This window comes from Lolium perenne, chromosome 4, assembly GCF_019359855.2.
Source record: "Lolium perenne isolate Kyuss_39 chromosome 4, Kyuss_2.0, whole genome shotgun sequence".
NCBI lineage: Eukaryota > Viridiplantae > Streptophyta > Magnoliopsida > Poales > Poaceae > Lolium > Lolium perenne.
The window spans coordinates 131,165,022-131,237,110 of record NC_067247.2 but is presented as its reverse complement, the minus strand read 5'-3'; the positions used below and the strand labels follow the sequence as shown (position 1 = coordinate 131,237,110).

At 46.0% G+C, this 72,089-nt stretch overlaps 3 protein-coding genes and 1 long non-coding RNA gene across 4 annotated transcripts; 3 read left to right on the top strand and 1 right to left on the bottom strand.

Moving 5' to 3' along the window:
• Nucleotides 1-25,694: 25,694 nt before the first annotated feature.
• LOC127293913 (uncharacterized) lies at nt 25,695-31,135 on the top strand. Its single transcript, XM_051323621.1, has 6 exons — nt 25,695-26,405; nt 27,753-28,208; nt 28,770-29,330; nt 29,435-29,501; nt 29,574-29,672; nt 29,746-31,135. Exons 1-6 carry the CDS (start codon nt 25,878-25,880, stop codon nt 30,888-30,890), a joined length of 2,856 nt encoding a protein of 951 aa, XP_051179581.1. The 5' UTR covers nt 25,695-25,877; the 3' UTR covers nt 30,891-31,135.
• Nucleotides 31,136-45,268: 14,133 nt separating this feature from the next.
• Nucleotides 45,269-46,744, bottom strand: LOC127293912 (flavonoid O-methyltransferase-like protein Os11g0303600). Its single transcript, XM_051323620.2, has 2 exons — nt 45,862-46,744; nt 45,269-45,772 (listed from the first exon to the last, which is right to left on the bottom strand). The coding sequence occupies exons 1-2, from the start codon at nt 46,648-46,650 to the stop codon at nt 45,476-45,478; spliced, it is 1,086 nt and encodes a 361-aa protein (XP_051179580.1). The 5' UTR covers nt 46,651-46,744; the 3' UTR covers nt 45,269-45,475.
• Nucleotides 46,745-56,173: 9,429 nt separating this feature from the next.
• Nucleotides 56,174-57,037, top strand: LOC127348625 (uncharacterized). Its single transcript, XR_007879854.2, has 3 exons — nt 56,174-56,657; nt 56,736-56,850; nt 56,936-57,037. It is a non-coding gene; the product is annotated as an uncharacterized lncRNA (long non-coding RNA).
• Nucleotides 57,038-58,299: 1,262 nt separating this feature from the next.
• Nucleotides 58,300-59,498, top strand: LOC127347194 (uncharacterized). Its single transcript, XM_051373409.2, has 5 exons — nt 58,300-58,556; nt 58,650-58,857; nt 58,951-59,145; nt 59,226-59,399; nt 59,493-59,498. Exons 1-5 carry the CDS (start codon nt 58,378-58,380, stop codon nt 59,496-59,498), a joined length of 762 nt encoding a protein of 253 aa, XP_051229369.2. The 5' UTR covers nt 58,300-58,377.
• Nucleotides 59,499-72,089: the final 12,591 nt, after the last annotated feature.

Genomic DNA, 72,089 nt, shown 5'->3' with positions numbered 1-72,089 from the left:
TCAACACGGTCGGTGCGGCTATCCTCCCAGGCTATACAAGGAGATCGATCAGATCTGGAAAATAGTGCTCTTAGATCTCTCTCGCGAAGTTCCTTTTGCTGCGCTACTCTCTAGTCTTTCCCATCCCGGCGATTGCGTGCACAGCCGTACGGGAGAGCAGGCCTCCGAAACCCCGTCCGTTGAGTTCCTGCACCGGGAGACGGGCGATAAGGTTTTTGGGGAGCGTCTCGGCGCGACTGCTCACTGCTGTTCGTCTTCTTCTTCGACGGTTCGGCTGCCTCATCAACAGATCCGACTACACCATGGGCGACATCAACAACTCCCATGGTGGTGGTGGTGCTGGTACTGGTGCGACCTTCCCGGTCGCGATGTACGTGTTTTTCCTCTCCTACCTTGCACTGCTACTTATTCCATGTTCAGATCTCATGCATGTGCTTAGTCTGATGTGTTTGGTTAAGTATGCTTGTGCATCTGTAATGTTTCTTTCGGTAATTAAACTCACACGGAAATTGCCTAATAATCCAACAGTTTCTGGGCAGCCTCGGGCTGGGCTGGTCCGAGGTGTCTGGTCTCTGGGCAGCAGGTGATGTCTACGCACGCTTCTATTCCTGTAGACAGTGTTGGGCCTCCAAGAGCAGAGGTTTGTAGAACATCAGCAAGTTTCCCTTAAGTGAATCACCCAAGGTTTATCGAACTCAGGGTGGTAGAGGTCAAAGATATCCCTCTCAAGTAACCCTGCAATTACGATACAAGAAGTCTCTTGTGTCCCCAACACACCTAATACACTTGTCAGATGTATAGGTGCACTAGTTCGGCGAAGAGATAGTAAAATGCAAGTGATATGGATGAATATGAGTGGTAATAACAATCTGAAATAAATATGGCAGTGATACGTCTTCAACGTATCTATAATTTCTGATGTTCCATGCTGGTTTTATAACAATACCTACATGTTTTGCTCACACTTTATAATGATTTCATGCATTTTCCGGAACTAACCCATTAACAAGATGCCGAAGTGCCAGTTCCTGTTTTCTGCTGTTTTTGGTTCCAGAAAGGCTGTTCGGGCAATATTCTCGGAATTCGACGAAACGAAGACCAAATATCTTATTTTTCCTGGAAGGCTCCAGAATCCCGAAGGAGAGTCGGAGGCGGGTAAGGGGGCCACCACACCACACCTGGGCGTGGGCCCAGGCCTGGCCGCGCCGCCAGGTGGGGAGGGCACCCTGGTGCCCCTCCTGCGCCGCCTCTTCGCCTATATAAACCCTTTCGACCTAAAAACGCGATACCAATTGACGAAACTCCAGAAAGACTCCAGGGGCGCCGCCGCCATCGCGAAACTCCAATTCAGGGGACAGAATCTCTGTTACGGCACGCCGCCGGGACGGGGAAGTGCCCCCGGAAGCCATCTCCATCAACGCCATCGCCTCCATCATGCTCCGTGAGTAGTTCCCCCATGGACTACGGGTTCTAGCAGTAGCTAGTTGGTACTCTCTATCCCATGTACTTCAATACAATGATCTCATGAGCTGCCTTACATGATTGAAATTCATCTGATGTAATCGGTGTTGTGTTTGTTGGGATCCGATGGATGATACATTATGATTAGTCTATCTATAAAGTTTGTGAAGTTATTGTTGCTGCAATCTTGTTGTGTTTAATGCTTTCACTAGTACACGAGTGGCATGATCTTAGATTTAAGCTCTATATGTATTGCTTAGATTGTATCTACAAGTTGTTTGCACATATTGCTGTCCGGAACCCGAGGCCCCAAAGTGACAGAAATTGGGACAACCGGAGGGGAAGGCTGTGATATGAGGATCACATGTTTTCACCAAGTGTTAATGCTTTGCTCTGGTGCTCTATTAAAAGGAGTACCTTAATTGCCAGTAGATTCCCTTGAGGCCCAGCTGCCACCGGCTGGTAGGACAAAAGATGTTATGCAAGTTTCTCATTGCGAGCACGTATGACTATATATGGAAAACATGCCTACATAATTAATAATCTTGATGTTCTGTCTTAATGCTATTTCAATCCTATCAATTGCCCAACTGTAATTTGTTCACCCAACACTTGTTATTGGAGAGTTACCACTAGTATAGATAGCTGGAAACCCCGGTCCATCTCTCATCATCATATACTCGTTCCTATATGACATTGGAAGTAGTATCAACTATTTTCTGGTGCCATTGCCTCTGTGTTACTATTACCGCTGCTGTGTTACTGTTACTATTGCTCTCATATTACTGCTGCTTTCACATCACCCCTGTTACTAGTGCTTTTCCAGGTGCAGCTGAATTGACAACTCAGTTGTTAAGGCTTATAAGTATTCTTTACCTCCCCTTGTGTCGAATCAATAAATTTGGGTTTTACTTCCCTCGAAGACTATTGCGATCCCCTATACTTGTGGGTCATCAAGACTATTTTCTGGCGCCGTTGCCGGGGAGGCATAGCTCTACTCATAAGTTCACCTGGGGAGTACACTCTACCTCTCTATCTGTTTTTATTTTATTTTATTTTGTTTTGCTTAGTTTACTTTTGCCTAGTTTATTTGTCCTTAGTTTATTTCTGTCTAGTATTATTTTGCTTAGTTTACTTTTGTCTAGTTTCTTTTTGTCTTGTTTTATTTTTCTCATATACCCAAAAATCCATAAAAATTTGAAAAACCGAAAAATTAAATACTGTTTTTATGGAAGAACGCATAACCATGTTGGAGCTTATTGAAATATATAATAATTATAGAGAATCAAGAGCGGGTAAAGTCATGATTGCTGTGATAGAAAAATTGAATACAATTGCTAAAATCTTGCTTAAACGCCACGATATAAATTGTTGCTCTAAAGAGGATACTAAACATCTGAAATTCCAATGTGGCTTTAGTGAAGAAGTTTTAATTATGAACTATAATTTGAATAACTATATTCATCTTGGGTTCGAAGAGGTAGAACAATTTGTTTTATTTATGGGGGCTTCTGAGATCGAATCCTTCATGGTTAAAAATTATGAAACTTGTGTTGTTTGTAAGGACCTTAAAGATTATGTCTCTTCTATCCTTAATTTTTGCATAGAAAGTTATAGAGATAATCCTTATATCATTGATTATAAAGAGAGACTCATTAATGCACAAGAATGCACTCACAATTTGCAGGAACCTGTGGAAGAAGAAATTGATGAACCTAAAAGCTCATTGGATGAAAAAGAGGAGGAAATTGATGAACCTGAAAGCTCATTGGATGTAAAAGAAGAGGAGAGTGATGAACAAAAGGAGGAAGAATGGATTAGCTACCCATGCCAACCTTCTAATGAGAGTAACTCTTTATCTCTTACACTATTTGATTGTCCTCCATGCTTACCAAAGGAGGTTGAATGTTATGTTCCTGTGGATTCTCTTGAAATAGTACCTATGAGTAAAACTTGTGAGAATAATTATGCTACTGTTATCTATGATAATCCATGCTATTTTGATAAATCTTATGATAATGCTTTGTTTGTGCCTGATATCGAAATGCATGGTACTAAAGAATTTTGTTTAGCAAATGTTTATGATAAAGCTCTAGATGATGGTCCTATGTTACTTGATAATATTAATTGTACTACTAATGAAAATGGGATTGGAGAGGTCTTGACTTTATCTAGGAGTCCCATATCTCTTGAGATTGATCAATCATCTTGTTATATTATTGATAAAAGTGGGTTTGAAAGTTTTCGTGCCCTCTCCAATCATTTTTTTTCGTGCCCTCTCCGTAGAGGGGACGGCGCCGAAGATGGAGGCGTCGCGCTTCGAGCCTACCTCGACGATGGGATTGGCATTCTCCTTGTCCATCTCTCCGGCGGAGGAAGAGGAAGAGGGAGAGGGTTTTTTGCTTTGGAGAAGATGATGGGACGTGAGAGAGTTGGCGATGCGTGAGCGAGTGAGAGTGACAGAGAGAGTGCGAGGAGGCGTCTATAAAGGCGAGGGGTGGTTAATGCGACCCGCGTCCTACGCGTGCACAGGTGCACATCTGCACGTCTTGGACTTCTGCAACGCGACACGCGTCCACGATTGCACGTCTAGACTTCTCCACCGCGACCCGCGTCTACGCGTCAACAATTGCACGTGTCCTCGAGTCTAACCCTGGAAATTTAGATATACTCAGGTATACCCTCGAGTCTTATACTAGCATTTTTTGTGTGCTCAATTTTCCCCTCGAGTGCTAATACTGGCTAGTGCAATATACTCAGTTTTACCCTCAAGTGGCTGGTCAACAGAGAGTCAACAAATGGGATTAACTAGTTAAATGAGTCATTTAATGTGCAAAAAAATCCGAAAAAGAGTGGCACTTACTCATGGAGTCTTTACCACAAATTGCCACTTCTCAAATCATAGATAAATCGTAGATAAATCAAGTTTTACCACAAATTGCCACTTCTCAAATCACCTAGTAGCTATGAAGGTGCATGATTTTCCACAATAAGCCCTTCCCAAAACAGCTTCCCCCAAATCATACTTTGTCTAAATGAGGCCACAATTCTCACACTGATGTATATTGGTATTGCAAATAGTTTGAGGTAGGCCAAGATGGGTTTCATTGTACAAAACACGCATTTTCCATTTTTTAAATCTCATATTTGAATCCCTTAGTCTATTTACTACTCAGGTGCCCTTGGTTTCTTGATAGTACTCAGTTTTGCCCTCTCTCTTCACAAATTCTCGCAGACGTGCAACATCGCCCTGATTGGTCTATCCCATGTCACGCGGATCGTGCCCGCCGACCGTTGATCGTATGATATAGGGAACGGGCAGGATAACCCTCTCTCTCTCATTGGCGGTTAATTAGCTTCCACCCTCTAAGTATCTTTGAAGGGCGGTTTTACGTATTATTTTTCATGCGCTAAAAATTATAAACTCTTTTAGGCGTTATTTTTCACGCAAAAAATGATAAACCATCACCGATTTGTTGTTGCCATTACTTTTCACGCAAAAAAATGATAAACCATCACCGATTTGTTGTAGCCATTACTTTTCACGCAAAAAATCATAAACCATCAACAATTTGTTGTATCCATTACTTTTCACGCAAAAAAAAATGATAAACCATCACCGATTTGTTGTTGCCATTACTTTTCATGCAAAAAAAAATGATAAACCATCACCGATTTGTTGTTGCCATTACTTTTCACGTAAAAAATCATAAACCATCAACAATTTGTTGTAGCCATTACTTTTCACGCAAAAAAAAAATGATAAACCATCACCGATTTGTTGTTGCCATTACTTTTCACGCAAAAAAATGATAAACCATCACCGATTTGTTGTTGCCATTACTTTTCACGCAAAAATGATAAACCATCACCGATTTGTTGTTGCCATTACTTTTCACGCAAAAAATGATAAACCATCAACAATTTGTTGTAGCCATTACTTTTCACGCAAAAAATCATAAACCATCTATCTTTGTATAGAATGATAAACCTATCACGTACGATTTTTGAGGTCATTTAGAGAAGGCAGAAAAAACCTAATTTGTTACAAAAGTTTGGCATACATGATGGCATACCTATAACAACAAGGAATATCTAAAAGGGAAAGTTTCAGAAAATTTGAAATTTAGGGTGAAAATGATGCCATACATGATGCTGTTTTTCGAGGTTTTGACCTGAAAATCAATTGGGTATTATAAAGGGAAATAAAAAGTTCGAAAAATGTAAAAACGAAACAATCTATCTATCTATGTATAGAAGATCAGCTGTATGAAATTTGAGGTTATTTAGAGAAGATAGAAATAATCACCTTGTTAGAAAAGCTGGTTTCAGCGAGACGAAACGGCATGCGCTTAAGCAAAGTGATTTTTTCGAACATCTCCAAATTACCCCAAATTTTCCATACATGATGCCATACGTGTAACAACAAGGAACCCTATCTAAAAAGTGTCAAAAAAGTTTGCCCAACCGTATAGCTCTATCAAAAAGAACCTCACCATGGCGCTAGTATAATTTTGGGATAGTTACAAACTTTCGTTACCTAACCTTCAACATGAAACTTGTTTCAAATTCATTTTGGCCTACAAGAAACAAATCCCAACTTGATTCGAGCACCACAGCCTCCAAACGATGCCGATGCCGATATCAGCATGGTCAGAATGGCTATGCTCGCCGCCACTGCTAGGTCAACGTCGGGATGCACCCTCAATCCCGTCCCCTCATTCGATCACTGACACACCAGAGATACCGCCGAGGCCAATGCCGAACGTACATGCTGATGCCAATGCCGAACATGCATGCACGCCGCTGTGGGCACGGCCACGCCGACCCGCTATGCTGGACGCCACAGACCGCCGCGAGGTCTTTCCCTTCGCCACCACACTCTCCTAGCACCCACCTATACACGCCAGAAAGGAGAGACACTAGTTTTCTCTACATTGCTCGCGTTCGTGTCCGACACGGTCAGTCAAAGTTTTGAGGTGGTCATCGATGTCGTCGACCATTTCTTCTCTTCTTTGCATGGTTAAACGCGTCTAGTTCATATCTATCTAATGCGTCTGGTCTCGCCTCATGCAGTTCTTTGTGGAGGTCGATCTCATCTCGGCACCCCGCATGCCACCTCCTCCGTGCCATCGCTGTAGAGCTCCGTTTAAAAATCTAATCCTACCCGTGTATTGCCCCTTGTATCAGCGTCATGGCCCCACTTGTCATTTGATATAGCGAAGCCCCACTCGTTCGCGTTTTGGTCAGGGATACAGCGATGCTTACGGTCAAACAAAGATGGATGGTCTGACGTGTCTTTGCAGGCTCTACGTGGCCCCACTAGTCAGAAGATAACGGTCAACCGTCGGGCAACCGGCCGTTACATCACGTGTGATGGTTTCAGACAAACGCTTGGGTAAAACTGAGGAAAAACTAAGGAGCTGGGGAAAACTGAGCACAACTAAGGACCCGAGGGCACGAAAATAGAAATCCCAAGTTTTAATCCCACTATTTTTGAGCTTGATAAAAATTATGTGTTTATGGATCATGAAAAGCATGCTGTATGTGATAGTTATATTGTTGAGTTTGATCATGATGCTACTGAAAATTATTATGAGAGAGGAAAATATGGTTGTAGAAATTTGCATGATACTAAAACACCTCTCTATATGCTGAAACTTTTGAAGTTACTCTTGTTTTATCTTCCTACGCTTGTCACTTTGTTCTTCATGAATTTATTTGTGTACAAGATTCCTATGCATAGGAAGCGGGTTAGACTTAAATGTGTTTTGAATTTGCTTCTTGATGCTCCTTTTGCTTCATTTTCTATCTTCCATATGAGCATCATTAAAATTGTTGAGCCCATCTTAATGGCTATAAAGAAATCACTTCTTGGGAGATAACCCATGTGTTTATTTTACTACTGTTTTGTTGTGTTTTGGAAGTTGTTACTACTGTAGCAACCTCTCCTTATCTTTATTTTATTGCAATATTGTGCCAAGTAAAGTCTCTAATAGAAGGTTGATACTAGATTTGGATTTCTGCGCAGAAATAGATTTCTATCTGTCACAAATTTGGGCAGGGCTCTCTGTAGGTAACTCAGAAAAATCTGCCAATTTACATGCGTGTTCCTCAGATATTTACGCAACTTTCATTAGTTTTGAGTTTTCTGATTTGAGCAACGGAAGTACCTTTGAAAAATCCGTCTTTACTGGTTGTTCCGTTTTGGCAGATTTTGTCTCTGTTTTTTGCATTGTCTCTTGTGGACTTTAAGCAAGGCTTTCTAGACGTGAAGAGCTGTATCTAATGTTTTATTGAGTTCTTGCAATGTGTCACTACAGGACTAAAGTGGATTAAAGTTTTTTGAGTACTAACCCCTCTAATGAAGTTTATGAGAAGTTTGGTGTGAAGGAAGTTTTCAAGGGTCAAGAGAGGAGGATGATATATGATCAAGAAGAGTGAAAAGTCAAAGCTTGGAGATGCCCCCGTGGTTCATCCCTGCATATTTCAAGAATACTCAAGCGTCTAAGCTTGGGGATGCCCAAGGCATCCCCTTCTTCATCAACAACTTATCAGGTTTCTTCTATTGAAACTATATTTTTATTCGGTCACATCTTATGTGCTTTACTTGGAGCGTCTGTGTGCTTTTATTTTTGTTTTTGTTTGAATAAGATAGGATCCAAGCAATCCTTGTGTGGGAGAGAGACACGCTCCGCTTTTTTATATGAACACCTGTGTTCTTCGTTTTACTTTTAATGTTCAATGACAAAAGTTGGAAGTTGTTGCATTTATTGCTATTTGGTTGGAAACAGAAAATGCCTCATATTGTATTGGATAATTTGATACTTGGCAATTGTTTTGAGCTCTCAAGTAGATCATGTTTAAGCTCATGCATCATGTAGTTTAAACCTATTAGTGGAGAACTACCGTAGAGCTTGTTGAAATTGGTTTGCATGATTGGTCTCTCTAAGGTCTAGATATTTTCTGGTAAAAGTGTTTGAGCAACAAGGGAGACAGTGTAGAGTCTTATAATGCTTGCAATATGTTCTTATGTAAGTTTTGTTGTACCGGTTCATACTTGTGTTTGCTTCGAACAACCTTGCTAGCCTAAGCCTTGTATTGAGAGGGAATACTTCTCGTGCATCCAAAATCCTTGAGCCAAAAACTATGCCATTTGTGTCCACCATACCTACCTACTACATGGTATTTTTCTGCCATTCCAAGTAAATACTTCATGTGCTACCTTTAAACAATTCAAAAGTTATCATCTCTTATTTGTGTCAAGTTTTATAGCTCATGAGGAAGTATGTGGTGTTTTATCTTTCAATCTTTTTGGGCAGATTTTCAGCAATGGACTAGTGGCTTCATCCGCTTATCCAATAATTTTGCAAAAAGAGCTGGCAACGGGGTTCCCAGCCCCAATTAATTAAATTTCATTAATAATTATCTTCACATGTTTTGCTCTGGTTCATCAGTAAGCAACTTAATTTTGCAAATAGACACTCCTCCATGGTATGTGAAATGTTGGAAGGCACCCGAGGATTCGGCTAGCCATGGCTTGAGAAAGCAAAGGTTGGGAGGAGTGTCATCTCTAAATAAAACTAAAATAAATAGACACTCCTTCATGGTATGTGAATGTTGGAAGGCACCCGAGGATTCGGTTAGCCATGGCTTGTGAAAGCAAAAGGTTGGAAGGAGTGTCATCCATAAATAAATAAAAAACTACACTAAAGTACATGTGTAAACAAAAGAGAAGAGGGATGATCTACCTTGCTGGTAGAGATAACGTCCTTCATGGGAGCCGCTCTTTGAAAGTCTGTTTGATGAGGGGGTTAGAGTGCCCACTACCATTCGTTGACAACAACAAACACCTCTCAAAACTTTACTTCTATGCTCTCTATATGATTTCAAAACTTGCAAAGCTCTAGCACATGATTTAAACCCTGCTTCCCTCTGCGAAGGGCCAATCTTTTACTTTTATGTTGAGTCAGTTTACCTACTTCCTTCCATCTTAGAAGCAAACACTTGTGTCAACTGTGCATTGATTCTTACATACTTGCTTATTTGCATTAATCATATTACTTTGTGTTGACCATTATCCATGAGATATGCATGTTGAAAGTTGAAAGCAACTGCTGAAACTTGTATCTTCCTTTGTGTTGCTTCGATGCCTTTACTCTGAATTTATTGCTTTATGAGTTAACTCTTATGCAAGACTTTTTGATGCTTGTCTTGAAAGTACTATTCATGAAAAGTTTTGCTATATGTTATCTATTTGTTAAGCAAACTATAGATCGTTGCCTTGGGTCACTTCATTCATCTCATATGCTTTACAATAGTATGATCAAGGTTATGTAAGTAGCATGTCACTACAAAATTATTCTTTTTATCATTTACCTACTCGAGGGCGAGCAGGAACTAAGCTTGGGGATGCTTGATACGTCTCCAACGTATCTATAATTTCTGATGTTCCATGCTTATTTTATGACAATACCTACATGTTTTGCTCACACTTTATAATGATTTCATGCATTTTCCGGAACTAACCTATTAACAAGATGCCGAAGTGCCAGTTCCTGTTTTCTGCTGTTTTTGGTTCCAGAAAGGTTGTTCGGGCAATATTCTCGGAATTCGACGAAACGAAGACCAAATATCTTATTTTTCCCGGAAGGCTCCAGAACACCGAAGGAGAGTCGGAGGCGGGCCAGGGGGCCACCACACCACACCTAGGCGCGGGCCCAGGCCTGGCCGTGCCGCCAGGTGGGGAGGGCGCCCTGGTGCCCCTCCTGCGCCGCCTCTTTGCCTATATAAACCCTTTCGACCTAAAAACGCGATACCAATAGACAAAACTCCAGAAAGACTCCAGGCGCGCCGCTGCCATCGCGAAACTCCAATTCGGGGGACAGAGTTTCTGTTCCGGCACGCCGCCGGGACGGGGAAGTGCCCCCGGAAGCCATCTCCATCAACGCCATCGCCTCCATCATGCTCCGTGAGTAGTTCCACCATGGACTACGGGTTCTAGCAGTAGCTAGTTGGTACTCTCTATCCCATGTACTTCAATACAATGATCTCATGAGCTGCCTTACATGATTGAGATCCATCTGATGTAATCGGGGTTGTGTTTGTTGGGATCCGATGGATGATACATTATGATTAGTCTATCTATAAAGTTTGTGAAGTTATTGTTGCTGCAATCTTGTTGTGTTTAATGCTTGTCACTAGTGCACGAGTGACATGATCTTAGATTTAAGCTCTATATGTATTGCTTAGATTGTATCTACAAGTTGTTTGCACATATTGCTGTCCGGAACCCGAGGCCCCAAAGTGACAGAAATTGGGACAACCGGAGGGGAAGGCTGTGATATGAGGATCACATGTTTTCACCAAGTGTTAATGCTTTGCTCCGGTGCTCTATTAAAAGGAGTACCTTAATTGCCAGTAGATTCCCTTGAGGCCCGACTGCCACCGGCTGGTAGGACAAAAGATGTTATGCAAGTTTCTCATTGCGAGCACGTATGACTATATATGGAAAACATGCCTACATAATTAATAATCTTGATGTTCTGTCTTAATGATATTTCAATCCTATCAATTGCCCAACTGTAATTTGTTCACCCAACACTTGTTATTGGAGAGTTACCACTAGTATAGATAGCTGGGAACCCCGGTCCATCTCTCATCATCATATACTCGTTCCTATATGACATTGGAAGTAGTATTAACTATTTTCTGGTGCCATTGCCTCTGTGTTACTATTACCGCTGCTGTGTTACTGTTACTATTGCTCTCATATTACTGCTGCTTTCACATCACCCCTGTTACTAGTGCTTTTCCAGGTGCAGCTGAATTGACAACTCAGTTGTTAAGGCTTATAAGTATTCTTTACCTCCCCTTGTGTCGAATCAATAAATCTGGGTTTTACTTCCTGATGTCTACGCACGCTTCTATTCCTGTAGACAGCGTTGGGCCTCCAAGAGCAGAGGTTTGTAGAACAGCAGCAAGTTTTCCCTTAAGTGAATCACCCAAGGTTTATCGAACTCAGGGAGGAAGAGGTCAAAGATATCCCTCTCAAGCAACCCTGCAATCACGATACAAGAAGTCTCTTGTGTCCCCAACACACCTAATACACTTGTCAGATGTATAGGTGCACTAGTTCGGCGAAGAGATAGTGAAATACAAGTAGTATGAATGTATATGAGCGGTAATAGCAATCAGAATAAAATATGGCAGCAAGTAAACATGCAACAGAACGGTAAATAAACGGAGATTCGATGCTTAGAAACAAGGCCTAGGGATCATACTTTCACTAGTGGACACTCTCAACATTGCAATCATAAAGGAATATAAATAAGCACTTCACTATGCTATTCTGAATTACTCTCTGGCAAGATAACGAACTCTAATTCATCATGTAGGCAAACCTTAAAGATGTATTCCCAAGTACTAATAAACACCCCACGCTGTCACTGTGAGCATTCATAGGAGGTACTAACACACCACAATTTCATAGAGACATCCAACTCAAATCATAACTCAGTGAATAAGTATTCTGTGAAATATAGCATAAGAGACCCACACGGTGCACACACTGTCACCTTTACACACGTGGGATAAGGAGTCTCCGGAGATCACATAAGTATAATCCACTTGAATAGCATAACGACATCTAGATTACAAAGCTCATCATATGGATCTCAATCATGTAAGGCAGCTCATGAGATCATTGTATTGAAGTACATGGGAGAGAGAGATTAACCACATAGCTACCGGTACAGCCCTTAGCCTCGATGGAGAACTACTCCCTCCTCATCATGGGAGCAGCGATGGCGATGAAGATGGCGGTGATGTCGATGGAGATGCCTTCCGGGGCACTTCCCCGTCCCGGCAGCGTGCCGGAACAGAGACTTCTGTCCCCAGATCTTGGCTTCGCGATGGCGGCGGCTCTGGAAGGTTTCTCGTACCGTGGCTTATTCGTCTCGATGTTTTAGGTCAGGGAGGCTTAAATAGGCGAAGATTCGGATTCGGAGGGGCCACGGGGGCTCCACACACCAGGGGCGCCCCCCTTGGCCGCGCCGCCACCACGTGTGGGGCCTCCAGGGCTCCCCTCTGGTCCCTCTCTGGTGCTCTGGAAGCTTCCTTGAAATATAAGATCGTGGGCGTTGATTTCGTCCAATTCCGAGAATATTTCTTTACTAGGATTTCTGAAACCAAAAACAGCAGAAAACAGGAACTGGCACTTCGGCATCTTGTCAATAGGTTAGTTCCGGAAAATGCATCAAAACGATATAAAGTGTGAACAAAACATGTAGGTATTGTTATAAAACAAGCATGGAACATAAGAAATTATCGATACGTTGGAGACGTATCAGCATCCCCAAACTTAGTTCCTACTCGCCCTCGAGTAGGTAAAGGATAACAAAGATAATTTCTGAAGTGACATACTACCAACATAATCTTGATCCAATAATGATGTAAAGCATATGAACTGAGATCAAATCACTCAAAGCAAATGTCTATATTGATATAAGAGATGATAATGCAAGAGTTAAACAAGCTAGAAGTTTTCATGACCTATTGCTTCAAAGACATGAAATCGTACAAAGTTCATTAAAGATGTGTTAAGTATCCAGCATAGAAGTTCTATCCTTCATTCCAAGCATCAAGTAAATTTTCACAACATAAGAAGGATTCAGTCAAGTAAACATAAACATGAACGTCATGAATCAACTGTTTCGAAGTCTACTCAACCGGTGAGCGCAAGCATTTGGTATTAGCACCAGGATGTTATTGCATAAAGAACGTTAATGGGGGTTTGGAAGGCCAAAATGGAAGAAAGTCTTACAAAGCTATAAGTGATTATTAGACAAGAGGAAGTCTTATAATCGAAGCTATGCAAGGAGTAGTGATTGCCATGCAACGGATGCACATAGAGCTATATCTGTATGAAAGCTCTCCAATGGAACTAGTGGGGGTGCATCCAACTTGGTTGCTCACGAAGACCTAGAGCACTTTTGAGGAAGCTCATCATTGGAATATACAACCCAAGTTCTATAGTGTAAATTCCCCACATAGTTATACTAGTAAAACATGAAAACTCTCTCATATGGAGTGTAGGTACTAAACATGAGCACAAATGATGACTATGAATAATGCAGGTGCTAAAACATGAGCACAAGTGTGGATAAACGATAGTAATGCTGCCCCCTTTTTCTTTATTCTTTTTTTTCTTTTCTATTTTTTTCTTTCTTTTCTTTTTCTCTTTTTGATGGCCTCCATGGCTCTTTTCACTTTTAGGGGCAACATCCTAATATGACAACACACTTTTTGGTACAAATAACTCATAATGAATAAAACATGATGTATGAAACTGTATGCCTCTGCCAGTGTAGCAGGATGTGCAATGATCTAGCGTAACATGGGTAAACCACACATCACCTGTATAGAATCATGCAAAGCAATATGTAAATGATAAATGACAACATGTAATGTAAAATGGAAGTTGCATGGCAATATATCTCGGAACAGCTATGGAAATGCTGTGGTAGGTAGGTATGGTGGCTGTTTTGAGGAAGATGTATGGCTTATGTGTAGGAGAACAAGAGAAAGCCCTCCCACGGGTTTGGATGTACTGGCGAAGTATGCACAATTCTCAATGTGAGCAAAAGGCAATGCACAGTACCGAAGAGGCTAGCAAATTTGGATGGTGGAAGTGCCAAAAACCGTAGCTTAACATTAGTCAAAAAGAACTCACAAGCTTATTGCAAACAACTAGCAGGTTCATCATTAAGAGCATGATTAAAATTTACTCCAAGGAGGGCCGTTCACGGTGGCACAAGTACCCCGCTAGCTCCCTCGACCTTCAGCACAACTTAGTTATTACGATGAACTCTCAGACATGGAAAGCTATCAAGTCCAACTACACCTTCAACTATTTAAATAGAGTTTGTAGTACGACACAAGCTTAAAGACAACAATCCACTACTGATTTTAACTTATTTAAACAACAAGCCTTACCATCTAAATACCTCAAAACATTTGCAAAGAATCAAGTTATCAAAGCTCAATGATCTACAAGATTATGCAAGTGTTACATTATACCACTACCACATGCAACATTTCCTGAACCGACCAAATAACAATAAACGAAGCAGTTTCAACCTTCGCCATGAACATTAAAAGCTAAGAACACATGTGTTCATATGAACCAGCGGAGCATGTCTCTCTCCCACACAAGCATTTATTCAGAGAATGAAAATAACAAAAACGAAAATAAAAGCACACAGACGCTCCAAGTAAAGTACATAAGATGTGACGGAATAAAAATATAGTTTCAATAGAAGAAACCTGATAAATTGTTGATGAAGAAGGGGATGCCCAAGGCACCCCCAAGCTTAGACGCTTGAGTCTTCTTGAAATATGCAGGGATAAACCACGGGGGCATCCCCAAGCTTAGACTTTTCACTCTTCTTAATCATATATCATCCTCCTCTCTTGACCCTTGAAAACTTCCTCCACACCAAACTCAAAACAATCTCGTTAGAGGGTTAGTGCATAATCAAAAATTCACATGTTCAGAGGTGACACAATCATTCTTAACACTTTTGTACATTGCACAAAGCTACTGGAAGTTAATGGAACAAAGAAATCCATCAATCATAGCAAAAGAGGCAATGCGAAATAAAAGGCAGAATCTGTCAAAACAGAACAGTCCGTAAAGACGAATTTTTCTGGGGCACTAAACTTGCTCAGATGAGAAAACTCCAAACTAATGAAAGTTGCGTACATATCTGAGGATCACGCACGTAAATTGGCAGATTTTTCTGAGTTACCTACAGAGAACACTGCCCAAATTCGTGACAGCAAGAAATCTGTTTCTGCGCAGTAATCCAAATGTAGTATCAACCTTCTATTAGAGACTTCACTTGGCACAACAATGCAATAAAATAAAGATAAGGAGAGGTTGCTACAGTAGTAACAACTTCCAAGACACAAATATAAAACAAAACTTGCTATAGTAAAATAAACACATGGGTTATCTCCCAAGAAGTGCTTTCTTTATAGCCATTAAGATTGGCTCAGTAATTTCAATGATGCACTCCCAAGAAATAAGAATTAAAGCAAAAGAGAGCATCAAAAAGCAAATTCAAAACACATTTAAGTCTGACCCACTTCCTATGAAAAGGAATCTTGTAAATAAACAAATTCATGAAGCATAATGCAACAAGCATAGGAAGATAAAACAAGTGTAACTTCAAAATTTTCAGCATATAGAGAAGTGTTTTAGTAACATGAAAATTTCTACAACCATATTTTCCTCTCTCATAAAGATTTTCAGTAGCATCATGAACAAACTCAACAATATAACTATCACATAAAGCATTCTTATCATGAGTCTCATGCATAAAATTATTATTACTCCCAACATAAGCATAGTCATTCTTATTAATTGCAGTGGGAGCAAATTCAACAAAGTAGCTGTCATTATTATTCAAATCATCAAATATAGGAGGCATATTGTAATCATAATTAAATTTATCCTCCATAGTAGGTGGCACCAAAAGACCACTATCATTATAATCATCATAAATGGGAGGCAAAGTATCATCAAAGAAAATTTTCTCCTCCATGCTTGGGGGACTAAAAATATCATGCTCATCAAAACCAGCTTCCCCAAGCTTAGAATTTTCCATAGTGTTAGCAACAATGGTGTTCAAAGCGTTCATACTAATATCATTGCTACAAGCATGCAAATAAGATTCCATAGGTTTTTTAATTTTCGCATCAAACAATCCATGTCTTAACTCAGGAAATAGATTAAAAAGCTCATAGTTGCTTTCCATTATGCCTAACTAGTGAAATAAAAACAAGAAACAAAAAGATGCAATTGCAGGATCTAAAGGAAATAGCTTCGAGCACTTACAACGGCGCCAGAAAATAACTTAGTTACCTGGGACCGGAGTGCGAGTGCCTTTTACCTTTCTTCCCCGGCAACGGCGCCAGAAAATAGCTTGATGTCTACGCACGCTTCTATTCCTGTAGACAGTGTTGGGCCTCCAAGAGCAGAGGTTTGTAGAACAGCAGCAAGTTTTCCCTTAAGTGAATCACCCAAGGTTTATCGAACTCAGGGAGGAAGAGGTCAAAGATATCCCTCTCAAGCAACCCTGCAATCACGATACAAGAAGTCTCTTGTGTCCCCAACACACCTAATACACTTGTCGGATGTATAGGTGCACTAGTTCGGCGAAGAGATAGTGAAATAACAGTAGTATGAATGTATATGAGTGGTAATAGCAATCTAAATAAAATATGGCAGCGAGTAAACATGCAACATAACAGTAAATAAACGGAGATTCGATGCTTAGAAACAAGGCCTAGGGATCATCATTTCACTAGTGGACACTCTCAACATTGCAATCATAAAGGAATATAAATAAGCACTTCACTATGCTATTCTGAATTACTCTCTGGCAAGATAACGAACTCTAATTCATCATGTAGGCAAACCTTAAAGATGTATTCCCAAGTACTAATAAACACCCCACGCTGTCACTTTGAGCATTCATAGGAGGTACTAACACACCACAATTTCATAGAGACATCCAACTCAAATCATAACTCAGTGAATAAGTATTCTGTGAAATATAGTCTAAGAGACCCACACGGTGCACACATTGTCACCTTTACACACGTGGGACAAGGAGTCTCCGGATATCACATAAGTAAAAGCCACTTGAATAGCATAACGACATCTAGATTACAAAGCTCATCATATGGATCTCAATCATGTAAAGCAGCTCATGAGATCATTGTATTGAACATGGGAGAGAGAGATTAACCACATAGCTACCGGTACAGCCCTTAGCCTCGATGGAGAACTACTCCCTCCTCATCGTGGGAGCAGCGATGGCGATGAAGATGGCGGTGATGTCGATGGAGATGCCTTCCGGGGGCACTTCCCCGTCCCGGCAGCGTGCCGGAACAGAGACTTCTGTCCCCCAGATCTTGGCTTTGTGATGGCGGCGGCTCTGGAAGGTTTCTCGTACCGTGGCTTATTCGTCTCGATGTTTTAGGTCAGGGAGGCTTAAATAGGCGAAGAGTCGGAGTCGGAGGGGCCACGGGGGCTCCACACACCAGGGGGGCGCGCCCCCCCCCCCCTTGGCCGCGCCGCCACCAAGTGTGGGGCCTCCAGGGCTCCCCTCTGGTCCCTCTCTGGTGCTCTGGAAGCTTCCTTGAAATATAAGATCGTGGGCGTTGATTTCGTCCAATTCCGAGAATATTTCCTTACTAGGATTTCTGAAACCAAAAACAGCAGAAAACAGGAACTGGCACTTCGGCATCTTGTCAATAGGTTAGTTTCGGAAAATGCATCAAAACGATATAAAGTGTGAACAAAACATGTAGGTATTGTTATAAAAAAAGCATGGAACATAAGAAATTATCGATACGTTGGAGACGTATCACTTCCCTCGAAGACTGTTGCGATCCCCTATACTTGTGGGTCATCAGGCAGCAAGTAAACATGCAGTAGAACAGTAAATAAACGGTGATTTGGTATTTGGAAACAAGGCCTAGGGATCATACTTTCACTAGTGGACACTCTCAACAATGATCACATAATTAAATAAAGCTCTTCACTTGTGCTACTTTCTCACACTCTCTTGTTGGATAACAAACACCATTCATTGTGTAGGGCTACAAAAGCACACCTCAAGCCGGAGTAAACAAGCTCCACAACATCCGAAGTTCATATTAAAGTAACCTCTAGAGTGCATAATAGACCGTTGCAATTTAGACCGAGTACTAACATAGAATACACACTGTCAACAATAGCTATGAAAGGGGGAATAGATCACATCAATACTATCATAGTAATAGTTAACTTCCTAATCTACAAGAGATTACAAACATAACCTACGCCAAGTACTACATGATGCACACACTGTCAACTTTACATCATGGAGGAGGAATAGACTACTTTAATAACATCACTAGAGTAGCCCATAGATTAACTGTGATACAAAGCTCATGATCACATAAAGATCACATGGGAGAGAGAGATGAACCACATAGCTACCGGTAGAGGCCTCAGCCTCGAGGGAGAACTACTCCCTCCTCATCATGGGAGTCAGCAACGGCGATGAAGATGGCGGTGGTGTCGATGGAGATGACTCCGGGGGCAATTCCCCGTCCCGGCGGCGTGCCGGAACAGAGACTTCTGTCCCCCGAAACGGAGTTTCGCGATGGCGGCGGCGTCCCTGGAGTCTTTCTGGAGTTTCTTCAATTCGTATAGGGTTTTCACGTCGCGAGTGATTTTATAGGCGAAGAGGCGGCGCAAGGGGGTGCATGGGGGGCCCACCCCATAGGGCGGCGCGCCCCCCTCCTTGGACGCGCCAGCCTATGGTGTGGGGGCCCTGGGCCTCCACTCCGTCTCCCCTTCGGTATTCTGGTCCGTCTCGGTGAAATAAGATGTTTGGCTTTTGTTTCGTCGAATTCCGAGAATATTGCCCAAACAGCCTTTCTGGAACCAAAAACAGCAGAAAACAGGAACTGGCACTTCGGCATCTTGTTAATAGGTTAGTTCCGGAAAATGCATAAAATCATTATAAAGTGTGAGCAAAACATGTAGGTATTGTCATAAAACTAGCATGGAACATCAGAAATTATAGATACGTTGGAGACGTATCAAACATCCCCAAGCTTAGTTCCTACTCGCCCTCGAGTAGGTAAACGATAACAAGGATAATTTCTGAAGTGACATGCTACTATCATAATCTTGATCAATACTATTGTAAAGCATATGAGATGAATGAAGTGATTCGAAGCAATGGTAAAGACAATGACTAAACAACTGAATCATATAGCAAGACTTTTCATGAATAGTACTTTCAAGACAAGCATCAACAAGACTTGCATAGGAGTTAACTCATTAAGCAATAAATTCTTAATAGAAGGTTTTGAAGAAATACAAAGGAAGATATAAGTTTCAGCAGTTGCTTTCAACTTCAATATGTATATCTCATGGATAATTGTCAACACAAAGTAATATGATGAATGCAAATAAGCAAGTATGTAGGAATCAATGCACACAGTTGACACAAGTGTTTGCTTCTAAGATAGAAAGAAGTAGGTAAACTGACTCAACATAAAGTAAAAGAAAGACCCTTCGCAGAGGGAAGCATGGATTACTATTTTTGTGCTAGAGCTTTTATTTTGAAAACATAGAAACAATTTTGTCAACGGTAGTAATAATTCATATGTGTCATGCATAAGACATCCTATAAGTTGCAAGCCTCATGCATAGAATACCAATAGTGCTCGCACCTTGTCCTAATTAGCTTGGATTTCCATGGATTATCATTGCATTACATATGTTTCAACCAAGTGTCACAAAGGGGTATCTCTATGCCGCCTGTACAAAGGTCCAAGGAGATAGATCACATTTGATTTCTCGTTTTTGATAGATCTCAACTTAGGACATCCATACCGGGACAACATAGAAAACAAATAATGGACGCCTCTTTAATGCATAAGCATTCAACAACAGATAATATTCTCATAAGAGATTGAGGATTAATGTCCAAACTGAAACTTCCACCATGATTCATGGCTTTAGTTAGCGGCCCAAAGTTCTTCTCTAACAATATGCATACTCAAACCATTTGACCATGATAAATCACCCTTACTTCAGACAAGACGAACATGCATAGCAACTCACATGATATTCAACAAAGGTGTAATAGTTGATGGCGTCCCCAGAAACATGGTTACCGCTCAACAAGCAACTTATAAGAAATAAGATACATAAGCTACATATTCTTTACCACAATAGTTTTTAAGGCTATTTTTCCCATGAGCTATGTATTGCAAAGACAAGGAATGAAATTATAAAGGTAGCACGCAAGCAATTTACTTTGGAATGGCAGAGAAATACCACATAGTAGGTAGGTATGGTGGACACAAATGGCATAGGTTTTGGCTCAAGGTTTGAACCGGTACAGCAAAACTTACATAAGAACATATTGCAAGCATTATAAGACTCTACACTATCTTCCTTGTTGTTCAAACACTTCACCAGAAAATATCTAGACTTTAGAGAGACCAATCATGCAAACCAAATTTCAACAAGCTCTACAGTAGTTCTCCACTAATAGGTGCAATCTACATGATGCAATAGCTTAAACATGATCTATTTGAGAAAAACAATTGCCAAGTATCAAATTATTCAAGACCATATACCAATTACCACATGAAGCATTTTCTGTTTCCAACCAAATAGCAATGAACGAAGCGGTTTTCAACCTTCGCCATGAACATTAAAAAGTAAAGCTAAGAACACCAGTGTTCATATGAACAAGCGGAGCGTGTTTTTCTCCCACACAAGGAATGCTAGGATCCGATTTTATTCAAACACAAACAAAAAATAAAAACATACAGACGCTCTAAGTAAAGCACATAAGATGTGACGGAATAAAAATATAGTTTCACTAGAGGTGACCTGATAAGTTGTCGATGAAGACGGGGATCCCTTGGGCATCCCCAAGCTTAGACGCTTGAGTCTTCTTGAAATATGCAGGGATGAACCGCGGGGGCATCCCCAAGCTTAGACTTTTCACTCTTCTTGATTATATATCATCCTCCTCTCTTGACCCTTGAAAACTTCCTTCACACCAAACTTCTCATAAACTTCATTAGAGGGGTTAGTACTCAAAAAACTTTAATCCACTTTGGTTATGTAGTGACACATTGCAAGAACTCAATAAAACATTAGCTACAGCTCTCCAAGTCTAGAAAGCCTTGCTTAAAGTCCACAAGAGACAATGCAAAAAACAGAGACAGAATTTGTCAAAACAGAACAGCCAGTAAAGACGAATTTTTAAGAGGTACTTCCGTTGCTCAAATCAGAAAACTCAAAACAAATGAAAGTTGCGTACATATATGAGGAACACACATGAAAATTGTCAGATTTTTCTGAGTTTCCTACAGAGAGACCTACCCAAATTCGTGACAGATAGAAATCTGTTTCTGCGCAGAAATCCAAATCTAGCACCAACCTTCTATTAGAGACTTTACTTGGCACAACATTGCAATAAAATAAAGATAAGGAGAGGTTGCTACAGTAGTAACAACTTCCAAGACACAACAAAACAGTAGCAAAATAAAAACATGGGTTATCTCCCAAGAAGTGCTTTCTTTATAGCCATTAAGATGAGCTCAACAATTTTAATGATGCTCACATAAGGAATAAGGACGAGAGTTGAAGAAAAGAGAGCATCAAAAAGCAAGTATGAAACAAAATTTAAGCCTAACCCACTTCCTATGCATAGGAATCTTGTAAATAAACAAATTCATGAAGAACAAAGTGACAAGCATAGGAAGATAATACACGAGTAACTTCAAGATTCTCAACATAAAGAGGGGAAACTTAATATTATTAAGATGCATATAACCATGTTTCCCTCTCTCATAATAACTTTCAGTAGCATCATGAACAAACTCAACAATATAACTATCACATAAAGCATTCTTATTCACATGCATAAAAGTATCATTACTCTCCACATAAGCATAATCAATTTTATTAGTAATAGTGGGAGTAAAACTATCACAACCATCATTGTAATCATCATAAATTGCAGGTAGAGGTTCGCCGGCTTCACTAGCGCAGTTAGCTAGTTCCCGAGGTGTTGATGGTCCTCTGTGTGCCAAGATGTTCAGTGTGCTAGTCCTGCGTGGTTCAGGTCCGTGGAGTGGCGTCTCGGAGCTTGCTGCCTTAGCCGAGCTGCCGGTGTTTGGCTGAAGTCATGGATGCTCTCGAAAGACTTGTAGTTTAGGGCCTTGCTCTGTTGTACTTGTTTCTTTGTTTTAGGCTTTATCTCTTCACCATTTGGACTTGTATCTCTAGCTTGTGTTCCTAGTTTTTATCTTTCTTCTTTTTTCTTTGCTTGTTATCACCACATACTCTTTGCCGGATTGATGGCTTTCTTAATTCAAAGCTGGGCTCATCGAGCCTGATGTTTAAAAAAAAACTTATACGTACTACTATTTTTCAGGGGAAATATGTATGTATTTGGTGTCCAAAAGAAGAAAAATACCTAACTTGCATAGTAAAATCTTGTAACTTGAACTATCTGTCCAATTCTTTTATGCCCAAGTTAGGTACTTTTGAACTTAAATTTGTGACTTGGTATGCACATATATACATAAATTCATCCTTCACATGCAAAAAAATTATTTCATATTTGTCTAATTTTATTTAGTTTTTGTTTCAAATTTAGTGTTCATGCGAGATCAAAAGTATTCATGTGTCTAAATATTCCATATCAGAGTCATGGAGCTTGGAGCATCAAAGTTTTTTTCTTTTTGCATACGTGGAGCTTCAAAACTGAAGAAGTCACAAGATACCACTTGCTGAAAAATTATTCCGTATTAATTCAAATACAGTATGTCTTTCATGTCCCTCGTTCAAAAGTCTTTGAATACTAAGAGATTTTCAACCCACTCAAGCTGATTGTGATGGTTTTAGTGTTGGACTTTTTTTTTTGGCCATACGATATGTTCAGCCAATTGTGGCTCACTAAGCAGTTTGTTTCAGCAAACATCAGAAAATAAAGATTTTCGATAGCAAATTATTTTTTCCCAATGATGTACTAAACACCTTTGATCCTACATTTGTAAGATCTACGAGTATATGACATTTTGATCACGTTTTTTTACATTCATATATTTTAGATCAACATATAGAATTTTGTGAGGTGGTGTAAAAATTGCTTCAATGATACTCCCTCGAAGATTTGGGTGTATCTATACATATCTATGCATATTTTCTACAACAAGAATTATAGAAGTAGCAACGTTTTGTGAGGTGCTGTAAGCGAGATTGGCCTTCCAGGCTGTATTTGTTTTTGACATTTTCACATCATTTTAGAGCGACAATGTGAATTCACCGCATAATCATATTTTTCTTGCTACATTTTGTTTTTGAATTTTTGTGCCTTTCTTCTTACACATTGACCTACCGCAGAGAGAAATGTTGTGACGAGATTGCAAAAAGTATACAAACTTTACAAAGATCCAAGAGCAGTGGTGGACCTTGACCATAAATGTTGGAGGGGCAAAGAGACATTAGATGAAAACTGAGGGACCAAATTGAAATATTTTTTGTTTTGTATGATAAAAGGTGATAAATAGTAAGCAGTATTTTGCAAATTTTCATCGGGTTGGGGGGCATGGCACTTTTGGCCTCCACTAAGGTCCGCCAGTGTCCAAGAGCCAATACTTCGTGTTTATACAATAGAAGAAACGCCCGTAAAATCTACTGGTCAGCACAACGCTGTCCAAAGAAATATTTCCTCTGTTTTTCAATAAATAAGACGTACTTGCTCATTTTTTAGAAAAAAAATGTTAACGACTATAATGATATGAACCTATCATATAAAAATATATTTAATGATGCATATAAGAATACTGATTTTATATATATCAGAAAGCCCTTAGATCAGAGGGCGGTGAGGGCATCTCCAACCGCGCGACCCAAACCGCGCCCGCGCGTCCGTTTGGGTCGAGCCGGACAAAAACGCGGCCCAGCGCGGGGACGCACCGCAAAAGTGGACGGCCGCGGAGTCCGGAACGACGCAAACCCGGCCCAAATCTGGGCCGGTTTTGCGTGGCCGCGGATGGCACGCGGCGTCCTCGCGTGTCCGCCTCGTCCGCGTGGCTGGCCCACCTGTCGGTGCCCCAGTCCTATTAAATGTGGACTGGGGAAGGGGACTGTCCCTATCCAGTCCCCACTTCCCACTCCGGCCGCACGCGCGAGCTCGAAGCTTCCGCGCCGCCATGGCCCCGAAGCGCGAGTTCTCGCCATCCGCCAACGACCACGAGGCCGGCAGCAGCCGGCCAGTCGCGCCGGCGCCGTTCGCCATGGGGCCGCCGGCGATGCCCAGACGCGACCGGATCTACGTCACCGTAGCGGTGGCGCGGATGTTCCGGGACGCCGGCGTCCCAATGCCGTGGGGGACGTGCACCTCCCCACGGCCGGCACCCGAGCCTAGATCGGGTTCCGGTGCCGCCCATCCCGGCTCCGGCCGCGCCCGCTACACCGAGATCCGGAGGCGCCGCGCTCAGCGCCGGCGGACCTCCGGCGGGACCCCGCGTACGGCGACGCAAGTCCCAAGCGGGACTTGTGGTTCGAGGTGGAGCACGATGCGCGCCGGCGCATGTGCTTCACATCCGCGACGGCGCCGCCTCGCGCGCAGCCGCGCACACACTAGGCGGGCGGCCGCCGCCGCCCGGCGGCCTCTACATCAACGAGCCCGCGCCCCAGCCCCAGCCCGGCCACGGCGCACGCAGCCCCAGGAGGAGGAGGACGACCGGAGCTGCGAGCGGCGCTCGCGGCGTCCGCGAGCAGGCGACCTCGACGAGGCGGCCAAATGGCCACACCTCGCCGAGACGCTGCGCACCTCCGCGGCGGAGGAGGCGGCCAGAAGGCCCGGGGAGGACGCCCGGGCGGAGGCGTGGGCCTTCCTCGAGCCGGCGCGCCGTCAGAGGAGGCAACGCGTCGGGCGGCGCTCCGGGAGGAGGAGGAGCGCCGGGCCGCGCGCTGGCGGAGGAGGAGCGCCCGGCCACGCTCCGGCCGCAGCGGAGCTGCGAGCCGCATCGGAGGAGCAGCTCCGCGGTGAGTCCGCGCGGAGGGCACGGCTGCGCAGCCGGCGAGCCCGCCGAACCCGGACTCCGCCTGGGAAAGGGCGCAGTGGTCGCCCTGGCCGGAGTCCCCGGTGCCCTCCGGCGTTTCGAGCCGGAACAGCGCGTCGCCGCCGGGGGGCGTCGTCGTCATCGACGCCGCCGACGACGAGTACTACTGGGGGTAGTACTGCCGGCGGCCACCGCGTGCTCGCAAACCCTGGCTAGGGTTTGCTTTTTTTTAGTTTAAAGCCATATATGGCTTTCTTTTGTGTAAAATTTGCCCAAAATAGGGCTAAGTTTAATGACCAACTAGTTTAAATTTATGTTTTGTTCTTTTCCTTTTTTATTTTCATTTTTGTTTTATTTTATTACAAATGCGATGCGTCCGCGCGTTGGGCGCAGCGCGCGACCCAAACGGACACGTGGACGCGGGCCGCTGTCCGGGTGTCCGTTTGGCCACCCAAACGACCCAAAACGGACGGCCCAGCGCGTCCGTTTGGGTCAGCCGGTTGGAGATGCCCTGACAATTCACCACGCACTTCATCTTCCGAGCACCAGCTTTCTCCACGCGTCACTACCACCTGTCCATCCCCACTCATCCACACCACTCTCCCTGCTAGTCCAGTGTCCTCCTCACCATCTAGCACAAAAACCCTCTCCCACATCGTCGCCTCCGCCACCCTCACACTCACCCACGCTCCCAAGAAACCACCAGCATCCAAGCAGCGGCCGGCGGTCACCTATCTCCCACTCCGATGGGGCGCCCGCGTCCCAAGAAGCGCCCTCCGACCCACTCCGAGGCGGGGGTGGAGGAGGAAGAGGCGCTCATGTTGCCGGTCGGCGCGGAGGTGGAGGTGCGCAGCGACGAGCCCGGCTTCGAGGACTCCTTCTACGAGGCCACGGTCGCCGGCCACCTGATCTCGCGCCACCGCCGCCGCTACACGCTGACCTACTCGACGCTGCTGGCCGAGGAGGGGGGCCCGCTGAAGGACACCGCGGATGCCGCCGACGTGCGCCCGCGGCCTCCGCCACCGCGCGACGAAAACGCGGCCGCGGCGCCGAGGGGGTTCGCGATCTGCGACATGGTGGAGGCCTTCCACAGGGACGGGTGGTGGGCCGGCGTGGTCTCCGCCGTTCCGACGCCGCCGGGGACGGGGGATCGCCCGCGCGGGGTGTACGAGGTGACCTTCCCGACGTCGCGGGAGACGATGGAGTTCGAGGAGACGGCTCTGCGGCCGCACCGCGTGTTCCTGGACGGCCGGTGGGTCCCCGCTGCAGAGGTGGTGAGTGCGCTCGCTCCATCTGTTCTATTGCGACCCAAATATCGTTTTTTTCTTCAATTGTTTTGAAACATGAAATTAAATTTTTTGAATTCAAACAGTTCGTTTTGTATTCATGCAATTTCTGATTTCAGATTTTCTGGTGTCTTTTTTTATCATCAGAATCAGTGTACTAAATTTTTTCCCATATATTCGCAATTTGGGCGGTGCTCTCTGTCCTTAGTCAGACAAGCCATTTGCCGGCTAAGTAGCAACGAATGCTGGAATAGTAGCACTGCTCCTAAATGTTTCTTGAGAAATAATGATAAACATTTGACGGCTGCACTTATGATTTCCTAATCAGAGCTCTGGGTATGGGGATGATATGTTTCAAGATTAATGCATCAGTTGAATTCTTCTATACATTTAGTTTCCTTATTTCTTATGTCCTAAAATTGCTGATCCTTACATACCTGGTATCCTTGGGAAGCGCATTACAGTCCATGTATGCTCTTAGCGGGATGGCTGCACTTACGTATGCCAAGTATATTACCTTGTGTTGCTAACTTTGAAGTAAAAGGATGCGAGTGGACCATTTAAAACGAACAAGGCCCGAGTGGGTCCAGAGTTTGGTTGCTTCTATTTAATCTCCACTATACTAAACTACAAAATAGTATGTAAAGGATCCTAGAATTAGCATCACTGGTTTGTATTTTATTTGACAGTGATATTAGAAACGGATTTAATATACACTGTGGACAAAAATCTTTATCTTATTTTATTCTTGTGGAACAAATACGTCAAAATAATGATCCGCTTTAAAAACGCATATGCATTTAAAGTTTTGAGACGAATAGAATTGTAAAGGTGTATTTTTTTTATCAAGCGAGAGAATGTAAACATTGGTAGGAAAAATATATTTAATATGTTCTACTGCCATATTTGAAAAGCCCTTGCTTTGGAAATAGGTATTTAAAATACGCATGTATGGTGAATTTGCTTGTTAATTGGAAAACAAGGACTGTACATGTGAAAGAGCTTATTTTGGTATGTTTGAATGGTGGCCAGAACTATTCGCAAAAAATGAATGGTGGCAAGAACATACTGTACCAATTTTTTGTTCATGACAATTTTTTTTTTCTATGTTTGCACTTGGATGGTTGCCATTTTTTGCATGTCAATGCTTCTTTGCCAGCTCTAGTTATTCCTTTTGTTGCCAATATTGGCCAACTCATCCGGAATAGCTTCACCATGATTGTTGATCCAAATGTATCCAATGGAGGAAATCAACCATTTAACAGTACAAGTGACCCCACCGTTGCAACCATAAACACTGTATTGCATCAGTTCTAATAATCTTGTTGTCTGCAGGACAATGGAAGTCCTTTGTTCAGTGAAGGAAACCAAGTTGAAGTGAGTCGGTCTGAAAAAAACTCTGGTGAATCGTGGAGTCCAGCTACTGTTATAAAAGTGATTGGTGCACATTTCCTAGTTCAGTACATACATATTGAAAAGAATAAGGAATTGGTTACTGAGGTTGTGGATTCTGCAAATATTCGGCCAGCATGCATCATCACGCGTATGACCTCTAGGTACAGATTTTCTCCATCTTCACATGTTGAGGTACTTCATCAAGGTAGCTGGTGGGCTGGAGTTATTGTGGAAGTATTAGGTAGTGGAATCGACAAGAAGTATGCAGTGGAGTTGGAGGATCACGAGACATATATTGAGCACGTGGATTGTGCGGGTGTGCTGACAGTTGAAAATACGCAGTTGAGGCCACGGTATTGCTGGGACGGTAAAAAATGGGTACGCTACTTCGAAGAGGTACACACACTGCATATTCTGTACTTCTGATTTCTCCCATTTTGTTCTAGCCTTATTTTCATGTCCATATTCGATCAAGGAACAAGAAGTCCCTACCAAACTACAGGCGATTGAACAAGTTCACTACACATTTATTTGTACCCTGTCAGATTTAAAAGAGATCTGTCAATATTAGCACACTTTGGATCCCATGTGACCCATTTGGCTTACCTTCATTATGCACTGTTTTGGTAAGGGCTAGTGACACTTTTCATCTGTTTGATCCTGTTACGATATCTGCATCTTGTATGTTTAAGAAAACATCTGTGCACGTCAAACAAAAATTACCTGCATATCTAACTTTATTGACAGCTAGAATATGCAACTTTATTTATAGCTAGAATATTATCCCTGCTCATCCGTTCAAACTACCATGATTTTATTCAGTGTTACCTCAGAGGTGTCTTGAAGATTGAACACTCAGTTACCATTGTTATGGTGTACTTATGTGTTTTTTTTTCCTTCTGTTTGAGTTTTTACACAAAATTATGTTGACGAGATGCAGTATCTTTTCCATTTCAGAAACCTGCTAAAGGATGTAGATTAACTGCTCGAAAAAGGCCAATTTCTGCTTCTTCAGCATTGCATGATGGAGGTGATGGTTCTTGTCGTGACAAAAAGTTGAAGAAGGCAGATGTATCTTCTTGTGAGAAAAATTTGATGAAGGCGGATGTAGTGTCAGAATCAATTTCTCCTATCATGTCTGTTAGTGAAAAGTGTAAAATCAATCATATGTCCTCCTATTCCGAAGAAACGATGGAGCAACGAAATGCAGTACTAGCATTAGCGTGTCAGTTGTCACCTCCTTCACTGCCACCAATGACAGCACTTGGCCATCTGAATCCATCTTCACTTGGTCCAAGCTATCATCTTGAACAATTATCACCCGAGATGACTATCATACCTTCTATGCCACAAGGTGCATTTTTAGGAACACGATCTCATGACTCAGATTGGCCAAACATAGTATTAAATGATCAGGAAAAACAGTCAACTGTTGGAAGTAGGACTGATCTGTCAAGACAAAAGGAGGAATGCGTTCCTTTTCAAACACCGGATGCTCTAGGGGAGAGCACTGAAACTGTGAGTTATTAATTTTAACACATCTCTTTAACTATTTTAAGCTATTCAAGGGATCATTCAAAATATCAGTTGTTCTTAATTGCCTCTTACATTTGTAAATACAGCCAAAGGAAGGGATAGCTGCTAAAACTACTGAGGAAGACAACAACATGTTAGCTATCTTTGCAGACTGTAAGTTTTGGTCTATTTTAACTTTTAGTGGCACAATGAAGACTGCATATGCTTACTGGCACAATTTTGCAGTGGCTCAACTGCCTAATGATATGATCGCTGGATGTGAAATACTTTCAGAATTGAAAACAGGGAGTTGTATTGACCTGACACCACGCAAGTACACCACAGGTATCTGTACTGACTACAGAGAACAATTCACTATGTTTACTATCACTTGTACAATGATACTTCCCATTTTCAGGTTCACAAGCAAGGAATCAAACACCTTATATTAAGCAAGGGGGCTATGCTGGTGAAACAAGTGTTGAGCAGGATACTGGTGAAGATTTATGTCAGAGGTATTTGGTTATGCCTGATGATGCTAACGTTCATTTCTTGCCTTCAGAAAAGGGTTGCGAAGCTACTGTACATGACGGTCAGCTCTGTATGGAGAACGCAGCAGCTATGCCAGAGTGCATGACTGGTTCTGTTGCTCCAGCCGAGGACTTGTGTATTGTATCTCGAGCTGCTTTAGATGGTGCTATGCCAAACCCGCTACAATTGGCTGTGAAGTTCGAAATTACCGGAAGTCGCACCGACGGGTTCTCAGCCAGTAGCCAGTACATCCAGAAGTCGACAGTAACCCAGTTGTCTTCAGTTGGTATGGACAATTGTACTGAAACAGAACCTGGTAATAGCTTGGCTATAATAAAATACGTGGAGGCTGCACCAATGTCCAGAACACATGATTCTCGATGCCCCTTGTCACCAGAAGCTTTAGATGTGCATGAGAGTATCATCGACACGAATGATGGGTTTTCGGAAGCCTTGGCCATCCAGCATCTTCCGTTTGTGAAGACATCCCCATTATGGGCAGAGCTTGAGGCACTGGAAATATTCAGTAAAGTGCCACAGAGACCAAAATTCCACCTGGTCCAGCAATATTGTCCAGAGCTCCGTGAAGGAATGGCATTAGGTTTGATGGTCTCTTTTGCTAGTTTAGCAGAAAGCATCAGCAGGATGGAGATTCAGGATGACACTGGACCGTTCGAACAGAAGATGCTGGGTCTTTCTTTGCTGGAGGCAAATGGTTTTGATGTCAGGGACATGAGATCGCGCCTGGAAACTTTGCTTGACACAAGGAATAGGCGCGGCGAACTACAGGATGGTATGAGAAAGTTGAGAGAGAAGATTGCTAACAAAGAAGCTGACGATAGAGAACTCAGCCTGGAAATTCGCATGCTAGCTACGGCTCTCCATCATCTTGAACTACATGCCTGTGTTATGCGCGATGTAATGCGGTCTGCCATCTCCCGGAAGGTGAACACTGCCATGGTGATCTCAAGGCTCAAAGCAGAAGTGAACAAGCTGGAGCGATCATATGTATCCACCACTGTGCCACGGTGAGTTTGGTTCGGAGCATATCAACACGCATATGTAGGTACTTTCTTACTACTGGTAAGTGGTGGAGAACACCTAGTTAGATGTTGTGTAAATAGCTCCTAATGCCATCCTTGGGTTGGCGGCACTAGTGGTGAATGTTTTGTGTATGGGATGGTGGGTTAGTCCATGTGCAATATGCTACTGGTGAATGTTTTGTGTGTGATGTGTGCTGGTTTAAATCCAGAGGAAGCTAGCTCGTTCTGGCGGCATGTCTTCCTGTTTTGGATTTGGCTTCCCTGCTCCTCGTCTTGCTTCGGGTATTTCTCTGCCTACTGCTTGCCTTTTGATATAGTATTTGCTTGCTCAGACTTGCTGAAGATATTTAGGGGATGTGACATGTTGGAGCCCTGGTTCGGTGGACATGCATGTGTATTTATACTCGGCCGGCTCGGTGAAGGACCAATATCGTCCAACACGGCATAGCACTCCACGCCCAAACGACAACACATTACACACGGTATTAGTCAAGAACCATCCATGACCAAAACGAAGTCAAGCCTCCATGAGACCATGACCAAAGAGAACGAAGTAGAGTTTTGTTTCTCGAGCAAAACTTTAGGGAGCTCTAGGAGGAGAAGGGAAAGTGTCCTTCACGCATGCATGAGGGGGGTCCTGGGGGTCTGTCCTAGGCAGGGGACAGAAAGATGTGCTCGGTTTGCTTGCACCGACAGGTGGTGGTCGGTGCACCATCAGCCAACAGGAGGGACTGCTTCGGTCATTTCTTGCGAACTGCAGCCACATGGGATCACTGAGGCTAGTGGGAATCTGGGATCAAGAGGGAGCAAGCCAAGTGACACTATATTGTCGACGGAGGGGATAGGGAGGCCGAGCTGGATCAACAGGGGAGGCTGCAGATGTGTCTAGGTAGATAGGCGAGTTTGGGCTTAAGCGGGCTCAAACACAAGAACGGCTAAGATCGCTCGATACCCCTTCGTTATTAGTATAAAATACCGATACGTGGCACCGTACAAAATTCGTATAGCCCAATTCAATCAGTCAATTATACGAGATACAAGTACGGCACAGTTGTGGGCCCACGGCGAGTTTGGCGGATCATCGTGGGCTGTGCACCATCGTGGTGGGCGCCGGCCGGCCATGGCAGATCGGAGACACCGGACTGTCCAGTCAGGACCTAGCCGGACAGTCCGGTCCGGACCTAGCCGGACAGTCCGGATACGGCGGACATCCAGTTCATAGGGGACGGACTGTCCGGGGCCCGGTTTACGTGATCGACCGGTCAGACTGTCCGGAATATACACCAGACAGACCGGTACTGTTGTTCCGGAGGAACATCAAATTTCCAGAGGCATTTGCCAATTCTATCGGCCTGTCTGGCCAGACGGGCCAGCCTGTCCGGCCAAGGAATTTTTGTACGCAGCTTTTGTCGGCCTGGCCGACGTAGAGAACCGGCCAGGCCGGAAAATAATTAACGAATATACGAAGGCTTTTGGCACTGCATTCCGGTCTGGCCGGCCACAGCCACCAGCATGTCCGGGGAGAAGACTTACAGGCAGCAGCCTCTGTCGGCCTGACCGTGATCCTTAGCCGGTCTGTCCGGCAATGAATTAACACCACCAAGAAAAATGCAGATGACAAGTACCAAACTTTTATCCATTGCGCCAAATGTTGAAACGCTTTTTGTGAACTCACTTTATGAGGCTAGTGTTATCCCTTTTGTACCAGTTCAGTAATTTGTTGACCTAAGCTATTAATAAGTCCTAATCTTTGGGTATTATTTTTCAGAAAGTCAATACACAATTGGTTTTGGGTAAATTCCTGCACCTGAAGTATTTGGAGATAAAGCTTTTCATACCAAGTTATTATCATCCGCAAAGGTGTTAACGGATTGTTTGCAAAAGTTTGACAACAAATTCTGCGCAATAAAGATTATAGTGATGTCCACGGACAATAGTGAGACTATCCGGCACTTGATGATTGCATACATATTCCACAAAGTATGGTATTCCATATGACGCAAATAGGTATTGTAAAGTATAGTTTCCAAGTCATTACACAGCAAATAGAATATAAAATGAACAAAGTCTTGAACACCGCCGGGAAACCTTCTACGGGACGAAAACCCGACCATATCCACTAGACCTTGGACCTAAGCATCATCTTCCTCGCCATTGGGGTTGAGTAGTTTATCTTTGACCCTATCCAGCTCGTTACTAGGTGAAAAAATTATTTCACCGACCATAACTTCTCTGGTAGAGTCAACGAGTGTCTGCAAAAATAAATTAAGAGAACATGTTATGACATGTGCTGCTAGTTCATCATGTAAGTAGAATTTTGTTTTACCTACCTGTGTAATAGTGGTTCTAAATTCATCTCCATCCCATTCTTCCATACATTTTAGGACCCAAAGTCCACATGAGTTTCTGTCATAATACAAGACAAGCAAAAAACAGTAAGTAACATTGCATTGTATATTAATAATATAGATGAAAATTAGTTGCACCATGTACTCACCCATCCTTTTGTCTTGGCATTTTGTATTGTTTTATAGGCCAGTTTGAAGGATCAGGAAAACCATGATCTGCTTTTGCTATGTCATAAGCAAGTTCGGTTCTCTGAAGTAAAACGAGTAGTTAAGATTAAGTAAGTAATGATTAATATTTTAACAAAATACTTATGACAGAGTAAAGTAGTATGAAAACATACCAATGCTTCAATGATATGTATGTAACTGCGAAGAACATAGAGGGAATCTAATACTTGAAATTCCTTCTTGGGTACATGCATCACGACGGTGACCCAATGATTGTCATTAACGTTTACAGCGAGATAGTACTGCAATAAAAATATGTAAGTATGTTTCAATATACACTGAATGAATTGTGTACACCATTGCATTGCATTGCATGTGCTCGTACCTTCGGTTTATGGAAATACTCGTCCATGCATCTGTGAATGGCTCGATTCTTCTCTATTTCGATCTGGTGGTGGCCGGGTGGAAAAACATCTCTACCCCTCGTCCTCCCTTCTATGAGATGCGTCGACCTCCATGTGGTGGACAGGACACGATCATCTGGAACACGACGAGACAAGTGTCGCACATAAGCATTGATGACCTGCAAAATTTATTGGTACACATAACTAATTAGCCCTTCAATCAAGAAAGTTATTATGTAATACAACAAGGATAAAAAAATTGTTTTTACATCGCCCATCAACCAGTCATGGGTTATAATAGGTGCAACATGGTGGGCAGTCAGCACGAGTCCTTCAGAACTGTAAACTTTTTTGTTGCGGCGTCGGGAGCACTTTGATAGTTCTTTTACAAGTGACACGGCAGCTTCGACGTGATCTTCAGTCAAATCATTTACCTGAAGTAGTGCATCTAGTGAATGGAAGTTACCTGCAACGAACAAGTAACGGGTGAACTGCGGTTAGTGATATGCAAAGGTCGTTAAGAAATTTGCATGTGAGACGAACAAACTTACCCTCAGAATTTTTGTCATCTCGGAATTGACGCTTGTTTGCCATTTTTTCAGACAAGTAAGGGGACCGGACCTTTGCGGATGGCATGCGCTTCCGCTTCTGAGGTTCATTTGGCTTTGCAGATACAAATGCTGAAGACGATAATGAGGATGACGATCGAGCGGGAACATCATTTGTAATTTCGATAGGATCTTTTTTGTCACCCTTGCTGCAATTAAACAGTACAGATGGTTGAGGATCATCGGTCATTAATTTGCGTGCAACAGGTGGTGCAGGTGTGCTGCCATTTGCATTGTCTAGCTCGTCCTCGTCAACATCCTCGTCGTCAGCATCCTCGTCCTTCTGAACTGATGTGAAGTACTTTGATGGATAAACTCCCTTCTGGCTGCTCTCGCTTTCCTTGTCCCCTTCAGACGTGCCTTTGTTCTCACGTCTATAAATGATCCCCTCCTGATTTAACTTTGCAATAACTCTCTGCAATCGAAAAAAAAATGTGTCATGGCAGGTCCAAAATGAATGATGCGTGCATAATTAAACTCGCCACGTTTTTACCTCTGCGCATAAGTCTGCTATAGTTGCAATCTGCTTACGGACAAGAGTAAGCTCCCCAGCCATGCGATTAACCCTTTCCAAAAGTTGCTCCATGTAAGGGGGGCTTTTCGCAGGAGTTTTTGTGGCCTTCCTTGAAACAGATGTTTTTCTCCCAACACTATTTGCTATGTTTATTTTTGAGAGTCTATGCTCCGCAGTAATATCGTTGTCAATCTGCATGTTACAACATCAAATTATTTATTGTTGTTAAATATGAGCTGCTGAAACAAATATGAACAAGAAAAAATTGTTTACATTTCCCTTCCCACGGCCATATTGCGCGTCGGAGGCGTCTCTCTTCTTCCCTTCTACTTCGGTCCAGTTCTTCATCAATGGGTACATACATACCAATGGGTTAAAGGCTGGTGCACCAGGAGGTTGCACCTTCTCCCAATACATGTACTGCAGAAGAAAAGATGTTAAGAATGAGTAAGAAACAGTTGTGACCAAAAAACTGCAGTTAAATATTACCTGACTAAGAAATATTACGGTTTACCTGTAATGCCGCCATGTTGCCTTTTGGCCACTGCCTCATTACGCGTCCACCTTTACACTGCCTTATGCCCTCCAAGGTGTACTCCAGAGTGAATGAGTTCCAGTTTATCTTCCTAGCTCGATCGAGGTCTTCTACCAATGCATACATCGGCTTCGAAATTACCTTATTAGAGTACGGTGCAATTACTGTGGCGAGAAGCACCATCATGGCCTTGCGTACAAAATCGTCATCCGAGGCACCACGAAGCTCAACATCCAATATTAAATCATCTATTAAGAGATTCTCTGTTGACGGATCGAGCCACTCAGGTGGTATCCGTCCCTGCGCTTCTTTGCCTTCTTGAGCAATTATGGCCACAGCGTTTAAACCTTTGTCTTCTAAACCAAATAATGCGTAGATTTCTTTGCCTCCTAGGGAAATATCATCGCGGCGTCCCCATCAGTAATAAGACCTTTGGGCTTCTTCTGACACATTGCAGTCAAGAATGTCCGAAGCAGCCAAGCATATGTATCTTCTGTCTCGTCTGACACGAGAGCGCATGCAAACACCGTAGTCTTACGATGATTGTTTAGGCCTACAAAAGGAATAAATGGCATAGCATACCGGTTCATCTTGTACGTGCTATCAAACACCACCACGTCGCCAAAATCCTGATAGTCCTGCCGTGACTGAGAATCACACCAGAACATGCTTTTCAACCGTCCTTCATCATCTACTTGGTAATCAAAAAAAAATTCAGGATCACTCTTCTTCCTCGCGGCCATAATACCAAGTGCTGTGGCAGCATCACCCTTCGCAATAAGCTTCCTCTTCTCCCTGCAACATAGGTTGTACAGATCTCGCCTTACGAAGCCTACACCACCGTAGCCATGTCTTCTGAGAAAGTGTTTCATAATCATGTACTTTCTCATCCCACTTGCTCCCAAAGATAGTATCTCAGCTCTCTGGTACGGCTTAATCTTTCTGTGCGATCGAAGAAATGGTACTTCGTCCGGTCTAGCTGGTTTATGTCTGTGATTGCCGTAAAAACTTTTGACAACCCATACTCCTCTCGATAGGTCACGCTTCACGGTGAGATTGGCATTGCAGTTACAACGAGTCTCGGGTCGTAGCCTACGACTGCGGCCTTCCTGCGTTAAAAGCTTTTCCTGACGTTTCCCTGCCCTGGAACAGACATACCGCCTTAACCGTATTTCTCCCTTACCACGTTTCCCTCGCTTTGCCCTCTTCAAAATGTCCTTCCGGATGCTGAAGCCATGCTCTCTCGCATAGCTGTTGTACCACACAAAAGCCGCCGGTTCGGAAGAAAATGTCATGTCCAGTATTTTACAGTGCTCTTCCATAGAGTGCATCTTATATTCATTACTCACAATATCTGGGTCTGCTTGACTGTGATGTTCACGCCCATTGTCAGCACCAGATATCACCTACACATGAAGGGAAAATAAGTCATAAAAGTTGTCGTTCCAACGGTAACATTGACGGTTTGCCATACTAAAACTATATACTTACTTCGCTCTTATTTTCAGAGCTTGATTCCTCGTGATGCAGTCCTACCTCCACGCTATATTCATCAAACCCAACCTCCATGTCTGAATACTCATCCTCCTCGTGACCACCGTATAGCACCTACACAGCCAAAAACAAAGAATGTAACATGTCACTTCATTGCTTCCATTCATTGGTAGCCATTAAAAAATAATCAACATACTTCACTCATGTTTTCTGAGGAGGCCGATGATGGAAGGTTCTCCCCAAAAGGAGGTATATTTTCATAGATCCTGGATTTGGAACTATTCTCCGAAGTAGAATCATCATCGCCCGTATATCCGTCATCCCCGTCACTCCAAGTTGAGCTATAGTCCCCCATTTCTCCAAAAACTACACAAAACCCGCACGCAACAAAGAATTAATGCAAAATTCTAAACAATAACGCAATGCAAATCACTATTTCATATTTAGTACACGGACACGGACAGCGGACAGTCTGGAAGAAAGACCCCGGCCTGTCCGCCGAAGGCCGGACTGTCTGGTTCGTGTGTGCCGGACTGTCTTCCGTGCGCCGGACACGCTAAATGAGACGCCGGACATGTCCGGCGGCAGAGATTCAAACTTACCTCCACCTCGTGTCCAGCGGAAGATCGGCTCGCCAGAGAGACGGAGCTCGACGCGACGGCGTGCAGCAGAGGCGTCTCGTCGAGGAGGCCCTGAGGATCGTGGAGATGGGAGTGCCGAGATCGTCGGGAAGATATGCCCTGGTGGAGGAGGTCTATGGTGACGGAGTGCGGCGCCGACGGCGGCTCGTCGAGCTCCGGGGAGATGCCGGTGAAGAGGAGATCGTGGAGAAGCGACGGAGGAGCCCTGTGGCGGAGGAGTGCGGCGGTGAGGAGGTGATCGTGGCGTCCGAGATCGTGCGACGGGACGGCGGCAGCCGGCTCGTCGAGTTCGAACGTGGGAGAACGATCGATCACGATCGTGGGAGGAAGGAGGAAGACGCATACGGTATAGAGACGGTCATATACGAGTTCACATACGGGCGTCATACGGGCTTGGATATGGGTTTGGTGGGCTTTTGAGCTTTTGGAGGGGGGGGGGGGGGGGGGGTTGTACTGGAGCACACGCAATGTTGTTAATGTAACCAGTTTCTTCAGCACAAGCGTTGAGCTTGGACTCTTTAGAGCATCTCCACCGGCGCCCCGATAGAGATTTGGAGGCCGGGAGCGAAAATGGGCTCACACCGGCGCATCTTAAATGGCGTCGGCCAATTTTTGAGCCCAATAGAATCGCTGGCAGTCCGACTGCCAGCCCCCTTCGCCAAGGGCGTGAATCGGGCATGCCGGCGCCTCGCGAGGCTGAAAATTTTGGGCGTCGGAGCCGCCTGTCAACCACAAATCCCCAAAATGTACATCATCTTCCCCAAAACCCCTTTCCTTCCGCCGCTCATTTCTCCCTCCCCGCCCCGCCTCCATCTCCCATCCAGTCTCCAACTCGAAAAACCTTCGCCGTCGCGCCATGTCAACGAAGAAAAAGGCTCCAGCGAAGGCAACGAAGCTGCCGACGAAGGCGCCGCCGAAGACGCGCACCGTCGCGCCGAAGGAGAAGCCGACGACCATGTCGTAGGAGGAGTGGGACAAGGAGATGGAATGCCACTCCTTCATCACGGCCGACCGCAGAAGGTGCCGCCATCGACGCAGCGAAAGCGGCGGCCACTGCGGAAGCGTTCCTCAGCTTGTTGCAGCGACGAAGCTGCCGCCGATGACCTCGTTCATCTGATCAGCTGGTTTGGAAGCCCTTTTTTTTGCACCGGAGACGGCGATTTGGTGGCCATATGTTGGTCCGAACTTCATATTCGAAAACATATTCGAATTTGGTGGCTGTGTTGGCTCAAACTTTAAATTCGTGATTCTATGTTTTTATTCAAAATTTCAAATTCAAATTATCTATTGGGACCGTCGTATGGGGCGCCGGTGTGGGAGCAGCTCCCCCAAATAGAGGATGTTGTGCCGGCGTCCTCCATACGATGGTGCCGGCGCCCCTGCCGGCAACTATTTAGGGTGCGTCGGTGGAGATGCTCTTAGCAGCAATCTCATCTGTAGTCATGGTGAAGGAAGGAGCAGGCTAGGGGTTTGGAGGGTTTGGAGAGGAGAGAGGCCAAGGACCTAACTAATCTGATACCATGTGGGAGAACAAGATCAAGCTGCAATCGCACACGGCTCGATGGTTTCCATTAATAATCAGTATATATATACATGGTAACCGACGATACGTGTTGATCATGCACTCTCATGTCTTGATCTTGCTCTCTCTCGTAGAGCCATCTAACATCAACATGTACACATATTCAACAAGAACTCAACATATATCCTAAAATGATGGTTAATTATAAGAGACAGTTGAGCATGTCCACATCAACAAACAAATGTGGTGTTCAAGTTATTCGAAACAAAACGTGAACATGAAAACAACGAAGCACACCTGGTGCTTTAATACGTACTTATCGAAATGGAAGTTTTATAGATAAGAACAATCCACTTATAGGTGAACGTGAACATGAAAACAACAAAGCGTAACACCTCATCGGCTCATACCTTGTAAATTCACAAAGTAAGACACTCCGGCCCCTTATTCATTTTCCTACAAACACACCTTTAGAGCACATCTCTCGCACCAAACCACACGATAATTTTTAGGCTTGCCTCATGGATAGGTCTCAAAGACGCCGCGAGCTCCCAGTTTCTTCACAATGTTATAGCCACTGAATCCTGCTTTGGTGAAAATCTCGCCCTAGTCAGACTCATCGCGCTGTCGTCCATTGGTCAACACCATCATGGCTACGTCCATTAGGAGCTCAGCTTCGTGAGTGTGTCCTGAAGAAGAGTCCACAACTATGTCGATGACGATGACTTTCCCTCCCTCCTCTCGCGACGGAACGGCCTTCTTGCACTGAGCTAGGATCTTCACTTAGTCCTCGTCGCTCCAGTGATGCAGCACAAGCTATAGAATAGAAATATTTTTGGTAAAACTTTAGTGTTAATGAAATCAAGATAGGAATTTTGCCTTAGTTTTAGTCAGACTCATCCAACACGGCATAGTACTCCACGCCAAACACGACAACACAGACGGTATTAGTCAGGAAACGAGCCTCCATGACCAAAACGGACGAAGTAAAGCTTTGTTTCTCGAGCTAAACTGCAGGGAGCTCTAGGAGGAGAAGGGAAAGTGTCCTTCAAACATGAGGGGGGCCCTGGGGGTCTGTCCTACGCAGGGGACAGAAGGGGGTGCTCGGTTTGCTTGCACCGACAGTGGTCGGTGCACCATCAGCCAACAGGAGGGATCACTGCTGTGAATCTGGGATCAAGAGGGAGCAAGGCAGTGAGAGAGGGCCTTGAAGAGCTAGCTCTCACAAAGAATCCTCAAGTGACACTATATTGTCGGCGGAGGGGATAGGGAGGCCGAGCTGGATCAACAGGGGAGGCTACAGATATGTTGTTAATGTGACCAAGTTCCTTTAGCACCAGTATTGAGCTCGGACTCCTTTGCAGCGACCTCATCTGTAGTAATGGTGAAGGAAGGAGCAGGCTAGGACTTTGGAGGGTTTGGAGAGGAGAGAGGGCAAGGACCGAACTAATCTGATACCTTGTGGGAGAACAAGATCAAGCTGCGATGGCACGGCTCGATGGTTTCCATTAATAATCAGTATACGAAGTTACAAATTTGCACTACAACTCAATTTGGGCCGGTTTGAACTATACATGGTAACAAAAACTTGTTTTTACAGGCGTCGGTACCTACCGGAGTGACGTCAGCAACGACGTCAGCCATATGCTGACCAATTTTTTCACAAAATTGTGAAATAAATTTGAAACATAATTAAAACATAACTGAAACACTAATACTTTTGTGAAACAAACCGTAGTGACGTCAGCAATGATGTCATCAGTTTCACTTTTTGTCAGACTGTTTCACAATGTTTTTCATGTATCACTTTAATTTCAAAAAAGTTTTACTTGTATTTCAGTTATTAGTTTTATATTAGATAAATGTCAAAAATCTCACCAATCTCAAAGCAGAGAGTGGACGGTAGATGTGACACCTACACCTACCGGCGCCTTTAAAATCGCCGCTCTCTATATGGTAACCGATGATCCGTGTTGATCTTCTTCTCTCTCGTAGAGTCATCTAACATCAACATGAACACATATTCAACACAAACTTAACATATATCCTAAAATGATGGTTACAAGAGACAGTTGAGCATATCACCAGATGTGGTGTTCAAGTTATGCGAAAACGAAATGTGAACATGAAAACGACGACGCATACTTGGTGCTTTAATATGTACTTGTGGAAATGGAAGTTTTACTAGCAAAAATGTCCGTGCGTTGCACCGGGACGAACAAATATTCTAACGCTCTAGCAAACCATCCATGTTCGTAATCTATACCTAATACCAACGGCTAACTCCAACGCGTATGATGAGTGTGTTGCACCGGGACGAACAAATATTCTAACGCTCTAGCAAACCATCCATGTTCGTAATCTATACCTAATACCAACGGCTAACTCCAACGCGTATGATGAGAACAACTATTTTTATAAAAAAAAACTAAGCATTTCATACTCAGATTGTTCGAACAATTATTTGGACATGAATGTGCTGTGTTCAGAGCATTGGACTAAAAGAAGTCCAAAACCGCAATAACCAATGAAGCATGATTGTTTCATTGGCGGAAAGCTTAGAGAAGCTATTGAAAAGTTACCTCCTTATCCATACAAACAGGTGAAACTGGCTTCTGGTCTGCCATCTCTTGTTCTGCTCCTTCTACTCCCTCACTTTTTTGTATGAAACAAATACAAACACGGTCTGACTACGAGCATAAATTGCGAGATACCGAAAACCTTCGGCATGAAAAGGGAGAGAAAAACGCAGCATGAAATTAGGGAGAAAAACACTGTGAAACTGACACCACTTACAGGCGTACGGCATGTTATAGAATGCATTTCTCTGTTTTACTAATTTGATGACAGATAATTATTTCTTCTTTTTACGACCACTGCGAGGAGGAAATCTGAAGCCATGTTTCTCGATATATCTGAGAAAGATTGTAGTTCTTTTTCCTGCGGTACCTCGTTGTTACATAAGTACATAAGAAAGAAAGAAGAAGCTTGTGCAAGAAAGTCTAGTATGTACCACAAGAATAATCCTCAGATATCGCACTTTCTTTGAGCGTCGAAAAACCTGTTTGTAGTTGATGTTGTTCTTCCACAGAATGTACGGTCTTAGTCCATCCCAATTACATTCTCATGCAATGCATGCTTTCTAAAATTACATGGACAAGGTTAGAGATAAAGTTGAATTGTATGAGTAAAAAAACAACCTGGTTCCTAATGGTTCAGGAGCTTTAGGCAAAGACCACGAACAATGTCAGATTGGCCGATTGGGTGAAAAGCCCAGCCTCGAGTCGTTGTATTTTATTGGATCGGCAGCCTCGATAATTACCATATATCAGTACTCCTCCCCTGCTGCAGAACCATATGCGATGCATCCGTCGAAGGTACCAAAAGTTTGTGCCGTCAGTACTCCTCCTCTACTGAACCATATTACGCTATGTGTACATCTAAGGTACCAAAAATTGATGCCAGACTATACAGAACTTCCGCAGCCTTGCGTCAACACACCAACAGCCATGAGGAAGGTAGATTGGGTCATTGCCAATTGTCGCCTAAATCGACGTTGACTAAAGGCAACACAGGGTCAGGGCTAGTGCAGGGTCGTATGTTCCCTTGGATCATTCAGATATAGACGGTGGGGCTCCCCGCGAGCTCCTGTCCTGGAGTGGCTGCAGGACGTTAGCGCGGGGCACGACCACGCAGCCAGGCAGCTTGACGGGCTGTTCTAGGCGGAAGGGGATTCAGGTCAGGCTGCGGCCACGCGTGAGGCGGAGCAGAGCAGGGAAGCAGGCAACGACCGCACGTGAAGCAGAGCAGCGGAAGAAGGCGGTGGCCGTGCGCTGGAGGTAGGTGGCCATGGCGGCGCAGTGCCTCCAATGGCATCAGGCGCGCAACGGGGCGCATCGAGTCAGATGGATCTCGCGGTGGCGGCCACGAGACTGGGTCGGCGGGAGGAGAAACTTGGCCAGCCACGGAGAAGAAATCAGGACGGAGCGGAGGAGGAATCTGTCCGTCGGCCGTTCCCGAAGGTCGACGGCCCTCCGGCGCCTCTTGTCACGCGTGTGGCGAGCAGAGCGGGTGGTTCTCGGATGGTTCTGACCCTAGCTAGAAGCAAGAGGAGAGGAAGGTCCAAAGACAGAAACAATATAAACCGAACCGGTATCCTCATGGCAAGGCAGAATTATGTATTTTGGTGGGAGGGTAAAACGGTCCAAAAAAAAGCGTTGACGAAACTTTTTGGCGGAAATCTTAGCTCCTTTATTATTAGGTACTAGCAAAAGTGCCCGTGCGTTGCACCGGAGAAAAACATTCGAACACAATCAACGATGAAATATGTTAATTCTAAAAAGATTAACTTGGGACCCTCTCTGCACCGACTTGTAGTACCGCAGACTTGTAGAACCTATATTAAAAAGGCAGATGGTACAATTTTATAGAACGGCCCTAAGTGGATTACGAATATGTACACACATGTCCTTGTTTTTCAAGAATTGTACCCCAAAAGAAATCGCGTCGGTCCGTGAAACGCGATCAAATCCTTGTGATGTGCTGCTAGTTGCAGTCGTTCCAAATGCGGGGGGGTGAGGGCACTTGGGGCATGGAGACAACTGACTCCACAACACCAGTGCTGAAGAAGAACCTCGCATGTCGGACAAACCAACTCAAGATGACAATACTTGAGCGTAGCTGGGCCAAGCTTGTGGCCTAAGATAGGGGCGGCCACTTGTCATTGTTTCGGATTCAGTGCAGAAGTCACAGTTTTCGGGGACTCTGGGATCCCTCGACTCCATTTGTAAGATCCGGACCAACATCGTCCTCACCCTCGCCACCATGGCTGACCGAGAGGACGAAGACGATATGTTGGCGACCAGAAGGTCAATGGTCGCGCTTGATAAGGGGATTGGCTAGCAAAGCCAACTCCATCTCATTCCACACCTCCATATGGACGCAAATTGTCCTCCTTTCTCCTCCCGCTCGCCTCCATGATCGACCGACAGAAGGAAAAGTAGCATAGCTGCAACGCTGAAGGGTAGGTAGTCAACGACCTTGAACTCCAGAACAGGAAGCTGCCCTTCGAGTTTATTGAACCGAGGTGCGGGAGAGATGCTCCTCTTTTAAAACAATTTAGATTTTGACTTAATATTATTTTGTACTTTATTTTTTATTATATTTATAATTAATCTAATCATTTGTTTTTATTATTAACTTAGATTTTTTTCTATTTAATCTACTATTTTCATAATTTGCTGTAAAAAAATAGTAGGTCCAGAAATCCAACCGGAGCTCCCCATCCCCGAATCATCTCTATCTCTCAGCTTTCCCTAAATACACATGCCAAACCGCACCAGCACGGGCTCTAGAGTAGGAACGGCGCGCGCTGGATTCCCCCTACGGCGAGGAGGGAGAGGTTAGGCGAGGCGCGGAGACGGTGACCCCTGGCGGTCGCCGGCGCTCGAGCTCGTGGTCGTGGGTCCAGCAGCGGAAAATCCACAGCCGACGCGGGCTCGTAGAGGATGGCGGCAAGGGAGAGCTCGGTTGGAGGCGGGAGATGCGGGGCGGCGCACATAGAAATCAGCGCCGCCATCGGACTCGTGCGCGCGCTGCAGCCGCCCATGACTCTTCGGCCATATCCGATCGAGAGGAAAGGGAGGGATCTAGGATCGATCCCCCTCCGCCTGCCAATACACTCCGACAGAAGCCGGCCGGCCGCACAAGCCACCTCCGCCGATGCTAGTTCTCTCCTCGCCAATTTTATTCCTTTTCCCAAATTCTTCGTCATGCCACCAGCTTGCAATTTCCTCCTTTAATCTCCTTCCTCTTTAATTTCCTCCTTTCGCAAATTCTCCTGATGGGATCTTTTCTTCGTTTAATTCCGTCCCTTCAACCCCGGCCCACAGGCAGCATTCAATTCTTGCGCTCCATATTTGCTGATGTTTTTTTTTTGTTCCAAATCAGCTTGTTATAACCAGAAAATTGAGGCATATAAACGGGTGGAAATTCGTATATGGTAGCGATGTGGGACTATTGACACAAGCAGATTGTATGTGCGATGAGCCAGCACCGCAATATTTTGACCAAAAAAGCCCAGCGATGGCCCTGTTTAGAGCGATGAACCCATGTCGAAGCCGGGAGAATGCAATAGAGGCGATAAGCACAATCCACTTATAGGTGAACGTGAACATGAAAACAACAAAGCATAACACACCTCGTGGGCAGATACCTTATACAGTCATCAAAACACAACTCCACAAAGTAAGACAATCCGGCCCCTTATTCATTTTCCTACGAACACACCTTTAGGGCACATCTCTCGCACCAAACCACACGATAATTTTTTAGGCTTGCCTCATGGATAGGCCTCAAAGACGCCTCGAGCTCCCAGTTTCTTCACAATGGTATAGCCACTGAATCCTGCTTTGGTGAAAATCTCGCCCCAGTCAGACTCGTCGCGCTGTCGGCCATTGGTCAACACCATCATGGCTACGTCCATCAGGAGCTCAGCTTCGTGAGTGTGTCTAGAAGAAGAGTCCACAACTATGTCGATGACGATGACTTTCCCTCCCTCCTCTCGCGACGGAACGGCCTTCTTGCACTGAGCTAGGATCTTCACGCAGTCCTCGTCGCTCCAGTGATGCAGCACAAGCTATAGAATAGAAATATTTTGGTAAAACTTTAGTGTTAATGAAATCAAGATAGGAATTTTGCGTGAGTTTTGTCAAAGTCTTTTTTTACCTTGACCAGCACAGCTTGAGCAGGTGGGACGAGGTTGAACATGTCGCCGGCAACGTAGTTAACCACGCCATCGGCTGGCACATTGTCGATCACCCGCGGAAGGTCGAGGACGGTGCATTTGATCTGCGGGAAGGCCTCGACGATAGCCCTCGCCGTGGTACCGTTGCCTCCGCCGCAGTCGGTTAGGGATTCTAGCCCCTGGAAGAGGGTGCCGCCGCACTCCTGCAGGACAGCCAGGAACCCGGAGTTATCGTGGGCCTCCAAAGCTTCGTTGAAGACGGCGTCGATCTCGGGCTCTGCTTCCGCCATGCTCCCGTCGAAGAGGGCGACGCCATGGAGATCCTCGAACGGCGAGCCGGCGACGTCCTTCCTGAACCAGTCGGTGAGGCCCAACGCGGCCTCGACGCAGTGCCTGGAGGTCGCGGCGAGCACGACGGCCGTCTGGCTCGGGTGGCCGTCTACCACGGCGACGCCGTCGAGGAGGAGGTAGGAGATCGGGGTGAGGCGGTAGACCTCCACGTCGGTGGCGGCGAAGACGCCGGACGTGGCCAGCAGGCGCATGATGCGGCGGAGGTACGGCAGCTTGGCGGGTGGAAGGGATAGTGCGGCGACCAGATCAGGGAGCGACGCTGCGCCGCCCAGGCCGTGGATGGCGGTCGGGATGCCGAGCTTGACGGCGCACTGGAATGCCATGGACGTCATGTAGTAGAGGCTGTGGCGCCAAAGGTCGGCCTGCGCCTGCAGAAGCTCGGCGTCGGTGGGAACCGTCAGCTGTGGCTGGGACGCCATTGGTTTGATTGCTCTCTCTGGATCACTCTCACTCTTGCTATGGGCTATGGCTATGTGAGGTGTGTTTATATGGTGCTTCTTGCGATTGCGAACTGTGTGTGCGTGGGTCAAGTACTATTGACATCGAATATATATAGGTATAGCTACTCGCGTGGGGTGCGAGGTGAACAAGCAGAAGGCGTGTCACTTTCACGCGTGTCCGGCGTGTAAATTAAAAACAACAAAAGGGACACATCTTGCTGGTCAACTGGCCTGATCCATCATCCATTGACATTACTGCATGGTGGTGATAGTTGTAATTTTTAACGTGGATATACCGGGTTAAAATAGAAGTTAAAGGGGATGATTAGATTCTAGTGATCTACTTGTACAAGCTTGCACGCCATGGCTAAATCATAAACAAAAAAGAATACAGTACGTTGCGCGACTGCCAAGAACTGTACGTCATACACGATCATGAAGAAACTGTCACATCACTACAGGAAAAAAGCTCAGTGCCGTGCACGGGTCTTTGCCGTGTGCTTCCAGTGCCCTTTGCCGTGCGGAAGATCTTTGCCGTGTGCCTCGCGCACGGCAATGAATTCTTTGCCGTGTGGCTCCGGGGCGACGCACGGCAAACCAGCAGCGCACGGCAAAGAGCCAGCACGGCGCTCGGCAAAGCAAACCCGCACGGCAAAGCAGCCAGACGGCGCACGGCAAAGTAAGCCCCCACGGCAAAGAGGCCACGAAGGCGCACGGCAAAGATGCATGCACGGCAACGACGGCTTTGCCGTGCAGGCCAACCCTTTGCCGTGCGTTTTTGCACGGCACAGAGTACAGTTTCATTTCTTTCCCTTCTTTTGTAGTACTCATATTTATATTAATACTTATATTTGTTGTAAAATTAGTTTTTACTTTTTGTAGACTATTTGTTAGTGTTACTTAATACAATCTGTATACCGATAAAACAAGTAATCTACATCTTCATCGACCCCTCCCCCCAACATATCAGGGTTTCGGAGCAAATTAACGGGGGTTCGGTGTCTGCTAAGTGTTATCGCCCCCACATATTTGGTGCAATTTCTTGCAGCTTTACACCTTACACGACACTTCCAAACATATTCTAGGTCCACATGCAAGTGTTGGTGGCATTCCGGTGCTCCGGCGGTCGTTCCCCCCCGATAACGGCGGTCTACGTGCCTCGGGGGGTCTACCCCCCTAGATTTCACCGCGCGAGCTTCCACCAACATACTTTTTGATAGGTATAGTTTTGTTTAGGCCATATACACATGTAAAGGTAGGTTTGGCACCATTTGGCACACTATAGCCTCCGGTATACCCGCAGCGGGACACTTCAGCCTACAAGTCGAGGAATCTTCCAAGTGCTGTCGCCCGAAAGAGAGGAATCTCACACATGGGAGCAATGCCTTGCACCATTTGGTGAATCACACCTTCCAACACACTTTCACACATATCCTAGGTCCACATGCAAGTTTTGGTGGCATTCCGGTGCTCCGGCGGTAGTTCCCCCCCGATAACGGCGGTCTGCGTGCCTCGGGGGGTCTACCCCCCTAGATTTCACCGCGCGAGGTTCCACCAACATACTTTTTGATAGGTTTGGTTTTGGTTAGGCCATATACACATGTAAAGGTAGGTTTGGCACCATTTGGCACACTATAGCCTCCGGTATACCCGCAGCGGGACACTTCACCTACAAGTCGAGGAATCTTCCAAGTCGTCGCCCGAAAGAGAGGAATCTCACACATGGGAGCAATGCCTTGCACCATTTGGTGAATCACACCTTCCAACACACTTTCACACATATCCTAGGTCCACATGCAAGTTTTGGTGGCATTCCGGTGCTCCGGCGGTAGTTCCCCCCCGAAAACGGCGGTCTGCGTGCCTCGGGGGGTCTACCCCCCTAGATTTCACCGCGCGAGGTTCCACCAACATACTTTTTGATAGGTTTAGTTTTGTTTAGGCCATATACACATGTAAAGGTAGGTTTGGCACACTTTGGCACACTATAGCCACCGGTATACCCGCAGCGGGACACTTCAGCCTACAAGTCGAGGAATCTTCCAAGTGCTGTCGCCCCAAAGAGAGGAATCTCACACATGGGAGCTATGCCTTGCACCATTTGGTGAATCACACCTTCCAACACACTTTCACACATATCCTAGGTCCACATGCAAGTGTTGGTGGCATTCCGGTGCTCCGGCGGTCGTTCCCAGATAACTTGGCGGTCTGCGTGCCTCGGGGGGTCTACCCCCCTAGATTTCTCCGCGCGAGGTTCCACCAACATAGTTTTTGATAGGTTTAGTTTTGTTTAGGCCATATACACATGGAAAGATAGGTTTGGCACACTTTGGCACACTATAGCCACCGGTATACCCGCAGCGGGACACTTCAACCTACAAGTCGAGGAATCTTCCAAGTGTTATCGCCCGAAAGAGAGGAATCTCACACATGGGAGCAATGCCTTGCACCATTTGGTGAATCACACCTTCCAACACACTTTCACACATATCCTAGGTCCACATGCAAGTGTTGGTGGCATTCCGGTGCTCCGGCGGTCGTTCCCCCCCCCCCCGATAACGGCGGTCTGCGTGCCTCGGGGGGTCTACCCCCCTAGATTTCTCCGCGCGAGGTTCCACCAACATAGTTTTTGATAGGTTTAGTTTTGTTTAGGCCATATACACATGGAAAGATAGGTTTGGCACACTTTGGCACACTATAGCCACCGGTATACCCGCAGCGGGACACTTCAACCTACAAGTCGAGGAATCTTCCAAGTGTTATCGCCCGAAAGAGAGGAATCTCACACATGGGAGCTATGCCTTGCACCATTTGGTGAATCACACCTTCCAACACACTTTCACACATATCCTAGGTCCACATGCAAGTGTTGGTGGCATTCCGGTGCTCCGGCGGTAGTTCCCCCCCGAAAACGGCGGTCTGCGTGCCTCGGGGGGTCTACCCCCCTAGATTTCACCGCGCGAGGTTCCACCAACATACTTTTTGATAGGTTTAGTTTTGTTTAGGCCATATACACATGGAAAGCTAGGTTTGGCACACTTTGGCACACTATAGCCACCGGTATACCGCAATGACGGGACACTTGACCTACAAGTCGAGGAATCTTCCAAGTGTTTTCGCCCCAAAGAGAGGAATCTCACACATGGGAGCAATGTCTTGCACCATTTGGTGAATCACACCTTCCAACACAATTTCACACATATCCTAGGTCCACATGCAAGTGTTGGTGGCATTCCGGTGCTCCGGCGGTCGTTCCCCCCCCGATAACGGCGGTCTGCGTGCCTCGGGGGGTCTACCCCCCTAGATTTCTCCGCGGGAGGTTCCACCAACATAGTTTTTGATAGGTTTAGTTTTGTTTAGGCCATATACACATGGAAAGATAGGTTTGGCACACTTTGGCACACTATAGCCACCGGTATACCCGCAATGTGGGACACTTGACCTACAAGTCGAGGAATCTTCCAAGTGTTATCGCCCGAAAGAGAGGAATCTCACACATGGGAGCTATGTCTTGCACCATTTGGTGAATCACACCTTCCAACACACTTTCACACATATCCTAGGTCCACATGCAAGTGTTGGTGGCATTCCGGTGCCCCGGCGGCCGTTCCCCCCCCGAAAACGGTGGTCTGCGTGCCACGGGGGGTCTACCCCCCTAGATTTCACCGCGCGAGGTTCCACCAACATACTTTTTGATAGGTTTAGTTTTGTTTAGGACATATACACATGGAAAGCTAGGTTTGGCACACTTTGGCACACTATAGCCACCGGTATACCCGCAGCGGGACACTTCAGCCTACAAGTCGAGGAATCTTCCAAGTGCTGTCGCCCCAAAGAGAGGAATCTCACACATGGGAGCTATGTCTTGCACCATTTGGTGAATCACACCTTCCAACACAATTTCACACATATCCTAGGTCCACATGCAAGTGTTGGTGGCATTCCGGTGCCCCGGCGGCCGTTCCCCCCCGAAAACGGTGGTCTGCGTGCCTCGGGGGGTCTACCCCCCTAGATTTCTCCGCGCGAGGTTCCACCAACATAGTTTTTGATAGGTTTAGTTTTGTTTAGGCCATATACACATGGAAAGATAGGTTTGGCACACTTTGGCACACTATAGCCACCGGTATACCCGCAGCGGGACACTTCAACCTACAAGTCGAGGAATCTTCCAAGTGTTATCGCCCGAAAGAGAGGAATCTCACACATGGGAGCAATGCCTTGCACCATTTGGTGAATCACACCTTCCAACACACTTTCACACATATCCTAGGTCCACATGCAAGTGTTGGTGGCATTCCGGTGCTCCGGCGGTCGTTCCCCCCCCGATAACGGCGGTCTGCGTGCCTGGGGGGTCTACCCCCCTAGATTTCTCCGCGCGAGGTTCCACCAACATAGTTTTTGATAGGTTTAGTTTTGTTTAGGCCATATACACATGGAAAGATAGGTTTGGCACACTTTGGCACACTATAGCCACCGGTATACCCGCAGCGGGACACTTCAACCTACAAGTCGAGGAATCTTCCAAGTGTTATCGCCCGAAAGAGAGGAATCTCACACATGGGAGCTATGCCTTGCACCATTTGGTGAATCACACCTTCCAACACACTTTCACACATATCCTAGGTCCACATGCAAGTGTTGGTGGCATTCCGGTGCCCCGGCGGTAGTTCCCCCGAAACGGCGGTCTGCGTGCCTCGGGGGGGTCTACCCCCCTAGATTTCACCGCGCGAGGTTCCACCAACATACTTTTTGATAGGTTTAGTTTTGTTTAGGCCATATACACATGGAAAGCTAGGTTTGGCACACTTTGGCACACTATAGCCACCGGTATACCCGCAGCGGGACACTTCAGCCTACAAGTCGAGGAATCTTCCAAGTGCTGTCGCCCCAAAGAGAGGAATCTCACACATGGGAGCTATGTCTTGCACCATTTGGTGAATCACACCTTCCAACACAATTTCACACATATCCTAGGTCCACATGCAAGTGTTGGTGGCATTCCGGTGCTCCGGCGGTCGTTCCCCCCCCGATAACGGCGGTCTGCGTGCCTCGGGGGGTCTACCCCCCTAGATTTCTCCGCGGGAGGTTCCACCAACATAGTTTTTGATAGGTTTAGTTTTGTTTAGGCCATATACACATGGAAAGATAGGTTTGGCACACTTTGGCACACTATAGCCACCGGTATACCCGCAGCGGGACACTTCAGCCTACAAGTCGAGGAATCTTCCAAGTGTTATCGCCCGAAAGAGAGGAATCTCACACATGGGAGCTATGTCTTGCACCATTTGGTGAATCACACCTTCCAACACACTTTCACACATATCCTAGGTCCACATGCAAGTGTTGGTGGCATTCCGGTGCCCCGGCGGCCGTTCCCCCCCCGAAAACGGTGGTCTGCGTGCCTCGGGGGGTCTACCCCCCTAGATTTCACCGCGCGAGGTTCCACCAACATACTTTTTGGTAGGTTTAGTTTTGATTAGACCATATACACATGGAAATCCAGGTTTGGCACACTTTGGCACATTGTAGCCACCGGCGGTCGTTCTCTCCCGAAATCGGCGGTCTGCGTGCCCCGGTGGTCACTACCCCGTAGATTTCACCGCGCGAGGCTTCATCCGTGTAGTATATCATGATAATGACATTATTAAATAATACACATGCTAAAATACAGGTTTAATATAATTTTGAAATATATTTGAATCTTAACGATAAGTATAAAATGGTGAAGAGGTCTTTGCCGTGCACAGGCACACGGCAAAGCTGGCTTTGCACGGCAAAGAAGTCTTTGCCGTGCACAAGCGCACGGCAAAGTTTTGGTTGCACGGCAAAGGTGGCGTGGCACACGGCAAAGAGGTGGGGCACGGCAAAGGTGGCGAGGCACACGGCAAAGGTGGCGGGGGCACGGCAAAGGTGGCGGCCCAACCCTATCCACACCCACGCACCGACAGCCACACGTACACAAACACACACCACGCACACGCGCCCCGCTCCCAGCTGCCGCACCACGCACGCCGCCGTCGCGCGCCGCCACCGCCTACCGTCGCGCCGCCGCCAACGCCGCCTCGCCCCGCCCTCCACGGGCTCGCCGCCGCCGCCTTGCCCTGCTCCCATCGCGCCGCCGCCTCCCTGCTCCCATCGCGCCGCCGCCGCCTTGCCCTGCTCCGTCGCGCCGCCGCCACCGCCTCCCTCTGCTCCCATCGCGCCGCCGCCTCCCCCTGCTCCCATGGCGCCGCCGCCGCCTTGACCTGCCTCCCGCCTCCCTCCGCCTCGCCTGCGCCCCGGCCACACGCCCGTCGCCGGCCGCCGCCTCGCCCTGCCCCCCACACGCGCGCCGCCTCCGCCTCGCCCTTCCCTCCTCGCGCAAGCGCACGAGCGCGACCTGCCCGACGCCCCCACACCGCGCGCCTTCCTGCTGCTGGCCTGCTCCGGCGCCCCCGCGGCCTAGCCCCTCCAATGGCGGCGGGGTGACTAGGTGAGCTTTTTGTCATTTTTTGTGTAGTATATGATATAGTTGTATGCTAATTAGCATTTTTTATGTAATATAGGATTTAGTGTGTATTAGGATTTTGTCAATTTGCATGCTAATTAGCATGTTTATTAGGATTTAGTGTGTAATTTAGGATTTTGTTTAGGCATGTTAATTTAATAGTTTATCTAGGTAGCTAAAATAAATATGGTAATGTGATGCAAAGAAATTATAATTTAAAGTTGTCAAATAAATTTTGGAGGCTTGCATAGTAATTCATTTTGTCGCTATGCGGGCGATGCTTCGAGGAGGACACGGGGGCGGCGTCGCGAGGGTCTCGAGGGGGCGTCCCGGATCTTCTTCGAGGTGGTCACGGGGGCGGCGTCGCGGGGTCTTTGAGGGGCGTCCCGGATCTTCTTCGCCGGCTGTCGATCACGCTTCGAGGGTGAGAATCCATTCGCCTCTCTCGTACCTAGGTTTTTTGGTCTAGATCACCAAGTATGTCGCGTTACCTAGGCGTCTCTTCCCGACCGTAAGGGTTACGCGGATAAATATGCATTAGTGGTCTCGCATATTATGAAGCGTAACTCTTACGGCATTTATCGGGACGATCGGCGGATGCGTAGTTGGGTACGTTCTCCTGCTCTACCGATCCGAGTCGGGATTTCGGCAGCGCCTCCCCGTTGTTCTCCGGATGCACACCCCTCTCGGCTTTTTGGCGAGACGTGTATCGGGAGAGCAGCGGGGAGGTCTTGCGAAATCCTGACTCGAGATCAGTAGAGCAGGGAGAACGTACTCAATCTACGGATCCGGCGGCTGCTAGGAGCCCACCTAGTAGAGATTCAGGTTGATGCATGCGTAAAAAAGGAAAAATTAAAATGCGGATCATGTTTGATAAAAATTCTAAGTTTGTCTGTTTTGGTGCTGGTTAGAGGATGGATAATCGTGATTTGGATGTACGATGGCAGAATTGGTCCGTGGAAATATGCTTGAGGAATGGGGAGAAAAGACCAAGCGGTTCGTGGATGAGCGTTTGACATCCCTAGCGGACCCGGGACAGTTTTTTGCCCTTGTAGTAAGTGCAACAACCAAAAAACACAGGACAAGGAAACTATGAGTCTTCACCTGATCAAGTGCGGGTTCAAACCGTCCTACAAGATTTGGACTTTTCATGGAGAAAAGGCGAAGAAACGTGCTAGGAAGGAGGTGCGGCAGATTCAGCCTACGAGAGAATATGATACTGGGTTTGATAGGTGCCTAGAGAACTTGGCTAATGGTAATGTGCCTGAAAGCCCTCATGTAGAGGCGGAGACATCTAGGGATGCGGAGACAAGTGAGGAGCCGGAGGAAAACACAAAGAAGTATTACGAGGCTTTGTTTGCTTCGCAGAAACCCCTACACGTAAATACGGATGTCACCCAACTAGATGCCATCGCTCGCCTTTTGGCCTTTAAGTGCCACGGGAATGCGTGCAGAGATGGGTTCGATGAACTTCTGGTCCTCGTTGGCAGCATTACGCCGAAAGGGCACCTCTTGCCGCAAAACTTCTACTATTCGAAAAAATTGCTCGGTGACCTCAAGATGTCATCTCAGCAGATACACGCTTGTCCAAAGGGATGCATGCTATTCGAGAGAGGAGCATGCTAACACAAACTATTGCATCCATTGCAATAGCTCTAGGTACTTTGAGGTTGACACCAATGGTGATGGTCGGAAGAGGCGGACCACGGTTGCCAAGAATATCCTCCGCTATCTTCCGGTCCTACGAGGATCCAGCGGCTCTTCATGACCGAGGATACTGCCCAGCAGATGAGGTGGGCTGTAGAAGGGATCAGACCAGACAGTGGCAAGATGATACATCCGTCGGATGGTGCGCATGGAAGAACTTTGTCAAGAAATATCCCTTGAAAGCCGGTGACCCGAGGAGCGTAGCAATTGCGATATCAACCGATGGGTTCAATCCATATGGTATGTCGGCTGCGGTATACGATTGTTGGCCGGTGTTTGTTATTCCCCTGAACCTACCCCGGCGTACGCACGAGATCGTAGTACATGTTTGTGTCGATGATAATCCCTGGACCGAAATACCGGGTAAGAACATGAACGTGTATCTGGAACCACCGATTGATGACTTGCTTCTTGGCTGGGAAGATCGCGGGATCCGAACTTATGACGCGGCAAAGAAGGAACACTTCGATATGTATGTCCTGTACCACACGTCTCTGCATGACTTGCCGGCCACGTGCTTTGTTCTGCGGGTGGTGTACACATGGGAAGTGGCCTTGTCGGAGTGCGAGGCAAGCCGTGACTTTCTTACGGCTAAACAAGGGTGGCAAGTATTCCTGCTTTGATGAAGCTCGGCGGTTCCTTGAGCAGAATCATGAATACGGGAGTGATGTAAAGAGCTTCAAAAAAGGCCGTGTTGTCCATGCACCGAAGCCAATTCCGAAGACCGGACAGGAAACCAAGGCCGAGTTAGACGCTCTCCAGCCTAACCACGATGGGAATGGTTTCTTGGGATATGGGGAGACACACCAATGGACCCACAAGCCGTGCTTACGGAAGCTTCCTTACTTTGAGTTTCTCGAGCTCCCGCATAACATTGATGTAATGCACACCGAGAAGAATATCGGTGAAGCCATTTGGAGCACCATAGTGGACACCGAGAAGACGAAGGATAACATAAAGGCTCGAATTGACCAAGAAAAGTTGTGCGATAGGCCGAGTTGAACATGAAGCCACCTCATGGTGCCAAAAAACTTGGACTAAGCCACACGCTCCGTTACGCCTCACAAAGGCCCAAAAAAGGGAGGTCTTCCAATGGATGAAGGACTCCTTGTTTTTCCCTGATGGGTTCGCAGCCAACTGGATGAGGGGTCTTAACATTGAAACGTTGCGAGTACAAGGACTGAAGAGTCATGACTACCACGTATGGATTGAGCGGATAATGCCGGTGATGATTCGAGGCTATGTCCCTGAGAAGACATGGCGAGTGCTAGCGAGGTTGAGTTATTTCTTCCGAGATTTGTGCTAGGGAGTTAGACACTAAAGTGATTGAGAAGCTGGATGAACAGGCACCCATGTTGCTTTGCGATCTAGAGAAGATCTTTCCTCCAGCGTTCTTTAATCCGATGCAACATATGATCCTCCACCTCGCGAAGGAATGCTTAAAGGGGGGGCCGAATTGGGGCCGTTGGCAGTTTGGTCCCGAGAGAGAAACACAAAAGCTTCGTCAGATGACTGGCAATAAATGCAAGATCGAAGCATCCATAGCCGAGGCAGTCCTGAACGTGGAGGTGGCAAACTTCACCACTAAGCACTATGATCCCAACATTCCCACAAAGCACAACCCGGTCCTCCGTTACAATGCCGCCAACAATGAAGATGTACCCAAGCTTAGCATCTTCATAGGGCTTGGCGGCAAGTCAAGTGGCTCGAAGCCGTACACAACAAATTTACATGAGCGGGAGTTGATCCACTCATATGTCTTGAACACCATGGTGGAAGTGAAGCCGTACATCAAGTAAGTGCTAACCATTTAGTTATTCGCAAACATTCATCGTATGTTCGTGGCTAACTCTTCCTCCGTTCATTCTTATAGACAATTCACGGCTAAATATTGGAGGTATACCCACAGGGATCCTACCTCGGAAGAATCCAAGGATATTTTCGATAAGGGCGGCGGTCACGGTTTCAGTAGCTGGTTCTGTGGTTTGGTACTATCCTATCCAAATTTGTTTGTACACTATCGACATTTCGGCCGACATTTCTTGTTCTAAACTTGTCGTCCTAATCTTGTAGGCAAGAACTGACAAAGACATGAATCCCTTGCTACGAAAAATTGCTAGGGGCTTCAACCATTCCGTCGACTCGTTCAATTCTTATGACGTGAACGGGTATCGCTTCAGACTCCATCAATACACAACAAGCCGTCCAAACAAGAAGACAATAAATAGCGGGGTGGTATGTCAAGGTGATGATGGACTCCATTACTATGGAAGAGTCGAGGGTATATACGAGCTGAATTACGGGTTTGACAAAGGGCTAAATCCCGTCGTATTCAAATGCCATTGGTTCGACCCACGTCGCGTGAGACGGGATCCTGAAATTGGATTGGTCGAAGTTGAAAGAAGCTCTGTTTATAAGGGAGAGGACGTGTACATTTTGGCCACCCAAGCCTTCCAAGTATTCTATCTCCCGTACGCGTGCCGAAACCCGACCAAACGTCTACATGGATGGGATGTTGTGATGACGGTTCCTTCACGCATTAGGCCACCCCCGCCAAACAAGGACGATTACCGCCGCGTAGACCCCTCAACAAGGACTGATGATTTTTATCAAGAAGAAGGGCTCCCCGGTCATTTCACTATTGACTTGTCGGCCGTTGTTGATAACATGGTCGTAGACGATGAGCAAGAAGAAGATGCGGTTATGGAGGAAGACAATGAAGAATATGAAGCTGAGGATGTGTGTGCCGTAGAAGACCTAAGTTTGCTCGAGGCGTTCAAAGCAGGCATTGACCTAGATCCAAATGGACCACCTCCGGGTTTCATCGATGATTATTGGTTCGCTGAGCACGATGATGATGAAACATGTGGTCCAAATACGGATGTCGACATAGGCTACTCGATCTATGTAGTTGTAATTCTGAGGCTATCCTATATATGTACCGAACTATGTGTTATTTGTAATAAACTATGATCTATGTAGTTGTAATTGTGAGGCTATCCTATGTCTTGAACTATGTGCTATTTGTAATAAACTATGATCTATGTCTTGAACTATGTGCTATTTATTGTTGATTTCACTAATATTCATCTGTTTACATTGCATACTAATAAACCACTCTTTTCATTGTGTTTGCAGGTGATTGAAACATGCCGCCAAGAAAAAGAAAGGGAGGTTTCAAAAAGAAGATCAAGGCCGTGGCTGAGCTTGTGGGACTTTCGAGTGGTTCGTCGTCGCAGCAGACACGTCCTCCTAGCGCTCCTCCTAGCCCTCCACCACGGAGGAAGAATGCCCAGCCACGGCGACTTCGTACCCCTTCTCCTAGTCCTCCCCCAGCCGAGGATGATGACGAGGAGCAGTGGGGTGGGGAGGACGAGGAGGACGGTGAGGAGCACGGTGGGCAGGACGAGGAGGCCGGTGGGGAGGACGGTGGGGAGGACAGTGGGGAGGACGGTGGGGAGGACGGTGGGGAGGACGGTGGGGAGGACCTCGAGGAGGATGAGGGGCTGGGGGGTATGCCGCAGGAGCTAGACCCGACCCTAGTTTGGTCTCCGCCGGTGGAGGAGGTGTACGTTGCAGCCGAGGAGAGGCTGGAACCACGGGACAAGAAGCCGTATAGGCGCGGGATTACGAAACTCCCCAAGCTAAAAACTTGGGCCTTCCGCGATGTTGTTCTCGTGCCCGCTGGAAAGAGGTACATGCTGATTTTGGCATTCCATTATTGAAATTTTTATCATTATACATATTTTTATCACATGCATACTGATTTTGGCATTTCGTTGTGCAGCATGTTCAAGTATGGCGACCCGAGGAGGAAGCCGACACGTGAGTACCCGAACATCCTTGGAGGCATAATTAGGAAGCATTTCCCTGGGATTGTCAATCTCCCTACTGGTGGCCGCGACGTGGCTTGGACTTGGAAGCACTACAGCTACGCGGAAGATCCTAGCGGCAAGTACGGAAACATGCAAGAGCGGGTTGTCCGCCACTTCTGGGTACGTGACTTTTGGCTTCTTAGCATTCAAACACTTCTTGGCTACCAATAGTTGCTCTAATTCATCTTATTTTACCTATGTGCATGGTTGCAGAAATACTTCACGAGGGCTGAGGGCAAGGAAATTGCGTGCGACGTTATCTTACACGAGTTGTGCAGGGTGAGGGTGACTGGCATGCACTACGAGGCACGTGTCCAGTGCGTCCGCGACTGGCACGCCGAGCGCAAAGTTTGGATGAGTAAGGCTGATTGTCGGGATACGCTCATGGCACCATGGCAGTACCTACAGGTATTAGCATCGATGTGTTATTTATTTCCGCATTTTCATGTAGTTTATGTTCTAATAATGGGTCTATCTTGTGTATGTAGCACCCTCCTCGATGCGTCGGGGAAGACAGGGCGTGCTTTCTTGCGATGGTCATATGGTGGACATCCCGCGAGTACGCCCGGAAGCACGAGGAGGGCAAGCAGAAGCGTTCAGAGATGGGAGGTGGATCACATGTCCTGGGCAGCAAGAACTTGGCCCTTACCTTGCAGGATGAGGTGAGCAAGTGGTTTCTTCATTCTTTCGTTTTATGTTATTGCTAGCCCCGCAAGTGTCTCCCTCTTCACTTAATTGCATGTACTCTTTTGCAGAAGTGAAGACAGGCGTGGCACCAAACTTGTTTGGCTTTTTCCAAAAGTCGAAGACCAGGAAGGAGCCGCATCCTGAAACGGGGTCCTTGTGGGTCAACGACCTAGCGGAGGGCCAGTGTGGCGCGTACCGCTCGAAGTTCAAGGACAAGCACGGCGAAGACGCCGACCCAACCACCGAAGAGTTTGACGTTGAGGTTGCGGTGCTTGCGGGACAAGGCAAGAAGGGTGGCCGCCTATGGATTGCTGACGGGTTAGTCGACCCAAGTACCATTCCATCTCTACGCCAGATCCGTCGTGGGCGTACGAGCGAGCAGCCTCGGGTAGAGACCCGCCCACGGGCTTCGGACCTAGCTATCGAGAAGTTACGGGTAAGTTCTTCGTCGATCCTCTACGCTTCATTACATGTTTTCCATTGCAATGTTACTGACATCGCGGCAACACAACGTAGGCGGAGATGGAAGAAAGGGAACGGAGGCACCAAGAGGAGCAGATGCAGATGCAGCAGCAGCTTAGGGAGAACATGCAGATGCGAGCAGATGTTGCAGCGGATGCAACAACGACGAGATGTTCAGCAGATGTTCATGAACCAGACCGTGCCGACTTCACCACCGGGAGTAGTGGTCCTAGCACGTCGTGTCCTCCTATGTTCCCACATTTTGTAAGTGGTTAACTTAATATCTCCGTCTCAATCTTGTTTGTTGTCTAACCGAACTTTGCATATTGCAGATCCCCACGCCCGATCCGGCTGTGATGGCGCTCCTCCGGCCAAGCGCCAAGTCGAGCCCGCCGACACCTGGCTTGACCGTCAACAATACGGGCATCATCCTAGCCTGCAGCAGTTTCTAGGTGAGTTCTCCTACACTTCTAATTCTTCCATACCATGTCACTTGTGAATTTTAGCCATTCAACCATGTCAATTTTAGCCAGTATGTTCAATTTTACCTATTCCATGTTAATTTTAGCCATTCCATATCATCCTTAGCCATTATGTTGAATTTTAGCCATTTCATCCAAATTCTAGCGATTATGTTCAATTTTAGCCATTCCATGTCAATTCGAGTTCTTCCATGTCAATTTTAGCCATTCCATGTCAATTCTACTTCTTCCATGTCAATTTTAGCCATTCCATGTCAATTCTACTTCTTCCATGTCAATCCTAGTTCTTACATGTCAATTTTAGCCATTCCATGCCACTTATGCATAGATATCTATGAACTTGTAGGAGGTGGAGAAGGACAAGGAAGTGGAGATGGACAAGGAAGTGGAGAAGGACAAGGAAGAGGCCAAGGTTGATGTTGCTTGTGTATGAACTTGTTGTGCGACTTGGAACATTCTATGTTGGAGACTTTGATGTTGATGTTGCTTGTATGAACTAATTATGCGACTTGGAACTATTGTATGGACTTTGTTGGATATGAACTATGTTGTTGATGATGCAATACTCTATATATTGTGCTATATGTGTATCTGGACTGTTATTTGTATTTGTGAATTGCGTATGCAGGGATTAATGGGGAAGCAGGAAAATTCTGGCAAAATTTGCACAATCTTTGCCGTGCACATGCACACGGCAAAGGCCACAGCACACGGCAAAGGCACTCTTTGCCGTGCACATGCACACGGCAAAGGCCGCCCGCGCTGCCCACCTGGTGCTGCCGTAGGTATCTTTGCCGTGCAGGGTGGAAGAGAAGCACACGGCAAAGCCAAATCTTTGCCGTGCGAGTTGGAGAGGAAGCACACGGCAAAGAAACTCGCACGGCAAAGAGGCCAAACGCACGGCAAAGGAATCCGCACGGCAACGATGCCACAGCTCACGGCAACGCTGCGTCGCTCGGCAAAGCCTTTGCCGTGCGACTTTCGCGCGACACACGGCAAAGACCCCTTTGCCGGGCGGATCTTTGCCGAGCAGTCTTTGCCGTGCACGGCCGCACGGCAAAGGCTTTGCCGAGCCGGTTTGTCCCTTTGCCGTGCGTTTGGGCTGCACGGCAAAGCCCTGTTTTGCCGTAGTGCATCTTTTTATAAGTAGGCCGCTTCCCATTATTGTTATCTCGTTGCGTTGAAATAAAGCTAAGTCTTTGGTTGTTTGTTAAGAGCATCTCTAGTCGCGTCCCAAACGACGCCGGATCGAGCGTTTAGGGAACGTGTTTCGTTCGTGCCAAGTTTGGGAGACGTTGCTCCCCAGCCGCGTCCCCTAAACGTCGCCCCCAAATATTAAAATACTTTTATTTATTTATTTTTATTTCAATAGAGAGAAGAAACATTCCACAAACTAATACATAATTGGGAATATGGTTTACACAAAGATATAATTTGAAACATGGTTTTTCACAAACTAATACATAGTTTAAACCATGTTTTTTGTGTGTGTAAAGTTTGAACCATGGTTAACACAAATATAAAACATTGCAAAATAAATAACTAAACCTAACTAGTGTTGGCATCCAAGATTTCGTGTGTTCGCTACCAAGAAAGAACACTCGCAGGCACACCCAGTCAGTCAAACTGGAAAATCCAGTTGTTGACGATGCCCCTGTTGGTTCTTTTGATGAAGAACAGCCAGAAACCTCCATGCCTATTTTCGCTGCGAAGAAACAACACTCAGTCGTCCTCCTCGGCGCTGTCGCCGTGGTAGTGCCGGCGGTAGCCCGTCTCGTTGAACACCTTGACGCTCATGCCCCCCCCCCCCCCCCCTCGCCAAGGTAGGAGAATATGAGCACGAAGCCAGCTTCGAGGTGGTGGTAGCGCGCGAACTTCTTCCAGCCGATGTGGAGGTACATCTTGCCGCGCGCGTCGTAGATCACGTCCACGATCCACCGGCAGCAGCCGCATGCAACCTCCCGCAGATGTAGCGAGCCCGGCTCGTCGCCGACGACGAAGTCGGCGAACGTGTTCGGCAGCCTCTGGATGCCGTGTGGGTCGCCCTTGAGGACGACGACGAACTCGAACAACACTTGCCGCTCCTCCTCATGCGGGTACGATGATGAAGATGACGGCATCGCAGGCTACGGCGAGCTTGCAGCTCTGCTGCGGCCATGACCACGACCACGGCTGCGACCTCGACCTTCGCCTCTACCAGCCATGGAGTCGACTCTTGAGATGGTGGCGACTAGGGTTGGGGAGAGAGGCGTTAGGGTTTGTGTGTGAGCGGGAAGATGAGAGAGCGGCCCTTTTTATAGGCCGGATGGAGGCGGGGGAGCGGTGGCACTCATTAACGCCGACACGCAGAGCTAGGTGCGACGAGACGCTTCGCTGCGCCTCTGCGGGAATTGCACCGTCGCTGCGCGACAATAACTTCCATCGCGAGGTATGCGACGGTTAGGTTAAATTTTAATGTGTCGCTGACGCATCGGTCCCGCCACTCCCCGCCTCGCTTTTCGTTGTGTCCGGTGTTCCCGGAGCGTCCCCTGCGTAGCGGGGACGAGCTTGGGGCACCAGACACCGTATCGAGCCACGCCGGACAAAAAGAGGCTTTGGGGCACGCGGTTGGGAACGTTTTTTTTTAATCCAGCGCTTTCCAAATCCCTTTGGGGGAGGCGGCTGGAGATGCTCTAAACCTTCCCTTTTAATTGACTGCTTTTTTTTGAGTTTTAAAGCAATCGCGCCATCCGATTAGATAGAATAGAGTGTTTAATTACAGAAACTACTTATATTTCAACGCAACGACTTAGTTTTATTGGCTGCCATATATAAAACATATATTTTTAGTAATATATAAGACATATATGGTTACTACATTCAATTGGCTGCTTATATGTTCTGCCAAGCTGTCCGATGGGTTTTTGATAGGATACTGATTCCTGGATGCATAGATGCTTTATACCTTTTATTTTTCAACGGTTGATATATGCATCTAACTTATGTGATCCTTGAGCTATACATGTTTTGAACTATGAACTTCACAATGAAAAGGCTGTGTGCATTAGATGATGCAGAGGCCACAGTTATACTCCAATTTTTGAAAAAAATATATAAATGAAATGTGTTTTATGAATATTTGATTTTCATTGAGAGAGATGAGGATTAATCATTATTTTCAGTAAGGCCGAGGACAATCTAGACCTAAACACAGTTTTTAATCAATATTCTTATCTTCTTTTTAGTTTATTCACCGGTGTATACAGTATACACACTCGTTTTATTTATGGTCTAGTGTCGGTGGCGTCAGGAGTACATTAGATCGGCCTCCACTACTTTACGGGTCATAGATATGAGTCACTGATCAAGAAACGAATTGCTCCCGACCCCTCCCCTCCTCTCCTCCCGACCCCCTCCCCCAACCCTAACCGCCGCCGCTAGTGCCGCCGGGGCAAAGACCCATGGGGCGTGGCGGCGGGGGGGGGGGGGGGGGGTGGGGGGGTCTCCTCGCCGTCGTGGGGGACGGCGAACGGGCTCTCCCCTCCTCGACGCATACGGCGGCGGCCGGCGCGGATGGTGATGGGCGGCGGCGGCTCTTGCGTTGCGGTCCCCCCTCACCTCCCGTAGGCTTCCACCCGCAGCACACCGGCAGGGGCTCGTGGTGGGCGGCGGCCAGACCCTCGGTCTGCGCCATGCCCTCCCCCCCGCCTCTCGCCAGTGCGTAGAGGCGATCTCGGGCTTCTTCCGCGACACAAGGGCGCCCGGGGCAACAGCCTTGTGTTCGACGGAGGAGGTGGCCCTCTTCTTCGCAGGAGAGGGTCGGCCTGCGGTTGATGGTGGTGGATCTTTTGATCTATTACCGCGATCCGGTGGCGATATGGAGGTGCATGGAAGCCGGCGATGGCGTCGCCGGTGGAGGGTTGGTTTCGCCAGCCCGGGATGGTCGCCGACGTGGGGGTCCGACCTGAATAAAGGCGGCGGTCCTAGGGTCTCTCTTGCGTGAAGAGGAGGACCTACCGGAGGCCTGGACTCGTGATCTGACTGGGGGTTGAGTTCCTGAAGGCTCCGCCGGGGGTATTCGATCGTGCGCACCCATGTTTTTATTCCGACCGATTGGTTCTGGAGGGAGCGGCGCGAAGCTCTTTTTCTATGTTGACATCAAGTGACTATGGATCCATGATGAAAGTCGGAAGAAGAGAATTTCATGAAGGCCGGAGGGGAGGACTAGCTAAGGGAGGTTCAAGTCTCCGCGCTGTTGAGGGACTTGCTTGGTGTTGCGGGCTTCACAGCAGCGGTATGAAAGTGGGGGCGACAACACAGGTGAAGTGCAGAGTCCTACCTTTCAGGGTGAAAACCCAAGGTCTGGCCTTAATTGGTTGTGTCTGGCAATGACCTTGGTGGAGGCATTGTTTTGAGAGCGGGGACTATCTTCAGGGTGAAAATCTAAGATGTTTGTTCGGGCGACGACGGTGTTTGAGCATTGTTCCCTTCTTGGAGGCGTCGTTTTCTGTAATTCAGGTGTTGTCTTGGCGGTGGATGTATTGCTGTTGTTAGGCCCGGGATACTGTAGCGGGACTTTTGTTTCTTAGTTTTCTTTTCTTGTTTTTGCTGTGTGCATCCGTAGTGCCATTAGGGTGGTGCGTTGTTGCAGAGGCTGGATGTAATTGGTATCTTCTTGATATTAATATATTCCCTTTATCGATAAAAGATATGAGTCGTTTTGACTTTTAATTTTTTTCGCTTGGTTCTTTCAGCCACGTGGCACTAGATATGAAGAGCCCAGGTGTAAACTTTTTGTTTGTCAAGAACACACGTAGACGCTCGCACATACGTATATACATTCACCCCTATGAATGCATGCACATCCTATCTCTTTGAACACTTTCAAGAGACTAACTCTAAGAACTGATCCAGCGGGTCTTAAGGGTGACGAAATCCCCAGGTGTAAACTCTTGTTGCTTGCGTAACCTTGATGCAAACGTCCGAGTTTAGTAAAAGATCCATTTACATGCAATAAGGTGCGGCTTACAAAATAAGCAAGCACGGGTAAGCAGACACAATCCTTATTGATAAGGGGCGTGAATTAATTTGTGGACAGGGCAAGGTGCAATCTCGTGTCCGAAGTTGGAATAACTGAGCATCTTGCCAAGATGATCTTGGGAATATTCTAAACCCAACTAATTTGAACCTGTGGACACCGCGAGATATAAGATTAGACTGCTTCATTTAGGACAATATTAAAACGTAGCAAAATTAACAATAATATATAAAGGTCAGAACAAGAGGAAATATTTATTTTTTTGATTAAGAAAATATATACACAACAACAACCTGAGTCATTTTTTGTTTATCTTGTTGAGTATAGTTGAGCCTGAATCAGTTTGCGACTGATCCAAGATACGGAGTATATACAATTCTTTGATCAATTTACTCACTATTTTTCCACAATTTCTTGTTGTCGATGGTGTTTCTGTTGCTGATCTTACGACTGTGTTCAGGGGCGTGTAAGGATGGTAGAGAAAGGGATCAGAGCCCATGAGGTTGCCAAACACTATAGAAACAATGGTATTTACCCAGGTTAATGCTGTGGGGATGGCTGGGATGGCTAATAACCTTACGTTCAGCACATGTTTGGAGAGTGCCCCATGACAGTCCAGGTATGTGCTATGATCCTGTCTATGGCTCGTTTGACGCCGGAATTCATGTCAATTCAAGGTCAGTCCCAAATTGAGGAACTATCGCGCACGCGGCTTATGGTTCCAAGGAACAAGAGAAGGGCATGGAACTCTCTCACACAGCTGATTTGGTGGACGATGTGGAAGGAGAGGAACAAACGCATTTTCCAAGGAAATGCTAGCATAATGGCAAGCACAATTGCACTGATACTCCAAGAGGCGGATAGTTGGGCCACCGCAGGGCGCCGGGGGGGCTAATGACATGCTGCATAGACCTAGAGAGCCAGATTAGATTGAGTTGTGTTCTTTAGCTGTTGCTGTTTCTTTAGGTTTTGTTTCAGTTTTGTGTTTCATGCTTCTTGTGTATATAAACTCCTCTATTTATCAATGAAAAGCAGCGCTGCACTGCATTTCAGTCAAAAAAAAAAACCTTACGTTTTAGTGTTGTGCGCAGAGTACCCCATCCCGCTGTTGTCGTGGATGCAAGCCCTGATGCTCTGCTCTTGTCTCCGTGGATGGTAGGGTGGAGGGATGAGCAGCGGCTCAGGGAAAATGAGGGACCCTCTCGTTGGCAGAAGGGTAGTGCTGATAATCCTCCGGAGGATATTTTCCTCCGAGCCTCCGACTCCAGCACGTGACACGTGTCCCCAGGACCACCCCACGAATAGAGCAAACGACGGAAAAAGGTACCCACACCCCTGAAAACTGCCAGCACTGTAGGATAACGTTGCATAGAAAACAAAAATTTTCCTACGGCGAACACGCAATCCAAGCCAAGATGCAATCTAGAAGACGGTAGCAACGAGGGGGTATCGAGTCTCACCCTTGAAGAGATTCCAAAGCCTACAAGATGAGGCTCTTGTTGCTGCGGTAGACGATCACTTGCCGCTTACAAAAGCGCGTAGAAGATCTTGATCACGATCGGTTCCGGCGCCACGAACGGGCAGCACCTCCGTACTCGGTCACACGTTCGGTTGTTGATGAAGACGACGTCCACCTCCCCGTTCCAGCGGGCAGCGGAAGTAGTAGCTCCTCTTGAATCCGACAGCACGACGGCGTGGTGTCGGTGGCGCTGTAGAAGTCCGGCGGAGCTTCGCTAAGCAATGCGGGCAATATGGAGTGGAGGAGCTTGGCTAGGGTTTGGGAGGGGGTGGCCGGCCACTCTATGGGTGGCGGCCAGCTTATGGTCTTGGGGTGGCCGGCCCCCTCCCTTGGCCCCTCATTATATAGGTGGATCCCAAGTGTTGGTGTCCAAGTCTTCGAATAAGACCCGAAACCAAAACCTTCCATAGGAGGGGGAAACCTAGCCCAACTAGGACTCCCACCCAAAGGTGGGATTCCCACCTCCCATGTGGGGGGTGGCCGGCCCCCTATGGTGGAGTCCACTTGGGACTCCACCCCATCTAGGGCTGGCCGGCCATGGAGGTGGAGTCCCTTGTGGACTCCACCTTCCTTGGTGGTTTCTTCCGGACTTTTCTAGAACCTTCTAGAACCTTCCATAGAACCTTCCGCGACATTTTATTTCACATAAAATGACATCCTATATATGAATCTTATTCTCCGGACCATTCCGGAACTCCTCGTGATGTCCGGGATCTCATCCGGGACTCCGAACAAATATTCGAACTCCATTCCATAATTCAAGTGCTACCATTTCAACATCCAACTTTAAGTGTGTCACCCTACGGTTCGAGAACTATGCGGACATGGTTGAGTACTCACTCCGACCAATAACCAATAGCGGGATCTGGAGATCCATAATGGCTCCCACATATTCAACGATGACTTTAGTGATCGAATGAACCATACACATATATTACCAATTCCCTTTGTCTCGCGATATTTTACTTGTCCGAGGTTTGATCTTCGGTATCACTCTATACCTTGTTCAACCTCGTCTCCTGACAAGTACTCTTTACTCGTACCGTGGTATGTGGTCTCTTATGAACTCATTCATATGCTTGCAAGACATTAGACGACATTCCACCGAGAGGGCCCAGAGTATATCTATCCGTCATCGGGATGGACAAATCCCACTTGTTGATCCATATGCCTCAACTCATACTTTCCGGATACTTAATCCCACCTTTATAGCCACCCATTTACGCAGTGGTGTTTGGTGTAATCAAAGTACCTTTCCGGTATAAGTGATTTACATGATCTCATGGTCATAAGGACTAGGTAACTATGTATCGAAAGCTTATAGCAAATAACTTAATGACGAGATCTTATGCTACGCTTAATTGGGTGTGTCCATTATATCATTCACACAATGACATAACCTTGTTATTAATAACATCCAATGTTCATGATTATGAAACTAATCATCCATTAATCAACAAGCTAGTTTAAGAGGCATACTAGGGACTTCTTGTTTGTCTACATATCACACATGTACTAATGTTTTGGTTAATACAATTCTAGCATGATATATAAACATTTATCATAAACATAAAGATATAAATAATAACCACTTTATTATTGCCTCTAGGGCATATCTCCTTCGATCTCCCACTTGCACTAGAGTCAATAATCTAGATTACATTGTAATATACCTAACACCCATGGCATTCTGGTGTTGGTCATGCTTTGCCCTAGGGAGAGCTTTAGTCAACGGATCTGCTACATTCAGATCAGTGTGTACTTTGCAAATCTTTACTTCTCCATCTTCGATGTACTCGCGAATCGAGTGGTAACGCAGCTTGATATGCTTCAGCCTCTTGTGTGACCTTGGCTCTTGTGCATTGGCGATGGCACCCATGTTATCACGATAAATGATTAATGGGTCCAATGCACTAGGAACCACACCGAGCTCTACAATGAACCTCTTCATCCATACCGCTTCGATGAAGCCTGCGAAGCCGCTATGTACTCTGATTCTGTTGAAGACTTCGCCACCGTGCCTTTGCTTCGAGCTTGCCCGGCTACTGCAGCACCATTCAATATAAACACGTACCCAGATTGTGACTTAGAGTCATCGGGATCGGTGTTCCAACTTGCATCGGTGTAACCGTTTACAACGAGCTCTTGGTCACCTCCATAACAAAGAAACATATCCTTAGTTCTTTTCAAGTACTTCGGGATATTCTTGACCGCTGTCCGTGTTCCATTCCTGGATCACTTTGATATCTGCTAGTCAAACTAACAGCATGTGCTATATCCGGTCTAGTACATAGCATGGCATACATGATAGATCCTACTGCCGAGGCATAGGGGATGTTACACATCCTTTCTCTTTCTTCTGCCGTAGCCGGTCCTTGAGTTTTACTCAATACCTTGCACAGTAACATAGGTAAGAACCCTTTCTTACTTTCGTCCATTCTAAACTTCTTTAGAATCTTGTCCAGATATGTAATCTGTGATAGCCCTATTAGGCGTCTTGATCTATCTCTATAAATCTTGATGCCTAATATATACGATGCTTCACCAAGGTCTTTCATTGAAAAACTATTATTCAAATAACCCTTAACAACTTGCTTAATAGTTCTATATCATTCCCGATCAATAATATGTCATCTACATATAATATCGGGAATGCTACGTAGCTCCCACTCACTTTCTTGTAAATACAGGCCTCTCCATGACCTTTGTATAAACCCGAAGTCTTTGATCACCTTATCAAAGCGTCGGTTCCAACTTCTTGATGCTTGCTTCAGTCCATAGTTTGAACGCTGATGTTTGCATAATTTGTCTGCATTTTTAGGATCGACAAAACCTTTGGGTTGTACCATATACAACTCTTCCTCAATATCTCCATTAAGGAACGCCGTTTTGACATCCATCTGCCAAATCTCATAATCGAAAAATGCAGCTATTGCTAACAAAATCCTCACAGATTTTAGCTTCGCTACGAGTGAGAAAGTCTCATTGTAGTCAACTCCTTGAATTTGTCGGAAACCCTTTGCGACAAGTCGAGCTTTATAGACGATAATATTACCATCCGCATCTGTTTTTCTCTTGAAGATCCATTTATTCTCGACAGCCTTTCGGCTATCAGGTAAGTCTACCAAAGTCCATACTTTGTTATCATACATGGATCCCATTTCGGATTTCATGGCTTCTTGCCATTTGTTGGAATCTGGGCTCATCATCGCTTCTTCATACGTCGCAGGGTCCTCATCATTGTTATCTACAATCATGACATTTAGACAAGGATCATACCAATCAGGAGTGGCACGTTCCCTTGTCGATCTGCGAGGTTCAGTAGTTTCCTCGTTCGAAGTTTCATGATCATTATCATTAGCTTCCTCTGTTGCCGGTGTAGGCGGTACAGTACAACTTCCGATCGCGCTACTCTGATCAACGAGTATAGATTCATCAATCTCATCGAGTTCTACTTTTCTTCCAGTCACTTCTTTAGTGAGAAATTCTTTCTCAAGAAAGGTTTCGTTCTTAGCAACAAAGATTTTGCCTTCGGATTTGTGATAGAAAGTGTACCCTATAGTTTCCTTAGGGTATCCTATGAAGACGCATTTCTCCGCTTTGGGTTCTAGCTTGTCCGGTTGTAACTTCTTTACATAGGCTTCGCAACCCCAAACTTTCAGGAACGATAACTTAGGTTTCTTATTAAACCATAATTCATACGGTGTCGTTTCTACGGATTTTGATGGTGCTCTATTTAAAGTGAATGCGGCTGTCTCTAATGCATAACTCCAAAATGATAACGGCAAATCAGTAAGAGACATCATACTACGAACCATATCTAAGAGAGTTCGATTACGACGTTCGGACACACCGTTTCGTTGAGGTGTTCCCGGCGGTGTCAATTGTGAAAGTATTCCGCATTTCTTTAAATGCATGCCAAACTCATAACTCAGATATTCACCTCCACGATCAGATCGTAGAAATTTGATCTTCTTGTTACGTTGATTTTCTACTTCACTTTGAAATTCCTTAAACTTCTCGAAAGTTTCGGATTTATGTTTCATGAAATAGATATACCCATATCTACTCAGATCATCTGTGAAGGTTAGAACATAACGATAACCACCGCGCGATGCTACGCTCATTGGTCCACATACATCTGTATGTATGATTTCCAATAAGTCAGTAGCTCGCTCCATCATACCAGAAAATGGAGTCTTTGTCATTTTACCCATTAGACATGCTTCGCATCTATCAAGTGACTCAAAGTCAAGTGATTCAAGTAATCCATCGGTATGGAGTTTCTTCATGCGTTTCACTCCAATATGACCAAGGCAGCGATTGCCACATATAAGTAGAATTATCATTAAGTTTAATTCGCTTAGCATCAATGTTATGTATATGCGTATCACTACTATCGAGATCTAATAGAAATAAGCCATTCTTTTGTGGTGCTCGATCATAAAAGATATTATTCATAAAAATAGAACAACCATTATTCTCAGACTTGAATGAATAACCGTCTTGCATTAAACAAGATCCAGATATAATGTTCATGCTCAACGCAGTACATAATAGCAATTATTTAGGCTTAAAACTAATCCCGAAGGTAGATGTAGAGGAAGTGTGCCGATTGCGATCACATTGACCTTGGATCCGTTTTCAACGCGCATCGTCACTTCATCTTTCAGCGGTTGTCGTTTATTCTTTAGTTCCTGTTTCGAGTTACAAATATGAGCAACCGAACCGGTATCAAATACCCAGTACTAGAACGAGAACCGATGAAATGAACATCTATAACATGTATATCAAATATACCTTCTTTCTTCTTCTTGACAAGGCCGCTCTTGAGATCAGCCGGATACTTGGAGCAATTACGCTTCCGGTGTCCCTTCTCCTTGCGATAATAGCACTCAGCATCGGGCTTAGGGCCGTTCTTAGGTTTCATAGGAGGCGTGGCAGCTTTCTTGCCACCCTTCTTGAATTTTCCCTTAGACTTGCCCTGTTTCTTGAAACTGGTGGTCTTGTTGACCATCAACACTTGGTGCTCTTTCTTGATCTCAATCTCAGCAGCTTTTAGCATGCCAAAAAGTTCAGGTAACTCCTTGTTCATGTTACGCATATTGTAGTTCATCACAAAGTTCTTGTAACTTGGTGGCGATGATTGAAGGACACGATTAATCCCGATCTGTTAGGAATCACT

Bases quoted from the DNA above. Each gene is read 5' to 3' on its own strand.
- LOC127293913 (XM_051323621.1), top strand. From the start codon at position 25,878: ATGGGGCGCCCGCGTCCCAAGAAGCGCCCTCCGACCCACTCCGAGGCG. The intron at 26,406-27,752 runs GTGAGTGCGCTC...TGTTGTCTGCAG, and splicing joins GGGTCCCCGCTGCAGAGGTG to GACAATGGAAGTCCTTTGTT. The intron at 29,502-29,573 runs GTAAGTTTTGGT...ACAATTTTGCAG, and splicing joins GTTAGCTATCTTTGCAGACT to TGGCTCAACTGCCTAATGAT.
- LOC127293912 (XM_051323620.2), bottom strand. From the start codon at position 46,650: ATGGCGTCCCAGCCACAGCTGACGGTTCCCACCGACGCCGAGCTTCTG. The intron at 45,773-45,861 runs GTAAAAAAAGAC...TCTATTCTATAG, and splicing joins CTCAAGCTGTGCTGGTCAAG to CTTGTGCTGCATCACTGGAG.
- LOC127347194 (XM_051373409.2), top strand. From the start codon at position 58,378: ATGCCGCAGGAGCTAGACCCGACCCTAGTTTGGTCTCCGCCGGTGGAG. The intron at 58,858-58,950 runs GTACGTGACTTT...GCATGGTTGCAG, and splicing joins GGGTTGTCCGCCACTTCTGG to AAATACTTCACGAGGGCTGA. The intron at 59,146-59,225 runs GTATTAGCATCG...TTGTGTATGTAG, and splicing joins CACCATGGCAGTACCTACAG to CACCCTCCTCGATGCGTCGG.